The sequence below is a fragment of the Ixodes scapularis genome, unplaced genomic scaffold (genome assembly GCF_016920785.2).
Source record: "Ixodes scapularis isolate PalLabHiFi unplaced genomic scaffold, ASM1692078v2 PGA_scaffold12__126_contigs__length_90152505, whole genome shotgun sequence".
Taxonomy (NCBI): Eukaryota; Metazoa; Arthropoda; class Arachnida; order Ixodida; family Ixodidae; genus Ixodes; species Ixodes scapularis.
Genome location: NW_024609838.1, coordinates 52,196,577 through 52,268,065, shown reverse-complemented (window position 1 = coordinate 52,268,065; position 71,489 = coordinate 52,196,577). Strand labels below are relative to the sequence as shown.

At 48.5% G+C, this 71,489-nt stretch overlaps 2 pseudogenes; one reads left to right on the top strand and one right to left on the bottom strand.

Annotated features, from left to right (window-relative positions):
- The first annotated feature begins 21,376 nt into the window (after window positions 1-21,376).
- On the top strand, window positions 21,377-37,697 carry LOC120837028 (annotated as a pseudogene).
- Window positions 37,698-46,720: 9,023 nt separating this feature from the next.
- Window positions 46,721-47,752, bottom strand: LOC120837027 (annotated as a pseudogene).
- Window positions 47,753-71,489: the final 23,737 nt, after the last annotated feature.

Sequence of the window (71,489 nt, the reverse complement as noted above, 5' to 3'; positions counted from 1 at the left end):
ACGAGGCTACCGAAAACGGTAAGCAGAGAGTTGCGCTTGCTCGTCAGCTCGCTCGTTGTTGTCCAGTAAAAATGACTTTTCGCTTTTCTGTCTGCAAAGAAGCCCCCAGCGACCGCTGCAGCTGCAGACGTTGGCCCCCCTTTGATGACGTTCACGACTGTGAAAGGGTCCACGAGGCTACCAAACACGCTGAGCAGAGAGTTGCGCTTGCTGGTTAGCTCGCTCTTTGTTGTCCTGTGAAATTGACTTTTCGCTTTTTCTCTGCAAAGAAGCCCCCAGCGACCGCTGCAGCTGCAGACGTTGGCCCTCCTTTGCTGACGTTCACGACTGTGAAAGGGTCCACGAGGCTACCAAACACGCTGAGCAGAGAGTTGCGCCTGCTGGTTAGCTCGCTCGTTGTTGTCCTGTGAAATTGACTTTTCGCTTTTTCACTGCAGAGAAGCCCCCAGCGACCGCTGCAGCTGCAGCCGTTGGCCCCCCTTTGCCGACGTTAACGACTGTGAAAGGGTCCACGAGGCTACCGAAAACGGTAAGCAGAGAGTTACGCTTGCTCGTCAGCTCGCTCGTTGTTGTCCAGTAAAAATGACTTTTCGCTTTTCTGTCTGCAAAGAAGCCCCCAGCGACCGCTGCAGCTGCAGACGTTGGCCCTCCTTTGCTGACGTTCACGACTGTGAAAGGGTCCACGAGGCTACCAAACACGCTGAGCAGAGAGTTGCGCTTGCTGGTTAGCTCGCTCTTTGTTGTCCTGTGAAATTGACTTTTCGCTTTTTCTCTGCAAAGAAGCCCCCAGCGACCGCTGCAGCTGCAGACGTTGGCCTCCTTTGCTGACGTTCACGACTGTGAAAGGGTCCACGAGGCTACCGAAAACTGTAAGCAGAGAGTTGCGCTTGCTCGTCAGCTCGCTCGTTGTTGTCCAGTAAAAATGACTTTTCGCTTTTCTGTCTGCAAAGAAGCCCCCAGCGACCGCTGCAGCTGCAGACGTTGGCCTCCTTTGCTGACGTTCACGACTGTGAAAGGGTCCACGAGGCTACCAAACACGCTGAGCAGAGAGTTGCGCTTGCTGGTTAGCTCGCTCTTTGTTTTCCTCTGAAATTGACTTTTCGCTTTTTCTCTGCAAAGAAGCCCCCAGCGACCGCTGATGCTGCAGACGTTGGCCTCCTTTGCTGACGTTTACGACTGTGAAAGGGTCCACGAGGCTACCGAAAACTGTAAGCAGAGAGTTGCGCTTGCTCGTCAGCTCGCTCGTTGTTGTCCAGTAAAAATGACTTTTCGCTTTTCTTTCTGCAAAGAAGCCCCCAGCGACCGCTGCAGCTGCAGACGTTGGCCTCCTTTGCTGACGTTCACGACTGTGAAAGGGTCCACGAGGCTAACAAACACGCTGAGCAGAGAGTTGCGCTTGCTGGTTAGCTCGCTCTTTGTTGTCCTCTGAAATTGACTTTTCGCTTTTTCTCTGCAAAGCCCCCAGCGACCGCTGCAGCTGCAGACGTTGGCCCTCCATTGCTGACGTTCACGACGGTGAAAGGGTCCACGAGGCTACCAAACACGCTGAGCAGAGAGTTGCGCTTGCTGGTTAGCTCGCTCGTTGTTGTCCTGTGAAATTGACTTTTCGCTCTTTCTCTGCAAAGAAGCCCCCAGCGACCGCTGAAGCTGCAGACGTTGGCCCTCCTTTGCTGACGTTCACGACTGTGAAAGGGTCCACGAGGCTACCGAACACGGTGAGCAGAGAGTTGCGCTTGCTCGTCAGCTCGCTGGTTGTTGTCCAGTAAAAATGACTTTTCGCTTTTCTGTCTGCAAAGAAGCCCCCAGCGACCGCTGCAGCTGCAGACGTTGGCCCCCGTTTGCCGACGTTCACGACTGTGAAAGAGTCCACGAGGCTACCGAAAACGATAATCAGAGAGTTGCGCTTGCTCGTCAGCTCGCTCGTTGTTGTCCAGTAAAAATGACTTTTCGCTTTTCTTTCTGCAAAGAAGCCCCAAGCGACCGCTGCAGCTGCAGACGTTGGCCCCCCTTTGCTGACGTTCACGACTGTGAAAGAGTCCACGAGGCTACCGAAAACGTTAAGCAGACGGTTGCGCTTGCTCGTCAGCTCGCTTGTTGTTGTCCAGTAAAAATGACTTTTCGCTTTCCTTTCTGCAAAGAAGCCAAAAGCGACCGCTGCAGCTGCAGACGTTGGCCCCCCTTTGCTGACGTTCACGACTATGAAAGGGTCCACGAGGCTACCGATCACGCTGAGCAGAGAGTTGCGCTTGCTGGTTAGCTCGCTCGTTGTTGTCCAGCAAAAATGAATTTTCGCTTTTCTTTCTGCAAAGAAGCCCCCAGCGACCGCTGCAGCTGCAGACGTTGGCCCCCTTTTGTCGACGTTCACGACTGTGATAGGGTCCACGAGGCTTACCGAACACAGTGAGCAGAGAGTTTCGCTTGCTGGACAGCTCGCTCTTTGTTGTCCAGTGAAAATGACTTTTCGCTTTTCTCTGCACAGTCGCCCCCAGCGACCTCTGCAGCTCCAGACGTTTGTCGCCCTTTTCCGACGTTCACGACTATGAAAGGGTCCACGAGGCTACCGAGCACGCTGAGCAGAGAGTTGCGCTTGCTGGTTAGCTCGCTCGTTGTTGTCCAGCAAAAATGAATTTTCGCTTTTCTTTCTGCAAAGAAGCCCCCAGCGACCGCTGCAGCTGCAGACGTTGGCCCCCCTTTGTCGACGTTCACGACTGTGATAGGGTCCACGAGGCTACCGAACACAGTGAGCAGAGAGTTGCGCTTGCTGGACAGCTCGCTCATTGTTGTCCAGTGAATGACTTTTCGCTATTCTCTCTGCACAGAAGCCCCCAGCGACCATTGCAGCTGCAGACTTTGGCCTCCCTTGTCGACGTTCACGACTGTGAAAGGGTCCACGAGGCTACCGAACACAGTGAGCAGAGTGTTGCTCTTGCGGGACAGCTCGCTCTTTGTTGTCCAGTGAAGATGACCTTTCGCTTTTGTTTGCACAGACGCCCCCAGCGACCTCTGCAGCTGCAGACGTTGGCCGCCCTTTGCCGACGTTCACGACTATGAAAGGGTCCACGAGGCTACCGAACACTGTGAGCAGAGAGTTGCGCTTGCTGGACAGCTCGCTCTTTCTTGTCCAGTGAAAATGACTTCTCGTTTTTCTCTCTGCAAAGAAGCCCCCAGCGACCGCTGCAGCTGCCGACGTTGGCCTCCTTTGCCGACGTTCACGACTGTAAAAGGCTCCACGAGGCTACCGAACACATTGAGCAGAGAGTTGCGCTTGCTGGACAGCTCGCTCTTTGTTGTCCAGTGAAAATTACTTTTCACTTTTCTCTCTGCACAGGAGCCCCCAGCGACCGCTGCAGCACCATACTTTTGCCTTTGCCGACGTTCACGACTGTGGCAGGGTCCACGAGGCTACCGAACACGGTGAGCAGAAAGTTGCGCTTCCTGGTCAGCTTGCTCTTTGTTGTCTGGTGTAAATGACTTTTCGCTTTTCTCTCTGCGCAGGAGCCCCCAGCAACCGCTTCAGCAGCAGACGTTGGCCCCCCTTTGCCAGTGTTCACGACTGTGAAACGGTCCACGAGGCTACCGAAGACGTTGAGCAGAGAGCTGCGCATGCTGGGCAGCTCGCTCTTTGTTGTCCAGTGAAAATGACTTTTCGCTTTTCTCTCTGCACAGAAGCCCCCAGCGACCACTGCAGCTGCAGACGTTGGCCCTCTTTTGCCGACGTTCACGACTATGAAAGGGTCCACGAGGCTACGAAACACGGTGAGCAGAGAGATGCGCTTCCTGGTCAGTTTGCTCTTTGTTGTCTAGTGCAAATGACTTTTCACTTTTCTCTCTGCACAGAAGCCCCCAGCGACCACTGCAGCTGCAGACGTTGGCCTCCTTTGCCGACGTTCACGACTGTGAAAGGGTCCACGAGGCTACCGAACACAGTGAGCAGAGAATTGCGCTTGCTGGACAGCTCGCTCTTTGTTGTCCATTGAAAATGACTTTTTGCTTTTCTCTCTGCACAGAACCCCCTAGCGACCGCTGCAGCTGTAGACGTTGGCCTCCATTGTCGACGTTCACGACTATGAAAGGGTTGACGAGTCTACCGAACGCGGTGAGCAGAGAGTTGCGCTTGCTGGACAGCTCGCTCTTTGTTGTCCAGTGAAAATGTCTTTTCGCTTTTCTCTCTGCACAGAAGCCCCAGCGACCACTGCAGCTGCAGACGTTGGCCTCCCTTGTCGACCTTCACGACTGTGAAAGGGTCCACGAGGCTACCGAATACAGTGAGCAGAGAGTTGCGCTTGCTGGACAGCTTGCTCTTTGTTGTCTAGTGCAAATGACTTTTCGGTTTTTTCATTGCGCAGGAGCCCCCAGCGACCGCTGCAGCTGCAGGCGTTGGCCCCCCTTTGCCGACGTCAACGACTGTAAAAGTGTCCACGAGGCTACCGAACACAGTGAGCAGAGAGTTGCGCTAGCTGGACAGTTTTCTCTTTGTTGTCCAGTGAAAATGACTTTTCGCTTTCCTCTTTGCAAAGAAGCCCCCAACGACCGCTGCAGCTGCAGACGTTGGCCCCCCTTTGCCGACGTCCACGACTATGAAAGGGTCGACGAGTCTACCGAACGCGGTGAGCAGAGAATTGCGCTTGCTGGAGAGATCGCTCATTGTTGTCCAGTTAAAATGACTTTTCGCTTTTGAATGTGCACAATGCCCCTCGCGACCGCTGCAGCTCCAGACGTTAGCCCCCCTTTGCTGACGTTCAAGACTGTGAAAGGATCCACGATACTACCAAAAACGGTAAGCAGAGTGTAGCGCTTGCTCGTCAGCACTCTCGTTTTTGTCCAGTAAAAATGACTTTTGGCTTTTCTGTCTGCAAAGAAGCCCCCAGCGACCGCTGAAGCTGCAGACGTTGGCCCCCCTTTGCCGACGTTCACGACTGTGAAAGGGTCCACGATACTACCGAAAACGGTAAGCAGAGAGTAGCGCTTGCTCGTCAGCTCGCTCGTTGTTGTCCAGTAAAAATGACTTTTGACTTTTCAGTCTGCAAAGAAGCCCCCAGCGACCGCTGCAGCTGCAGACGTTGGCCCTCCTTTGCTGACGTTCACGACTGTGAAAGGGTCCACGATACTACCGAAAACGGTAAGCAGAGAGTAGCGCTTGCTCGTCACCTCGCTCGTTGTGGTCCAGTAAAAATGACTTTTGGCTTTTCTGTCTGCAAAGAAGCCCCCAGCGACCGCTGCAGCTTCAGACGTTGGCCCTCCTTTGCTGACGTTCACGACTGTGAAAGGGTCCACGAGGCTACCGAAAACGGTAAGCAGAGAGTAGCGCTTGCTCGTCAGCTTGCTCGTTGTTGTCCAGTAAGAATGACTTTTGGCTTTTCTGTCTGCAAAGAAGCCCCCAGCGACCGCTGCAGCTGCAGACGTTGGCCCTCCTTTGCTGACGTTCACGACCCTGAAAGGGTCCACGAGGCTACCGAAAACGGTAAGCAGAGAGTAGCGCTTGCTCGTCAGCTCGCTCGTTGTTGTCCAGTAAAAATGACTTTTGACTTTTCTGTCTGCAAAGAAGCCCCCAGCGACCGCTGCAGCTGCAGACGTTGGCCCCCCTTTGCCGACGTTCACGACTGTGAAAGGGTCCACGATACTACCGAAAACGGTAAGCAGAGAGTAGCGCTTGCTCGTCAGCTCGCTCGTTGTTGTCCAGTAAAAATGACTTTTGACTTTTCTGTCTGCAAAGAAGCCCCCAGCGACCGCTGCAGCTGCAGAGGTTGGCCCTCCTTTGCTGACGTTCACGACTGTGAAAGGGTCCACGATACTACCGAAAACGGTAAGCAGAGAGTTGCGCTTGCTCGTCAGCTCGCTCGTTGTGGTCCAGTAAAAATGACTTTTGGCTTTTCTGTCTGCAAAGAAGCCCCCAGCGACCGCTGCAGCTTCAGACGTTGGCCCTCCTTTGCTGACGTTCACGACTGTGAAAGGGTCCACGAGGCTACCGAAAACGGTAAGCAGAGAGTAGCGCTTGCTCGTCAGCTTGCTCGTTGTTGTCCAGTAAGAATGACTTTTGGCTTTTCTGTCTGCAAAGAAGCCCCCAGCGACCGCTGCATCTGCAGACGTTGGTCCTCCTTTGCTGACGTTCACGACCCTGAAAGGGTCCACGAGGCTACCGAAAACGGTAAGCAGAGAGTAGCGCTTGCTCGTCAGCTCGCTCGTTGTTGTCCAGTAAAAATGACTTTTGACTTTTCTGTCTGCAAAGAAGCCCCCAGCGACCGCTGCAGCTGCAGACGTTGGCCCCCCTTTGCCGACGTTCACGACTGTGAAAGGGTCCACGATACTACCGAAAACGGTAAGCAGAGAGTAGCGCTTGCTCGTCAGCTCGCTCGTTGTTGTCCAGTAAAAATGACTTTTGACTTTTCTGTCTGCAAAGAAGCCCCCAGCGACCGCTGCAGCTGCAGACGTTGGCCCTCCTTTGCTGACGTTCACGACTGTGAAAGGGTCCACGATACTACCGAAAACGGTAAGCAGAGAGTAGCGCTTGCTCGTCACTCGCTCGTTGTGGTCCAGTAAAAATGACTTTTGGCTTTTCTGTCTGCAAAGAAGCCCCCAGCGACCGCTGCAGCTTCAGACGTTGGCCCTCCTTTGCTGACGTTCACGACTATGAAAGGGTCCACGAGGCTACCGAAAACGGTAAGCAGAGAGTAGCGCTTGCTCGTCAGCTTGCTCGTTGTTGTCCAGTAAGAATGACTTTTGGCTTTTCTGTCTGCAAAGAAGCCCCCAGCGACCGCTGCAGCTGCAGACGTTGGCCCTCCTTTTCTGACGTTCACGACCCTGAAAGGGTCCACGAGGCTACCGAAAACGGTAAGCAGAGAGTAGCGCTTGCTCGTCAGCTCGCTCGTTGTTGTCCAGTAAAAATGACTTATGACTTTTCTGTCTGCAAAGAAGCCCCCAGCGACCGCTGCAGCTGCAGACGTTGGCCCTCCTTTGCTGACGTTCACGACTGTGAAAGGGTCCACGATACTACCGAAAACGGTAAGCAGAGAGTTGCGCTTGCTCGTCAGCTCGCTCGTTGTGGTCCAGTAAAAATGACTTTTGGCTTTTCTGTCTGCAAAGAAGCCTCCAGCGACCGCTGCAGCTTCAGACGTTGGCCCTCCTTTGCTGACGTTCACGACTGTGAAAGGGTCCACGAGGCTACCGAAAACGGTAAGCAGAGAGTAGCGCTTGCTCGTCAGCTTGCTCGTTGTTGTCCAGTAAGAATGACTTTTGGCTTTTCTGTCTGCAAAGAAGCCCCCAGCGACCGCTGCAGCTGCAGACGTTGGCCCTCCTTTGCTGACGTTCACGACCCTGAAAGGGTCCACGAGGCTACCGAAAACGGTAAGCAGAGAGTAGCGCTTGCTCGTCAGCTCGCTCGTTGTTGTCCAGTAAAAATGACTTTTGACTTTTCTGTCTGCAAAGAAGCCCCCAGCGACCGCTGCAGCTGCAGACGTTGGCCCCCCTTTGCCGACGTTCACGACTGTGAAAGGGTCCACGATACTACCGAAAACGGTAAGCAGAGAGTAGCGCTTGCTCGTCAGCTCGCTCGTTGTTGTCCAGTAAAAATGACTTTTGACTTTTCTGTCTGCAAAGAAGCCCCCAGCGACCGCTGCAGCTGCAGACGTTGGCCCTCCTTTGCTGACGTTCACGACTGTGAAAGGGTCCACGATACTACCGAAAACGGTAAGCAGAGAGTAGCGCTTGCTCGTCAGCTCGCTCGTTGTGGTCCAGTAAAAATGACTTTTGGCTTTTCTGTCTGCAAAGAAGCCCCCAGCGACCGCTGCAGCTTCAGACGTTGGCCCTCCTTTGCTGACGTTCACGACTGTGAAAGGGTCCACGAGGCTACCGAAAACGGTAAGCAGAGAGTAGCGCTTGCTCGTCAGCTTGCTCGTTGTTGTCCAGTAAGAATGACTTTTGGCTTTTCTGTCTGCGAAGAAGCCCCCAGCGACCGCTGCATCTGCAGACGTTGGCCCTCCTTTGCTGACGTTCACGACCCTGAAAGGGTCCACGAGGCTACCGAAAACGGTAAGCAGAGAGTAGCGCTTGCTCGTCAGCTCGCTCGTTGTTGTCCAGTAAAAATGACTTTTGGCTTTTCTGTCTGCAAAGAAGCCCCCAGCGACCGCTGAAGCTGCAGACGTTGGCCCCCCTTTGCCGACGTTCACGACTGTGAAAGGGTCCACGATACTACCGAAAACGGTAAGCAGAGAGTAGCGCTTGCTCGTCAGCTCGCTCGTTGTTGTCCAGTAAAAATGACTTTTGACTTTTCTGTCTGCAAAGAAGCCCCCAGCGACCGCTGCAGCTGCAGACGTTGGCCCTCCTTTGCTGACGTTCACGACTGTGAAAGGGTCCACGATACTACCGAAAACGGTAAGCAGAGAGTAGCGCTTGCTCGTCAGCTCGCTCGTTGTGGTCCAGTAAAAATGACTTTTGGCTTTTCTGTCTGCAAAGAAGCCCCCAGCGACCGCTGCAGCTTCAGACGTTGGCCCTCCTTTGCTGACGTTCACGACTGTGAAAGGGTCCACGAGGCTACCGAAAACGGTAAGCAGAGAGTAGCGCTTGCTCGTCAGCTTGCTCGTTGTTGTCCAGTAAGAATGACTTTTGGCTTTTCTGTCTGCAAAGAAGCCCCCAGTGACCGCTGCAGCTGCAGACGTTGGCCCTCCTTTGCTGACGTTCACGACCCTGAAAGGGTCCACGAGGCTACCGAAAACGGTAAGCAGAGCAGCTCGCTCGTTGTTGTCCAGTAAAAATGACTTTTGGCTTTTCTGTCTGCTAAGAAGCCCCCAGCGACCGCTGCAGCTTCAGACGTTGGCCCTCCTTTGCTGACGTTCACGACTGTGAAAGGGTCCACGAGGCTACCGAAAAGGGTAAGCAGAGAGTAGCGCTTGCTCGTCAGCTCGCTCGTTGTTGTCCAGTAAAAATGACTTTTGGCTTTTCTGTCTGCTAAGAAGCCCCCAGCGACCGCTGCAGCTTCAGACGTTGGCCCTCCTTTGCTGACGTTCACGACTGTGAAAGGGTCCACGAGGCTACCGAAAACGGTAAGCAGAGAGTAGCGCTTGCTCGTCAGCTCGCTCGTTGTTGTCCAGTAAAAATGACTTTTGACTTTTCTGTCTGCAAAGAAGGCCCCAGCGACCGCTGCAGCTGCAGACGTTGGCCCCCCTTTGCCGACGTTCACGACTGTGAAAAGGTCCACGATACTACCGAAAACGGTAAGCAGAGAGTAGCGCTTGCTCGTCAGCTCGCTCGTTGTTGTCCAGTAAAAATGACTTTTGACTTTTCTGTCTGCAAAGAAGCCCCCAGCGACCGCTGCAGCTGCAGACGTTGGCCCTCCTTTGCTGACGTTCACGACTGTGAAAGGGTCCACGATACTACCGAAAACGGTAAGCAGAGAGTAGCGCTTGCTCGTCAGCTCGCTCGTTGTGGTCCAGTAAAAATGACTTTTGGCTTTTCTGTCTGCAAAGAAGCCCCCAGCGACCGCTGCAGCTTCAGACGTTGGCCCTCCTTTGCTGACGTTCACGACTGTGAAAGGGTCCAAGATACTACCGAAAACGGTAAGCAGAGAGTAGCGCTTGCTCGTCAGCTCGCTCGTTGTTGTCCAGTAAAAATGACTTTTGACTTTTCTGTCTGCAAAGAAGCCCCCAGCGACCGCTGCAGCTGCAGACGTTGGCCCTCCTTTGCTGACGTTCACGACTGTGAAAGGGTCCACGATACTACCGAAAACGGTAAGCAGAGAGTAGCGCTTGCTCGTCAGCTCGCTCGTTGTGGTCCAGTAAAAATGACTTTTGGCTTTTCTGTCTGCAAAGAAGCCCCCAGCGACCGCTGCAGCTTCAGACGTTGGCCCTCCTTTGCTGACGTTCACGACTGTGAAAGGGTCCACGAGGCTACCGAAAACGGTAAGCAGAGAGTAGCGCTTGCTCGTCAGCTTGCTCGTTGTTGTCCAGTAAGAATGACTTTTGGCTTTTCTGTCTGCAAAGAAGCCCCCAGCGACCGCTGCATCTGCAGACGTTGGCCCTCCTTTGCTGACGTTCACGACCCTGAAAGGGTCCACGAGGCTACCGAAAACGGTAAGCAGAGAGTAGCGCTTGCTCGTCAGCTCGCTCGTTGTTGTCCAGTAAAAATGACTTTTGGCTTTTCTGTCTGCAAAGAAGCCCCCAGCGACCGCTGAAGCTGCAGACGTTGGCCCTCCTTTGCTGACGTTCACGACTGTGAAAGGGTCCACGATACTACCAAAAACGGTAAGCAGAGAGTAGCGCTTGCTCGTCAGCTCGCTCGTTGTGGTCCAGTAAAAATGACTTTTGGCTTTTCTGTCTGCAAAGAAGCCCCCAGCGACCGCTGCAGCTTCAGACGTTGGCCCTCCTTTGCTGACGTTCACGACTGTGAAAGGGTCCACGAGGCTACCGAAAACGGTAAGCAGAGAGTAGCGCTTGCTCGTCAGCTTGCTCGTTGTTGTCCAGTAAGAATGACTTTTGGCTTTTCTGTCTGCAAAGAAGCCCCCAGCGACCGCTGCAGCTGCAGACGTTGGCCCTCCTTTGCTGACGTTCACGACCCTGAAAGGGTCCACGAGGCTACCGAAAACGGTAAGCAGAGCAGCTCGCTCGTTGTTGTCCAGTAAAAATGACTTTTGGCTTTTCTGTCTGCTAAGAAGCCCCCAGCGACCGCTGCAGCTTCAGACGTTGGCCCTCCTTTGCTGACGTTCACGACTGTGAAAGGGTCCACGAGGCTACCGAAAACGGTAAGCAGAGAGTAGCGCTTGCTCGTCAGCTCGCTCGTTGTTGTCCAGTAAAAATGACTTTTGGCTTTTCTGTCTGCAAAGAAGCCCCCAGCGACCGCTGCAGCTGCAGACGTTGGCCCCCCTTTGCTGACGTTCACGACTGTGAAAGGGTCCACGAGGCTACCGAAAATGGTAAGCAGAGAGTTGCGCTTGCTCGTCAGCTCGCTCGTTGTTGTCCAGTAAAAATGACTTTTCGCTTTTCTGTCTGCAAAGAAGCCCCCAGCGACCGCTGCAGCTGCAGACGTTGGCCCCCCTTTGCTGACGTTCACGACTGTGAAAGGGTCCACGAGGCTACCGAAAATGGTAAGCAGAGAGTTGCGCTTGCTCGTCAGCTCGCTCGTTGTTGTCCAGTAAAAATGACTTTTCGCTTTTCTGTCTGCAAAGAAGCCCCCAGCGACCGCTGCAGCTGCAGACGTTGGCCCCCCTTTGCTGACGTTCACGACTGTGAAAGGGTCTACGAGGCTACCGAAAATGGTAAGCAGAGAGTTGCGCTTGCTCGTCAGCTCGCTCGTTGTTGTCCAGTAAAAATGACTTTTCGCTTTTCTGTCTGCAAAGAAGCCCCCAGCGACCGCTGCAGCTGCAGACGTTGGCCCCCCTTTGCTGACGTTCACGACTGTGAAAGGGTCAACGAGGCTACCAAACACGCTGAGCAGAGAGTTGCGCTTGCTGGTTAGCTCGCTCTTTGTTGTCCTGTGAAATTCACTTTTCGCTTTTTCACTGCGGAGAAGCCCCCAGCGACCGCTGCAGCTCCAGCCGTTGGCCCCCCTTTGCCGACGTTAACGACTGTGAAAGGGTCCACGAGGCTACCGAAAACGGTAAGCAGAGAGTTGCGCTTGCTCGTCAGCTCGCTCGTTGTTGTCCAGTAAAAATGACTTTTCGCTTTTCTCTCTGCAAAGAAGCCCCCAGCGACCGCTGCAGCTGCAGACGTTGGCCCCCCTTTGCTGACGTTCACGACTGTGAAAGGGTCCACGAGGCTACCAAACACGCTGAGCAGAGAGTTGCGCTTGCTGGTTAGCTCGCTCGTTGTTGTCCAGTAAAAATGACTTTTCGCTTTTCTGTCTGCAAAGAAGCCCCCAGCGACCGCTGCAGCTGCAGCCGTTGGCCCCCCTTTGCCGACGTTAACGACTGTGAAAGGGTCCACGAGGCTACCGAAAACGGTAAGCAGAGAGTTGCGCTTGCTCGTCAGCTCGCTCGTTGTTGTCCAGTAAAAATGACTTTTCGCTTTTCTCTCTGCAAAGAAGCCCCCAGCGACCGCTGCAGCTGCAGACGTTGGCCCCCCTTTGCTGACGTTCACGACTGTGAAAGGGTCAACGAGGCTACCAAACACGCTGAGCAGAGAGTTGCGCTTGCTGGTTAGCTCGCTCGTTGTTGTCCAGTAAAAATGACTTTTCGCTTTTCTGTCTGCAAAGAAGCCCCCAGCGACCGCTGAAGCTGCAGACGTTGGCCCCCCTTTGCTGACGTTCACGACTGTGAAAGGGTCCACGAGGCTACCAAACACGCTGAGCAGAGAGTTGCGCTTGCTGGTTAGCTCGCTCGTTGTTGTCCAGTAAAAATGACTTTTCGCTTTTCTCTCTGCAAAGAAGCCCCCAGCGACCGCTGCAGCTGCAGACGTTGGCCCCCCTTTGCTGACGTTCACGACTTTGAAAGGGTCCACGAGGCTACCAAACACGCTGAGCAGAGAGTTGCGCTTGCTGGTTAGCTCGCTCGTTGTTGTCCAGAAAAATGACTTTTCGCTTTTCTGTCTGCAAAGAAGCCCCCAGCGACCGCTGCAGCTGCAGCCGTTGGCCCCCCTTTGCCGACGTTAACGACTGTGAAAGGGTCCACGAGGCTACCAAACACGCTGAGCAGAGAGTTGCGCTTGCTGGTTAGCTCGCTCGTTGTTGTCCCGTAAAAATGACTTTTCGCTTTTCTGTCTGCAAAGAAGCCCCCAGCGACCGCTGAAGCTGCAGACGTTGGCCCTCCTTTGCTGACGTTCACGACTGTGAAAGGGTCAACGAGGCTACCAAACACGCTGAGCAGAGAGTTGCGCTTGCTGGTTAGCTCGCTCGTTGTTGTCCAGTAAAAATGACTTTTCGCTTTTCTGTCTGCAAAGAAGCCCCCAGCGACCGCTGCAGCTGCAGCCGTTGGCCCCCCTTTGCCGACGTTAACGACTGTGAAAGGGTCCACGAGGCTACCAAACACGCTGAGCAGAGAGTTGCGCTTGCTGGTTAGCTCGCTCGTTGTTGTCCAGTAAAAATGACTTTTCGCTTTTCTCTCTGCAAAGAAGCCCCCAGCGACCGCTGCAGCTGCAGACGTTGGCCCCCCTTTGCTGACGTTCACGACTGTGAAAGGGTCAACGAGGCTACCAAACACGCTGAGCAGAGAGTTGCGCTTGCTGGTTAGCTCGCTCGTTGTTGTCCAGTAAAAATGACTTTTCGCTTTTCTGTCTGCAAAGAAGCCCCCAGTGACCGCTGAAGCTGCAGACGTTGGCCCTCCTTTGCTGACGTTCACGACTGTGAAAGGGTCCACGAGGCTACCAAACACGCTGAGCAGAGAGTTGCGCTTGCTGGTTAGCTCGCTCTTTGTTGTCCTGTGAAATTCACTTTTCGCTTTTTCACTGCAGAGAAGCCCCCAGCGACCGCTGCAGCTGCAGCCGTTGGCCCCCCTTTGCCGACGTTAACGACTGTGAAAGGGTCCACGAGGCTACCAAACACGCTGAGCAGAGAGTTGCGCTTGCTGGTTAGCTCGCTCGTTGTTGTGCAGTAAAAATGACTTTTCGCTTTTCTGTCTGCAAAGAAGCCCCCAGCGACCGCTGAAGCTGCAGACGTTGGCCCCCTTTGCTGACGTTCACGACTGTGAAAGGGTCCACGAGGCTACCAAACACGCTGAGCAGAGAGTTGCGCTTGCTGGTTAGCTCGCTCGTTGTTGTCCAGTAAAAATGACTTCGCTTTTCTCTCTGCAAAGAAGCCCCCAGCGACCGCTGCAGCTGCAGACGTTGGCCCCCCTTTGCTGACGTTCACGACTGTGAAAGGGTCCACGAGGCTACCAAACACGCTGAGCAGAGAGTTGCGCTTGCTGGTTAGCTCGCTCGTTGTTGTCCAGAAAAATGACTTTTCGCTTTTCTGTCTGCAAAGAAGCCCCCAGCGACCGCTGCAGCTGCAGCCGTTGGCCCCCCTTTGCCGACGTTAACGACTGTGAAAGGGTCCACGAGGCTACCAAACACGCTGAGCAGAGAGTTGCGCTTGCTGGTTAGCTCGCTCGTTGTTGTCCCGTAAAAATGACTTTTCGCTTTTCTGTCTGCAAAGAAGCCCCCAGCGACCGCTGAAGCTGCAGACGTTGGCCCTCCTTTGCTGACGTTCACGACTGTGAAAGGGTCAACGAGGCTACCAAACACGCTGAGCAGAGAGTTGCGCTTGCTGGTTAGCTCGCTCGTTGTTGTCCAGTAAAAATGACTTTTCGCTTTTCTGTCTGCAAAGAAGCCCCCAGCGACCGCTGCAGCTGCAGCCGTTGGCCCCCCTTTGCCGACGTTAACGACTGTGAAAGGGTCCACGAGGCTACCAAACACGCTGAGCAGAGAGTTGCGCTTGCTGGTTAGCTCGCTCGTTGTTGTCCAGTAAAAATGACTTTTCGCTTTTCTCTCTGCAAAGAAGCCCCCAGCGACCGCTGCAGCTGCAGACGTTGGCCCCCCTTTGCTGACGTTCACGACTGTGAAAGGGTCAACGAGGCTACCAAACACGCTGAGCAGAGAGTTGCGCTTGCTGGTTAGCTCGCTCGTTGTTGTCCAGTAAAAATGACTTTTCGCTTTTCTGTCTGCAAAGAAGCCCCCAGTGACCGCTGAAGCTGCAGACGTTGGCCCTCCTTTGCTGACGTTCACGACTGTGAAAGGGTCCACGAGGCTACCAAACACGCTGAGCAGAGAGTTGCGCTTGCTGGTTAGCTCGCTCTTTGTTGTCCTGTGAAATTCACTTTTCGCTTTTTCACTGCAGAGAAGCCCCCAGCGACCGCTGCAGCTGCAGCCGTTGGCCCCCCTTTGCCGACGTTAACGACTGTGAAAGGGTCCACGAGGCTACCAAACACGCTGAGCAGAGAGTTGCGCTTGCTGGTTAGCTCGCTCGTTGTTGTGCAGTAAAAATGACTTTTCGCTTTTCTGTCTGCAAAGAAGCCCCCAGCGACCGCTGAAGCTGCAGACGTTGGCCCCCCTTTGCTGACGTTCACGACTGTGAAAGGGTCCACGAGGCTACCAAACACGCTGAGCAGAGAGTTGCGCTTGCTGGTTAGCTCGCTCGTTGTTGTCCAGTAAAAATGACTTCGCTTTTCTCTCTGCAAAGAAGCCCCCAGCGACCGCTGCAGCTGCAGACGTTGGCCCCCCTTTGCTGACGTTCACGACTGTGAAAGGGTCCACGAGGCTACCAAACACGCTGAGCAGAGAGTTGCGCTTGCTGGTTAGCTCGCTCGTTGTTGTCCAGAAAAATGACTTTTCGCTTTTCTGTCTGCAAAGAAGCCCCCAGCGACCGCTGCAGCTGCAGCCGTTGGCCCCCCTTTGCCGACGTTAACGACTGTGAAAGGGTCCACGAGGCTACCAGACACGCTGAGCAGAGAGTTGCGCTTGCTGGTTAGCTCGCTCGTTGTTGTCCCGTAAAAATGACTTTTCGCTTTTCTGTCTGCAAAGAAGCCCCCAGCGACCGCTGAAGCTGCAGACGTTGGCCCTCCTTTGCTGACGTTCACGACTGTGAAAGGGTCAACGAGGCTACCAAACACGCTGAGCAGAGAGTTGCGCTTGCTGGTTAGCTCGCTCGTTGTTGTCCAGTAAAAATGACTTTTCGCTTTTCTGTCTGCAAAGAAGCCCCCAGCGACCGCTGCAGCTGCAGCCGTTGGCCCCCCTTTGCCGACGTTAACGACTGTGAAAGGGTCCACGAGGCTACCAAACACGCTGAGCAGAGAGTTGCGCTTGCTGGTTAGCTCGCTCGTTGTTGTCCAGTAAAAATGACTTTTCGCTTTTCTCTCTGCAAAGAAGCCCCCAGCGACCGCTGCAGCTGCAGACGTTGGCCCCCCTTTGCTGACGTTCACGACTGTGAAAGGGTCCAAGAGGCTACCAAACACGCTGAGCAGAGAGTTGCGCTTGCTGGTTAGCTCGCTCGTTGTTGTCCAGTAAAAATGACTTTTCGCTTTTCTGTCTGCAAAGAAGCCCCCAGCGACCGCTGAAGCTGCAGACGTTGGCCCTCCTTTGCTGACGTTCACGACTGTGAAAGGGTCAACGAGGCTACCAAACACGCTGAGCAGAGAGTTGCGCTTGCTGGTTAGCTCGCTCTTTGTTGTCCTGTGAAATTCACTTTTCGCTTTTTCACTGCAGAGAAGCCCCCAGCGACCGCTGCAGCTGCAGCCGTTGGCCCCCCTTTGCCGACGTTAACGACTGTGAAAGGGTCCACGAGGCTACCGAAAACGGTAAGCAGAGAGTTGCGCTTGCTCGTCAGCTCGCTCGTTGTTGTCCAGTAAAAATGACTTTTCGCTTTTCTCTCTGCAAAGAAGCCCCCAGCGACCGCTGCAGCTGCAGACGTTGGCCCCCCTTTGCTGACGTTCACGACTGTGAAAGGGTCCACGAGGCTACCAAAAACGGTAAGCAGAGAGTTGCGCTTGCTCGTCAGCTCGCTCGTTGTTGTCCAGTAAAAATGACTTTTCGCTTTTCTGTCTGCACAGAAGCCCCCAGCGACCGCTGAAGCTGCAGATGTTGGCCCTCCTTTGCTGACGTTCACGACTGTGAAAGGGTCCACGAGGCTACCAAACACGCTGAGCAGAGAGTTGCGCTTGCTGGTTAGCTCGCTCGTTGTTTTCCTGTGAAATTGACTTTTCGCTTTTTCACTGCAGAGAAGCCCCCAGCGACCGCTGCCGCTGCAGCCGTTGGCCCCCCTTTGCCGACGTTAACGACTGTGAAAGGGTCCACGAGGCTACCGAAAACGGTAAGCAGAGAGTTGCGCTTGCTCGTCAGCTCGCTCGTTGTTGTCCAGTAAAAATGACTTTTCGCTTTTCTGTCTGCAAAGAAGCCCCCAGCGACCGCTGCAGCTGCAGACGTTGGCCCCCCTTTGATGACGTTCACGACTGTGAAAGGGTCCACGAGGCTACCAAACACGCTGAGCAGAGAGTTGCGCTTGCTGGTTAGCTCGCTCTTTGTTGTCCTGTGAAATTGACTTTTCGCTTTTTCTCTGCAAAGAAGCCCCCAGCGACCGCTGCAGCTGCAGACGTTGGCCCTCCTTTGCTGACGTTCACGACTGTGAAAGGGTCCACGAGGCTACCAAACACGCTGAGCAGAGAGTTGCGCCTGCTGGTTAGCTCGCTCGTTGTTGTCCTGTGAAATTGACTTTTCGCTTTTTCACTGCAGAGAAGCCCCCAGCGACCGCTGCAGCTGCAGCCGTTGGCCCCCCTTTGCCGACGTTAACGACTGTGAAAGGGTCCACGAGGCTACCGAAAACGGTAAGCAGAGAGTTACGCTTGCTCGTCAGCTCGCTCGTTGTTGTCCAGTAAAAATGACTTTTCGCTTTTCTGTCTGCAAAGAAGCCCCCAGCGACCGCTGCAGCTGCAGACGTTGGCCCTCCTTTGCTGACGTTCACGACTGTGAAAGGGTCCACGAGGCTACCAAACACGCTGAGCAGAGAGTTGCGCTTGCTGGTTAGCTCGCTCTTTGTTGTCCTGTGAAATTGACTTTTCGCTTTTTCTCTGCAAAGAAGCCCCCAGTGACCGCTGCAGCTGCAGACGTTGGCCTCCTTTGCTGACGTTCACGACTGTGAAAGGGTCCACGAGGCTACCGAAAACTGTAAGCAGAGAGTTGCGCTTGCTCGTCAGCTCGCTCGTTGTTGTCCAGTAAAAATGACTTTTCGCTTTTCTGTCTGCAAAGAAGCCCCCAGCGACCGCTGCAGCTGCAGACGTTGGCCTCCTTTGCTGACGTTCACGACTGTGAAAGGGTCCACGAGGCTACCAAACACGCTGAGCAGAGAGTTGCGCTTGCTGGTTAGCTCGCTCTTTGTTTTCCTCTGAAATTGACTTTTCGCTTTTTCTCTGCAAAGAAGCCCCCAGCGACCGCTGATGCTGCAGACGTTGGCCTCCTTTGCTGACGTTTACGACTGTGAAAGGGTCCACGAGGCTACCGAAAACTGTAAGCAGAGAGTTGCGCTTGCTCGTCAGCTCGCTCGTTGTTGTCCAGTAAAAATGACTTTTCGCTTTTCTCTCTGCAAAGAAGCCCCCAGCGACCGCTGCAGCTGCAGACGTTGGCCTCCTTTGCTGACGTTCACGACTGTGAAAGGGTCCACGAGGCTAACAAACACGCTGAGCAGAGAGTTGCGCTTGCTGGTTAGCTCGCTCTTTGTTGTCCTCTGAAATTGACTTTTCGCTTTTTCTCTGCAAAGAAGCCCCCAGCGACCGCTGCAGCTGCAGACGTTGGCCCTCCATTGCTGACGTTCACGACGGTGAAAGGGTCCACGAGGCTACCAAACACGCTGAGCAGAGAGTTGCGCTTGCTGGTTAGCTCGCTCGTTGTTGTCCTGTGAAATTGACTTTTCGCTCTTTCTCTGCAAAGAAGCCCCCAGCGACCGCTGAAGCTGCAGACGTTGGCCCTCCTTTGCTGACGTTCACGACTGTGAAAGGGTCCACGAGGCTACCGAACACGGTGAGCAGAGAGTTGCGCTTGCTCGTCAGCTCGCTGGTTGTTGTCCAGTAAAAATGACTTTTCGCTTTTCTGTCTGCAAAGAAGCCCCCAGCGACCGCTGCAGCTGCAGACGTTGGCCCCCCTTTGCCGACGTTCACGACTGTGAAAGAGTCCACGAGGCTACCGAAAACGATAATCAGAGAGTTGCGCTTGCTCGTCAGCTCGCTCGTTGTTGTCCAGTAAAAATGACTTTTCGCTTTTCTTTCTGCAAAGAAGCCCCAAGCGACCGCTGCAGCTGCAGACGTTGGCCCCCCTTTGCTGACGTTCACGACTGTGAAAGAGTCCACGAGGCTACCGAAAACGTTAAGCAGACGGTTGCGCTTGCTCGTCAGCTCGCTTGTTGTTGTCCAGTAAAAATGACTTTTCGCTTTCCTTTCTGCAAAGAAGCCAAAAGCGACCGCTGCAGCTGCAGACGTTGGCCCCCCTTTGCTGACGTTCAAGACTATGAAAGGGTACACGAGGCTACCGATCACGCTGAGCAGAGAGTTGCGCTTGCTGGTTAGCTCGCTCGTTGTTGTCCAGCAAAAATGAATTTTCGCTTTTCTTTCTGCAAAGAAGCCCCCAGCGACCGCTGCAGCTGCAGACGTTGGCCCCCTTTTGTCGACGTTCACGACTGTGATAGGGTCCACGAGGCTTACCGAACACAGTGAGCAGAGAGTTTCGCTTGCTGGACAGCTCGCTCTTTGTTGTCCAGTGAAAATGACTTTTCGATTTTTCTCTGCACAGTCGCCCCCAGCGACCTCTGCAGCTCCAGACGTTTGTCGCCCTTTTCCGACGTTCACGACTATGAAAGGGTCCACGAGGCTACCGAGCACGCTGAGCAGAGAGTTGCGCTTGCTGGTTAGCTCGCTCGTTGTTGTCCAGCAAAAATGAATTTTCGCTTTTCTTTCTGCAAAGAAGCCCCCAGCGACAGCTGCAGCTGCAGACGTGGGCCCCCCTTTGTCGACGTTCACGACTGTGATAGGGTCCACGAGGCTACCGAACACAGTGAGCAGAGAGTTGCGCTTGCTGGACAGCTCGCTCATTGTTGTCCAGTGAAAATGACTTTTCGCTATTCTCTCTGCACAGAAGCCCCCAGCGACCATTGCAGCTGCAGACTTTGGCCTCCCTTGTCGGCGTTCACGACTGTGAAAGGGTCCACGAGGCTACCGAACACAGTGAGCAGAGTGTTGCTCTTGCGGGACAGCTCGCTCTTTGTTCTCCAGTGAAGATGACCTTTCGCTTTTGTTTGCACAGACGCCCCCAGCGACCTCTGCAGCTGCAGACGTTGGCCGCCCTTTGCCGACGTTCACGACTATGAAAGGGTCCACGAGGCTACCGAACACTGTGAGCAGAGAGTTGCGCTTGCTGGACAGCTCGCTCTTTCTTGTCCAGTGAAAATGACTTCTCGTTTTTCTCTCTGCAAAGAAGCCCCCAGCGACCGCTGCAGCTGCCGACGTTGGCCTCCTTTGCCGACGTTCACGACTGTAAAAGGCTCCACGAGGCTACCGAACACATTGAGCAGAGAGTTGCGCTTGCTGGACAGCTCGCTCTTTGTTGTCCAGTGAAAATTACTTTTCACTTTTCTCTCTGCACAGGAGCCCCCAGCGACCGCTGCAGCACCATACTTTTGCCTTTGCCGACGTTCACGACTGTGGCAGGGTCCACGAGGCTACCGAACACGGTGAGCAGAAAGTTGCGCTTCCTGGTCAGCTTGCTCTTTGTTGTCTGGTGTAAATGACTTTTCGCTTTTCTCTCTGCGCAGGAGCCCCCAGCAACCGCTTCAGCAGCAGACGTTGGCCCCCCTTTGCCAGTGTTCACGACTGTGAAACGGTCCACGAGGCTACCGAAGACGTTGAGCAGAGAGCTGCGCATGCTGGGCAGCTCGCTCTTTGTTGTCCAGTGAAAATGACTTTTCGCTTTTCTCTCTGCACAGAAGCCCCCAGCGACCACTGCAGCTGCAGACGTTGGCCCTCTTTTGCCGACGTTCACGACTATGAAAGGGTCCACGAGGCTACGAAACACGGTGAGCAGAGAGATGCGCTTCCTGGTCAGTTTGCTCTTTGTTGTCTAGTGCAAATGACTTTTCACTTTTCTCTCTGCACAGAAGCCCCCAGCGACCACTGCAGCTGCAGACGTTGGCCTCCTTTGCCGACGTTCACGACTGTGAAAGGGTCCACGAGGCTACCGAACACAGTGAGCAGAGAATTGCGCTTGCTGGACAGCTCGCTCTTTGTTGTCCATTGAAAATGACTTTTTGCTTTTCTCTCTGCACAGAACCCCCTAGCGACCGCTGCAGCTGTAGACGTTGGCCTCCATTGTCGACGTTCACGACTATGAAAGGGTTGACGAGTCTACCGAACGCGGTGAGCAGAGAGTTGCGCTTGCTGGACAGCTCGCTCTTTGTTGTCCAGTGAAAATGTCTTTTCGCTTTTCTCTCTGCACAGAAGCCCCAGCGACCACTGCAGCTGCAGACGTTGGCCTCCCTTGTCGACCTTCACGACTGTGAAAGGGTCCACGAGGCTACCGAATACAGTGAGCAGAGAGTTGCGCTTGCTGGACAGCTTGCTCTTTGTTGTCTAGTGCAAATGACTTTTCGGTTTTTTCATTGCGCAGGAGCCCCCAGCGACCGCTGCAGCTGCAGGCGTTGGCCCCCCTTTGCCGACGTCAACGACTGTAAAAGTGTCCACGAGGCTACCGAACACAGTGAGCAGAGAGTTGCGCTAGCTGGACAGCTTTCTCTTTGTTGTCCAGTGAAAATGACTTTTCGCTTTCCTCTTTGCAAAGAAGCCCCCAACGACCGCTGCAGCTGCAGACGTTGGCCCCCCTTTGCCGACGTCCACGACTATGAAAGGGTCGACGAGTCTACCGAACGCGGTGAGCAGAGAATTGCGCTTGCTGGAGAGATCGCTCATTGTTGTCCAGTTAAAATGACTTTTCGCTTTTGAATGTGCACAATGCCCCTCGCGACCGCTGCAGCTCCAGACGTTAGCCCCCCCTTGCTGACGTTCAAGACTGTGAAAGGATCCACGATACTACCAAAAACGGTAAGCAGAGTGTAGCGCTTGCTCGTCAGCACTCTCGTTTTTGTCCAGTAAAAATGACTTTTGGCTTTTCTGTCTGCAAAGAAGCCCCCAGCGACCGCTGAAGCTGCAGACGTTGGCCCCCCTTTGCCGACGTTCACGACTGTGAAAGGGTCCACGATAATACCGAAAACGGTAAGCAGAGAGTAGCGCTTGCTCGTCAGCTCGCTCGTTGTTGTCCAGTAAAAATGACTTTTGACTTTTCAGTCTGCAAAGAAGCCCCCAGCGACCGCTGCAGCTGCAGACGTTGGCCCTCCTTTGCTGACGTTCACGACTGTGAAAGGGTCCACGATACTACCGAAAACGGTAAGCAGAGAGTAGCGCTTGCTCGTCAGCTCGCTCGTTGTGGTCCAGTAAAAATGACTTTTGGCTTTTCTGTCTGCAAAGAAGCCCCCAGCGACCGCTGCAGCTTCAGACGTTGGCCCTCCTTTGCTGACGTTCACGACTGTGAAAGGGTCCACGAGGCTACCGAAAACGGTAAGCAGAGAGTAGCGCTTGCTCGTCAGCTTGCTCGTTGTTGTCCAGTAAGAATGACTTTTGGCTTTTCTGTCTGCAAAGAAGCCCCCAGCGACCGCTGCAGCTGCAGACGTTGGCCCTCCTTTGCTGACGTTCACGACCCTGAAAGGGTCCACGAGGCTACCGAAAACGGTAAGCAGAGAGTAGCGCTTGCTCGTCAGCTCGCTCGTTGTTGTCCAGTAAAAATGACTTTTGACTTTTCTGTCTGCAAAGAAGCCCCCAGCGACCGCTGCAGCTGCAGACGTTGGCCCCCCTTTGCCGACGTTCACGACTGTGAAAGGGTCCACGATACTACCGAAAACGGTAAGCAGAGAGTAGCGCTTGCTCGTCAGCTCGCTCGTAGTTGTCCAGTAAAAATGACTTTTGACTTTTCTGTCTGCAAAGAAGCCCCCAGCGACCGCTGCAGCTGCAGAGGTTGGCCCTCCTTTGCTGACGTTCACGACTGTGAAAGGGTCCACGATACTACCGAAAACGGTAAGCAGAGAGTTGCGCTTGCTCGTCAGCTCGCTCGTTGTGGTCCAGTAAAAATGACTTTTGGCTTTTCTGTCTGCAAAGAAGCCCCCAGCGACCGCTGCAGCTTCAGACGTTGGCCCTCCTTTGCTGACGTTCACGACTGTGAAAGGGTCCACGAGGCTACCGAAAACGGTAAGCAGAGAGTAGCGCTTGCTCGTCAGCTTGCTCGTTGTTGTCCAGTAAGAATGACTTTTGGCTTTTCTGTCTGCAAAGAAGCCCCCAGCGACCGCTGCATCTGCAGACGTTGGCCCTCCTTTGCTGACGTTCACGACCCTGAAAGGGTCCACGAGGCTACCGAAAACGGTAAGCAGAGAGTAGCGCTTGCTCGTCAGCTCGCTCGTTGTTGTCCAGTAAAAATGACTTTTGACTTTTCTGTCTGCAAAGAAGCCCCCAGCGACCGCTGCAGCTGCAGACGTTGGCCCCCCTTTGCCGACGTTCACGACTGTGAAAGGGTCCACGATACTACCGAAAACGGTAAGCAGAGAGTAGCGCTTGCTCGTCAGCTCGCTCGTTGTTGTCCAGTAAAAATGACTTTTGACTTTTCTGTCTGCAAAGAAGCCCCCAGCGACCGCTGCAGCTGCAGACGTTGGCCCTCCTTTGCTGACGTTCACGACTGTGAAAGGGTCCACGATACTACCGAAAACGGTAAGCAGAGAGTAGCGCTTGCTCGTCACTCGCTCGTTGTGGTCCAGTAAAAATGACTTTTGGCTTTTCTGTCTGCAAAGAAGCCCCCAGCGACCGCTGCAGCTTCAGACGTTGGCCCTCCTTTGCTGACGTTCACGACTATGAAAGGGTCCACGAGGCTACCGAAAATGGTAAGCAGAGAGTAGCGCTTGCTCGTCAGCTTGCTCGTTGTTGTCCAGTAAGAATGACTTTTGGCTTTTCTGTCTGCAAAGAAGCCCCCAGCGACCGCTGCAGCTGCAGACGTTGGCCCTCCTTTGCTGACGTTCACGACCCTGAAAGGGTCCACGAGGCTACCGAAAACGGTAAGCAGAGAGTAGCGCTTGCTCGTCAGCTCGCTCGTTGTTGTCCAGTAAAAATGACTTATGACTTTTCTGTCTGCAAAGAAGCCCCCAGCGACCGCTGCAGCTGCAGACGTTGGCCCTCCTTTGCTGACGTTCACGACTGTGAAAGGGTCCACGATACTACCGAAAACGGTAAGCAGAGAGTAGCGCTTGCTCGTCAGCTCGCTCGTTGTGGTCCAGTAAAAATGACTTTTGGCTTTTCTGTCTGCAAAGAAGCCCCCAGCGACCGCTGCAGCTTCAGACGTTGGCCCTCCTTTGCTGACGTTCACGACTGTGAAAGGGTCCACGAGGCTACCGAAAACGGTAAGCAGAGAGTAGCGCTTGCTCGTCAGCTTGCTCGTTGTTGTCCAGTAAGAATGACTTTTGGCTTTTCTGTCTGCAAAGAAGCCCCCAGCGACCGCTGCAGCTGCAGACGTTGGCCCTCCTTTGCTGACGTTCACGACCCTGAAAGGGTCCACGAGGCTACCGAAAACGGTAAGCAGAGAGTAGCGCTTGCTCGTCAGCTCGCTCGTTGTTGTCCAGTAAAAATGACTTTTGACTTTTCTGTCTGCAAAGAAGCCCCCAGCGACCGCTGCAGCTGCAGACGTTGGCCCCCCTTTGCCGACGTTCACGACTGTGAAAGGGTCCACGATACTACCGAAAACGGTAAGCAGAGAGTAGCGCTTGCTCGTCAGCTCGCTCGTTGTTGTCCAGTAAAAATGACTTTTGACTTTTCTGTCTGCAAAGAAGCCCCCAGCGACCGCTGCAGCTGCAGACGTTGGCCCTCCTTTGCTGACGTTCACGACTGTGAAAGGGTCCACGATACTACCGAAAACGGTAAGCAGAGAGTAGCGCTTGCTCGTCAGCTCGCTCGTTGTGGTCCAGTAAAAATGACTTTTGGCTTTTCTGTCTGCAAAGAAGCCCCCAGCGACCGCTGCAGCTTCAGACGTTGGCCCTCCTTTGCTGACGTTCACGACTGTGAAAGGGTCCACGAGGCTGCCGAAAACGGTAAGCAGAGAGTAGCGCTTGCTCGTCAGCTTGCTCGTTGTTGTCCAGTAAGAATGACTTTTGGCTTTTCTGTCTGCGAAGAAGCCCCCAGCGACCGCTGCATCTGCAGACGTTGGCCCTCCTTTGCTGACGTTCACGACCCTGAAAGGGTCCACGAGGCTACCGAAAACGGTAAGCAGAGAGTAGCGCTTGCTCGTCAGCTCGCTCGTTGTTGTCCAGTAAAAATGACTTTTGGCTTTTCTGTCTGCAAAGAAGCCCCCAGCGACCGCTGAAGCTGCAGACGTTGGCCCCCCTTTGCCGACGTTCACGACTGTGAAAGGGTCCACGATACTACCGAAAACGGTAAGCAGAGAGTAGCGCTTGCTCGTCAGCTCGCTCGTTGTTGTCCAGTAAAAATGACTTTTGACTTTTCTGTCTGCAAAGAAGCCCCCAGCGACCGCTGCAGCTGCAGACGTTGGCCCTCCTTTGCTGACGTTCACGACTGTGAAAGGGTCCACGATACTACCGAAAACGGTAAGCAGAGAGTAGCGCTTGCTCGTCAGCTCGCTCGTTGTGGTCCAGTAAAAATGACTTTTGGCTTTTCTGTCTGCAAAGAAGCCCCCAGCGACCGCTGCAGCTTCAGACGTTGGCCCTCCTTTGCTGACGTTCACGACTGTGAAAGGGTCCACGAGGCTACCGAAAACGGTAAGCAGAGAGTAGCGCTTGCTCGTCAGCTTGCTCGTTGTTGTCCAGTAAGAATGACTTTTGGCTTTTCTGTCTGCAAAGAAGCCCCCAGTGACCGCTGCAGCTGCAGACGTTGGCCCTCCTTTGCTGACGTTCACGACCCTGAAAGGGTCCACGAGGCTACCGAAAACGGTAAGCAGAGCAGCTCGCTCGTTGTTGTCCAGTAAAAATGACTTTTGGCTTTTCTGTCTGCTAAGAAGCCCCCAGCGACCGCTGCAGCTTCAGACGTTGGCCCTCCTTTGCTGACGTTCACGACTGTGAAAGGGTCCACGAGGCTACCGAAAACGGTAAGCAGAGAGTAGCGCTTGCTCGTCAGCTCGCTCGTTGTTGTCCAGTAAAAATGACTTTTGGCTTTTCTGTCTGCTAAGAAGCCCCCAGCGACCGCTGCAGCTTCAGACGTTGGCCCTCCTTTGCTGACGTTCACGACTGTGAAAGGGTCCACGAGGCTACCGAAAACGGTAAGCAGAGAGTAGCGCTTGCTCGTCAGCTCGCTCGTTGTTGTCCAGTAAAAATGACTTTTGACTTTTCTGTCTGCAAAGAAGGCCCCAGCGACCGCTGCAGCTGCAGACGTTGGCCCCCCTTTGCCGACGTTCACGACTGTGAAAAGGTCCACGATACTACCGAAAACGGTAAGCAGAGAGTAGCGCTTGCTCGTCAGCTCGCTCGTTGTTGTCCAGTAAAAATGACTTTTGACTTTTCTGTCTGCAAAGAAGCCCCCAGCGACCGCTGCAGCTGCAGACGTTGGCCCTCCTTTGCTGACGTTCACGACTGTGAAAGGGTCCACGATACTACCGAAAACGGTAAGCAGAGAGTAGCGCTTGCTCGTCAGCTCGCTCGTTGTGGTCCAGTAAAAATGACTTTTGGCTTTTCTGTCTGCAAAGAAGCCCCCAGCGACCGCTGCAGCTTCAGACGTTGGCCCTCCTTTGCTGACGTTCACGACTGTGAAAGGGTCCACGAGGCTACCGAAAACTGTAAGCAGAGAGTAGCGCTTGCTCGTCAGCTTGCTCGTTGTTGTCCAGTAAGAATGACTTTTGGCTTTTCTGTCTGCAAACAAGCCCCCAGCGACCGCTGCAGCTGCAGACGTTGGCCCTCCTTTGCTGACGTTCACGACCCTGAAAGGGTCCACGAGGCTACCGAAAACGGTAAGCAGAGAGTAGCGCTTGCTCGTCAGCTCGCTCGTTGTTGTCCAGTAAAAATGACTTATGACTTTTCTGTCTGCAAAGAAGCCCCCAGCGACCGCTGCAGCTGCAGACGTTGGCCCTCCTTTGCTGACGTTCACGACTGTGAAAGGGTCCACGATACTACCGAAAACGGTAAGCAGAGAGTAGCGCTTGCTCGTCAGCTCGCTCGTTGTGGTCCAGTAAAAATGACTTTTGGCTTTTCTGTCTGCAAAGAAGCCCCCAGCGACCGCTGCAGCTTCAGACGTTGGCCCTCCTTTGCTGACGTTCACGACTGTGAAAGGGTCCACGAGGCTACCGAAAACGGTAAGCAGAGAGTAGCGCTTGCTCGTCAGCTTGCTCGTTGTTGTCCAGTAAGAATGACTTTTGGCTTTTCTGTCTGCAAAGAAGCCCCCAGCGACCGCTGCAGCTGCAGACGTTGGCCCTCCTTTGCTGACGTTCACGACCCTGAAAGGGTCCACGAGGCTACCGAAAACGGTAAGCAGAGAGTAGCGCTTGCTCGTCAGCTCGCTCGTTGTTGTCCAGTAAAAATGACTTTTGACTTTTCTGTCTGCAAAGAAGCCCCCAGCGACCGCTGCAGCTGCAGACGTTGGCCCCCCTTTGCCGACGTTCACGACTGTGAAAGGGTCCACGATACTACCGAAAACGGTAAGCAGAGAGTAGCGCTTGCTCGTCAGCTCGCTCGTTGTTGTCCAGTAAAAATGACTTTTGACTTTTCTGTCTGCAAAGAAGCCCCCAGCGACCGCTGCAGCTGCAGACGTTGGCCCTCCTTTGCTGACGTTCACGACTGTGAAAGGGTCCACGATACTACCGAAAACGGTAAGCAGAGAGTAGCGCTTGCTCGTCAGCTCGCTCGTTGTGGTCCAGTAAAAATGACTTTTGGCTTTTCTGTCTGCAAAGAAGCCCCCAGCGACCGCTGCAGCTTCAGACGTTGGCCCTCCTTTGCTGACGTTCACGACTGTGAAAGGGTCCACGAGGCTACCGAAAACGGTAAGCAGAGAGTAGCGCTTGCTCGTCAGCTTGCTCGTTGTTGTCCAGTAAGAATGACTTTTGGCTTTTCTGTCTGCAAAGAAGCCCCCAGCGACCGCTGCATCTGCAGACGTTGGCCCTCCTTTGCTGACGTTCACGACCCTGAAAGGGTCCACGAGGCTACCGAAAACGGTAAGCAGAGAGTAGCGCTTGCTCGTCAGCTCGCTCGTTGTTGTCCAGTAAAAATGACTTTTGGCTTTTCTGTCTGCAAAGAAGCCCCCAGCGACCGCTGAAGCTGCAGACGTTGGCCCCCCTTTGCCGACGTTCACGACTGTGAAAGGGTCCACGATACTACCGAAAACGGTAAGCAGAGAGTAGCGCTTGCTCGTCAGCTCGCTCGTTGTTGTCCAGTAAAAATGACTTTTGACTTTTCTGTCTGCAAAGAAGCCCCCAGCGACCGCTGCAGCTGCAGACGTTGGCCCTCCTTTGCTGACGTTCACGACTGTGAAAGGGTCCACGATACTACCGAAAACGGTAAGCAGAGAGTAGCGCTTGCTCGTCAGCTCGCTCGTTGTGGTCCAGTAAAAATGACTTTTGGCTTTTCTGTCTGCAAAGAAGCCCCCAGCGACCGCTGCAGCTTCAGACGTTGGCCCTCCTTTGCTGACGTTCACGACTGTGAAAGGGTCCACGAGGCTACCGAAAACGGTAAGCAGAGAGTAGCGCTTGCTCGTCAGCTTGCTCGTTGTTGTCCAGTAAGAATGACTTTTGGCTTTTCTGTCTGCAAAGAAGCCCCCAGTGACCGCTGCAGCTGCAGACGTTGGCCCTCCTTTGCTGACGTTCACGACCCTGAAAGGGTCCACGAGGCTACCGAAAACGGTAAGCAGAGCAGCTCGCTCGTTGTTGTCCAGTAAAAATGACTTTTGGCTTTTCTGTCTGCTAAGAAGCCCCCAGCGACCGCTGCAGCTTCAGACGTTGGCCCTCCTTTGCTGACGTTCACGACTGTGAAAGGGTCCACGAGGCTACCGAAAACGGTAAGCAGAGAGTAGCGCTTGCTCGTCAGCTCGCTCGTTGTTGTCCAGTAAAAATGACTTTTGGCTTTTCTGTCTGCAAAGAAGCCCCCAGCGACCGCTGCAGCTGCAGACGTTGGCCCCCCTTTGCTGACGTTCACGACTGTGAAACGGTCCACGAGGCTACCGAAGACTCTGAGCAGAGAGTTGCGCTTGCTGGTTAGCTCGCTCGTTGTTGTCCAGTAAAAATGACTTTTCGCTATGTCTTTGCACATAAGCCCCTCGCGACCGCTGCAGCTGCAGACGTTGGCCCCCCTTTGCCGACGTTCACGACTGTGAAAGGGTCCACGAGGCTACCGAACACGCTGAGCAGAGAGTTGCGCTTGCTCGTCAGCTCGCTCGTTGTTGTCCAGTAAAAATGACTTTTCGCTTTTCTCTCTGCAAAGAAGCCCCCAGCGACCGCTGCAGCTGCAGACGTTGGCCCCCCTTTGCCGACGTTCACGACTGTGAAAGGGTCCACGAGGCTACCGAACACGCTGAGCAGAGAGTTGCGCTTTCTCGTCAGCTCGCTCGTTGTTGTCCAGTAAAAATGACTTTTCGCTTTTCTCTCTGCAAAGAAGCCCCCAGCGACCGCTGCAGCTGCAGACGTTGGCCCCCCTTTGCCGACGTTCACGACTGTGAAAGGGTCCACGAGGCTACCGAACACGCTGAGCAGAGAGTTGCGCTTTCTCGTCAGCTCGCTCGTTGTTGTCCAGTAAAAATGACTTTTCGCTTTTCTCTCTGCAAAGAAGCCCCCAGCGACCGCTGCAGCTGCAGACGTTGGCCCCCTTTGCCGACGTTCACGACTGTGAAAGGGTCCACGAGGTTACCGAACACGCTGAGCAGAGAGTTGCGCTTGCTCGTCAGCTCGCTCGTTGTTGTCCAGTAAAAATGACTTTTCGCTTTTCTCTCTGCAAAGAAGCCCCCAGCGACCGCTGCAGCTGCAGACGTTGGCCCCCCTTTGCCGACGTTCACGACTGTGAAAGGGTCCACGAGGCTACCGAACACGCTGAGCAGAGAGTTGCGCTTTCTCGTCAGCTCGCCTGTTGTTGTCCAGTAAAAATGACTTTTCGCTTTTCTCTCTGCAAAGAAGCCCCCAGCGACCTCTGCAGATGCAGACGTTGGCCCCCCTTTGCGGACGTTCATGACTGTGAAACGGTCCACGAGGCTACCGAACACGCTGAGCAGAGAATTGCGCTTGCTGGTTATCTCGCTCGTTGTTGTCCAGTAAAAATGACTTTTCGCTTTTGTCTTTGCACAGAAGCCCCTCGCGACCGCTGCAGCTGCAGACGTTGGCCCCCCTTTGCCGACGTTCACGACTGTGAAAGGGTCCACGAGGCTACCGAACAGAGTGAGCAGAGAGTTACGCTTGCTCGTCAGCTTGCTTTTTTTTTTGTCCAGTTAAACTGACTTTTCGGTTTTCTGTCTGCACAGTAGCCCCTAGCGGCCGCTTCAGCTGCAGGCGTTGGCCTCGCTTTGCCGACGTTTACGACAGTTGAAGGGGCCACGAGGCTACCGAACACGGTGAGCAGAGAGTTGCGCTTGCTCTTTGTTGTCTAATGAAAATGACTTTTCGGTTCTCCCATATCACAGGAGCCCCCAGCGACCGCTGCTACCGCAAACGTTGGGCCCCAGTTGATTACGGTCACGATTGTGGAAAGCTCCAACAGGCCACCCAGCACGGTGAGCAGACAGCTGCACTAACTTGTTAGCTCGCTCGTTGTTCTCTAGGGAAAATAACTTTTCGATTTCCTCTCTACACAGCAGGCCGGAGCGACCGCTGCTGACGCACGGGTCGCTGGGGGCTGCTGTGCAGGGAGGAAACCGAAAAGTCATTTTCGGTTTCCTTTTTGCAACCGGTTAGGCATGTGTACTTGCTTAACCGGTTTTATCTGTATCGGAATATGTGTACATGCCGAACTCTGTTTTAAGGAACCCAGCATTGAAGCAAAAACGCAAGTTGGGTACTACTCTGTGTAAATATTGTCATGTGCAGTCTTCACTTTCCACTTTCCAGGTGGCAACGAAGAGCCAGGGGACCGAGTGTGTGGTTCTTGAAGTTGCCGATCACAACTACTGCACAAAAGGGCCCTCAAAAGCTGCAGTTTGGCTGACAATATCCAGTGCTGACATTGAGTTCGACGTTGGAATATCAAGCGCTGTGTTTCTGTCTCTAGCTGAAATGGCGTCCATGATTACCACGGCAGAATCACGCATTCCTGTGAATGACCAGCGTCTCCTTACTCCAATGAGACTGCGTCTGGGCCTTCTTTATGGTGACTTTGCCCGGGAATTCAAAATATCAGTAAGCCGCATTTGTGCCATCTTTAAGAAGATGCTTGAAATCCTGAAAAAAGATTATGGAGTATGTTGTCATCTGGCTTCACGATCACGCATACCGAGCAGCATGCCAGTCTCTTTTGTGGAGAGAGGATATGCCAAGACCACTTGTATTTTTGGCTGCACGGAGGTTACTTTGCAGAGACCAAAGAAGTTAATTTATTATTATTCATTTATTTATTTCAAGATACTGTTAACTCCTCTTGGGGTCATTACAGGAGAAGGTAAAAAATGTACAGTTATAAACAACAGCAGCCAAACAAGACAACCGCGTACATTACAGGAGAGTGTAAAAATGCACAGAACTAAACAGCAGCAGAAAATCGAAAAACACTGCATCAACAAGTATAATGTGTAATCATATTACGAAGACATTATTAAACTAGCAAACGGCATGCACCACTCAATGGTAACAATAAACAAACTAGTTCCTGCAGGCGCTTCATATTATTTAAAAACTCTGTAGGGGAACTTGAGTTTGCGATTTCCTGGGGTAGAAGTTTCCATTCATGTATTGTTTTAGGAAAGAGAGAACAGAGAAATACATTAACTCTACTTTGAAAATGATGGATCATTTTATAATGGATATTTCTTAGAATGCGCTTTATATGGGGTTTCAAATACAGGGTGTAGTCAATGCTGAAAACACCATGATACATCATAAAAAATATGCTTTAGTTTAGTATTCTATGCCGCTCAGAAAGAGGTATAAGGTCAAGCTGTTTTAACATACCAGTGACAGAGTCGGTTCGTCTATATCTGGAGAGTATATACCGAGCTGAATGTCTTTTTACGTTCTCTAATTCCTGAATGTGACTTTTTGATGGGGGTCCCATTTTACATTTGCGAACTCTAAAACTGGTCGCATGACTGTTTTGCATACCATCAGCTTGGCCCTCATAGTCGCATATCTGAAGTTTCTGTTCAAGTGTCCTAATGTACGCTTAGCAGAACAGCAAATGTTGTTAACGTTGCTAATCCAGTTTAATTTATTTTCAATAGTTACACCCAAATATTTATAGCCATTCGCTTCTCTTAAAGGAGACCCGCTAGCTGTGTATACATAAGCTAGAATATTTTTTTAATTTGATATCCTTAGAAGTACAGTTTTGTCAACATTAATTACCATCCCCCATTCTTGACACCATGACCCGATTTTCTGTAGAGCGCTGTCCAGATTAGTTTTATCCTCCCTAGCTTTGATATCTGTGTAAAGAAGACAGTCATCGGCAAATAATCGTACCGTAATAGAAGCATCAGTGGCTTGCGGAATGTCATTAATATATATTAAAATAAAACTGGACCCAAAACGGAGCCCTGTGGTACTCCCGATGATACTGGTAAAACGCTAGATGCCATGCTTTTTATTTCAACAAATTGTCTTCTTTCCCTGAGGTATGCACTTAACCAATTAACCGATTCCGAGCTGACTCAAATTAATTGAAGTTTTTTTTCAAGTGTTTATGCGGGACTTGGTCAAAAGCCTTCGACATATCTAGAAATATCGCGTCAGTTTGTCTCCCTGCATTAATAGATTTGCAAAAGTTGTGAATACATTCACTTAACTGAGTAACCGTTAAAAGTTTTTGTCTAAAGCCGTGTTGCTTTTTATAGAGAAGGTTATTGGTTTCTAAGTGGTGGTATAATGACTTTGAGACAAGGTGTTCCATTATTTTAACAGCTCGTACTCGACAGTGATATTGGCCTATAATTGGTTGGGGATAATTTGTTGCCAGTTTTAAAAATAGGCACGACTTTAGCGCATCGCCAGTCGGAGGGAACGGAACTTTGCGATAACGAAGCTTTAAAGATAAGCGTTAAATATTTTTAAACCCACTCAGCGCACCGTTTTAAGAATGGGTTTGGAATGTTATCAGGTCCCCCAGACTTATGCACTTTAAGCTGCAACAAAACAGAAAAAAATGCCTTCTTCTGAAATAGAAATATCTGTCAATATATGTCCGATGCATTCAACACCGCCCCTCACATGGTGACCAGGAAATTTGGGCACGTTACTTTAGAACACGGACTGAAAGGAAGTGTTGAATACATTGGCCGTAACCTCTGGATTATTAACGACCTCACCGTCAACTTCAAGATTTATATGGGCTTTTTTGTGGGAGAGAGATAATGCCAAAATTGCTTGGGGTCCGACTTCATGAAAGTTTGCATAGTGACAGTAAAATATTTTTGATTTGATGCACGTAGACTATACTTCAATTTATCAGATAAACGCGAAATTGCTTGCTAATTAACTAACTTCTTTTTACGCTTTCGCTTTATCTGCCTTTTTAGATGCAAAACTTCCCTGATGATCCATGGGTTTTGCTTCTTTTTAATTACCCTTAGGGGAATATAACCTTTAATGCAATAGTTAACTTTTCGCTTAAAGTCCTTCCACATTTCATCTACCGGCCTGGGGCGCTCGAACCCATACAAAGCCATCTCAAGGTAGTCTAAAATGTCAACGTAACTTGCCATCTTAAAGTCCCTTACAAACTTTCCCGTACGTTCTCTTGATGGTCTATCTGAATTCAGATGACAAGTCACGCTAACTAAGTCATAATCAGATAGCCCCTCGTACACTGAGACGTCATAATCTGATAGGTCGCTACGCAAAAATACCAAATCCAGAGTTGTGTCAGCAGATCTGCCGTGTCCGGTACTCTGATTGAGAACTTGTGTAAAATCAAAATTAAAAGCGAGATCGAGAGTAATTTCAGAGTCTTTGGTATCCCTAGTACCTGGTGCAAGTTTTTCCCAACAGATGCCCGGCAGGTTGAAGTCGCCTGCAATTACAACATATGATTTTTGTTTAATATTAGCTTCCACGTAATCATACAACTTTTCCATGAATGATATAGGTGCACCTGGGGGACGATATACAGCAGCGAGAGTGATCAGTTTACTGGGCCATTTAATTTGACAAAACAGACTTTCGTGGTCTGGAATTTGATTGAGCAGAGGGCTACACTCAACGTGAGACTTGACTGGGATCGCCACGCCACCGCCACGTGACCCTCGGCCTCTTCGGTGTACCTTATAATTCAATGGAGAAATCTCATTATCATCAATATCACCAAGTAGCCAAGTCTCGGTGATGACAACAGCTTCAGGGCTATATGATCACAAAACATGTTCAAGTGTGTCAACTTTATTTACTAAACTGCGAGCGTTCAAGTTCATCAACAATAAGTCACGATTGGCAGATCGACTAGGCTGTCATGCAGGCCGTTTTTTTCACGTTCTTAAAACCTGGGAGCGACAGTTGTTTTCAGCGTCCCAGCGGTACAATGCATCATCGATTTCTATCTTATCATTGAGTAGACTGACATTCGAACCGCTGTCTTTATCAGCCGTCGCGCTTGCCCATAGAAGTTTTTGTATTCCTAGTGTTTCTTTCGAAGAGTCGTTCGATACAGAGATGTTTGACCTTTTTAGCTTGGAACAGTTCCGCAAGACCTCCATCTTTTTTTGTTATAATCATATAGTTTAATATAAACGGCATAGTGTTGTTTCCACGTTTTGCCCCAAGCCTATGACTTCGTTCAACAGACTGCACTCTTACCCATAATCGTTCTAAAAACAGGTTCTTGATAACCTTACCTTTTATGTCTTTCTGTCTCGTTTATCGTTTCAGGGATACCGAATACAAGAAGATTATTCTTGCGGCCCCCATCTTCCAGATCAACTAACCTTCCTTAAATTTCTTCGACGGTGTTTTGTAAGCTATAAACAACTTCATCGCAGACTTTCACGGCCTGGAAGTCATTTTCCAACCGTTGTATTCATTCAGAAAGTTTTTCAAACTTATCCTCGAGTTGAGCCGGATTTTATTTAACGTGCTTAATATCTCTAGTTATGACAGCTTGTCCTTGAAAAATTTTTCAAGTGATTCTTCAACGGTCGTTGGTCCGGGGTTTTGCTTTACATCTCCCGAAAGCAGAAATAGAAGCATCTTACAACATGCTGACATCTCAAGGCAAACAACTTGAGGGCACGGCACAACAAAAATAAATCTATTGCTTGTTGTTAGGCTACCGTCACAGCGATACACACCAACCAGATTGATGACAAAAAGAAGGGGCATGTAAGCTGTCCGCTTGACGATGTTGCCGTGCCCACTGAAGGAACCGTTAGTGGCCGCGTTCCTTTTGTCGGCGTTCGAGAGTGGTGGCGCAATGCGTTGTGACGTCGCATCCGTTCCAGGCAAGTAAGGTAGTTCCAGCTGTTGCGGCCTGTGCAGCAATCTTGTGGTCACTCCGATGTCGGTCGGCGAGCATGACGAGGCGGCTGCCAGTGCGCTACACAGCAACACCTGATTGATGACAAAAAGAAGGGGCATGTCAGCTGTGCGCTTGATGATGTTTCCGTGCCCTCTCCGTGATCAAACATACAGTGCTTATATTAGCCCGTGATCAAACGTACAGTGCTTATAAAGCAGAAAATACTGTTAAATATATGACTGTAATTGCGCTTAATGGGCAGAAAATGTTTGTTTCTGATGTCTGGAGGAAGAGCCTCAGATAAGTACATTGTTCGGACCTGTGGCGTTGAACACTATGTCCAGAAGGGGGACGAGATCATGGCCGACCGAGGCTTCACGCTGGAACCCCTCTTGGAGGCGCTAAGAATCAAGTTGAACATGCCTGCGTTTACAAGAGGTGAGGTTATTGCATGACGTGGTTGATCATAAAAGGCCTGTGTTTGAATGTCATGTTTAAAATATTGTGAACATTCAAAAGGGATCGGTGGCCGAGTGGACTGTAGCGCACAGTCAGCTCGACGCGCGTGGAGCGAAAGCTCGTGCTGTAGAATCCAGGGATTCTGGGTTCGAGCCCTACCCCTGCCCGTTTCGATGTCGATGAGCATCGTACCGGCGTGTGGTCGTGTATCACTACTGCGTGAGCACGTTAAAGACCTCCGGCTAGCAGTCGTACTGTACTGGTAAAATTGCCCATATAAGGTGTAAACCAGTGCCGCCCCATCCTGGCAGACCGACCTTAAGCTGTATAAATCACTAAAACGTCCAATTTGACTTTTTTTCGTGAATATTCAATTTCACAGTTCTAGCGCAATAGTTGCGATTACGTGGCTTCATTTAAGTTGGTTTCAGTCTGAGCAGTCTCACGGCTGTGTGAGCGTTTTATGTCGTTTTTGCTATTTTATTATAATCCTTGCTTTTCAGCAAGAAATCAAGCAAACAGGTTGAACGCCACTTCAATACTTGCTAAGTGGTTTTGTGCCTAAATTGTGCATTTTTTACATAGCTCCTGGCGCACATGGTCAAACTTGTAATTGGGTGGTGAGGTCTGATGGCACAGGAGGATAACAAGCATGTTAAGCCGTGTTTGCAAACACTAACTTCCACAAAACAAATATGGAAAATTTAATGCACTGACGTATAATCAAAATACCGGTTGAAAACATAATGAAAAAGTAATGTGCTTCACTATGAGCAACAGTTTAACTCAGAAGTTTAGTGTTCACTGCCTGCTTTTCGGGGGCACCAATTTCATTTGAAGTTCGCTGGCTAGAATAGTGTTATATTTACATAGCGAACTTAAAGAGGAATACTTTTTTATTGGCCTGTATTTTTTGAAGAATATGGTACCCAAAAATGTTTCCATTGTCCATCGCAGGTAGCAATATTTACAAACCAAGCGTTTTTCGCCTTGTCGACCTCTGGAAATAAAACATTCTGTCGACAGATGTATACTCACAACATGCTCTCGATATGAGCTAAGTGGACAAAAATGTCGAACTTCTGTCTTCCGTGCATCTTTCGCAAAAAAAAAATAAAGTGCACAAGAAAACTGAGCATCTTCAGTTGAGGTTGGTTGAATTCCTGGCACCCTTTTTATAAACCTGTATCGGCCGGCATTTACTTGTTTGAACAGATCTGCTTGCTACATAATGCGGCACTCGTAAGGCGAACAAGAGATAGCTATATTTCCCTGCTGCTAATGTGGTGTAAATTGTTCATAAGGCGCCCAAACCTGAGTAGTAAAATTTTATTTCCTCCAACCCTTGCTACATACGATGCGAAAGATCGCCTAGACTTGCAAGCAATGTCGTGCAGTCCAAATTTCAACAATAATTTTGTCGGGCCAGGCTGTTGAAAACAAATTTCTATCCGACGTGCACAATGCCAGACACAAATGAATAAGTTTTTTGGTTTCTTTTTTGGCACCGCACGTTGTAAGTGTCCGTTGGAAAATCATTAAAGCGATTTACTTCGATATTTGTTTAATTGGAAACAGTAAATTGATAGATAAAAAGAATGTTTATATGACGAAAACAAAGATATATCTTATTCAGTGGTATTATTATAAAAAAAAATCAGATGATCCTGCTATTAAAGTTGTTTTCAAGCGTTATCCTTATGTTATTCCTCCCTTGTCTTTGCGCTAGTTTTAACAAGATGTTCCTGTGCAAAGTTGCACGCCCGGCAGGCCGGGTCTGAAACTGGTTCAAACATTGTACAAAGTCACCTATAAGGGTTGCGCAAGTAGGAATGGAAAGCAGTTAAGAAGCGAGAATAGGCATGTGAAGATAATTGACAGTCAGATGAGAAATGTAGTGAAAACTGACCCAAAAACATGAATACTAATGCATTTGCCATGGTGTGACGAGGCGAGCAAAGCGATCAGTGAAGCTACCTAATGGCGGCTGTGCCACATATTTCGAAGATGAAAGCGCCCATGCTACGGCGAATATAAGGCTCTATAGAAACAAGTCTATCGCAGGGAAGGTTTTAAATAACATTTTACTCTGTTGCAATAATGGTTTTGTTGCAATAATGGTTGCAATAATGAGTTGGGGAATAAGCAACTTTATATCTCAACCAAGCTATTTTGTTTTGTGGACAGTGCATCCACGAAGATGTCATCATTAGGCTTGTCTACTTCTCATGCGCAGGCTGGCACTTATGAGAGTGGAAACTTACAAGTGTATTATTGAAACCGGTGCATAAACAGTATTTTTCTTTGTTTCATTCTGGCGCTTCAGCAAAGGCATTGCTTGAGCATGTCTGTCCTGAGAAGCATGGCACAATTTTCTTGGGGGATTAAGATGTATTAAAATTTAATGAGTAGATGCTCAAATGATACCCTTGGTGTCTAGTCCTGCAAAAGCCTGAAGACATTGAGAGTGCCCATGGTTGCCCATGGGGTTGCCCATGTGGCCTACCTAAGTAAAGCGAAAAGCAAGACCAACACACTCTGTAACCCAAGTTCAATATGACGCACAGTAGTCGGGGATTGAGTCTACGATACCTAGAATTGAAAGAGCATAAAACACAGAGGATATGTGTGGATAACCACACCTTGCCTAGCGCTTCGTGGTTTCGGATAAGCCTTTCATTGCATGGCTAGACAAAATTGGTGGTGGGCTCGTCTCAATCGGTGGTTTCCTCACTTGACATAGCTTTCATGCACGAAACGAGTGTGGAAAGATGCTGTGGCATACTTTCTTGTGGGGCTTGGTAACTTGATTGTTCCTTTTTCTTTCTTCAGGAAAGCCCCAGCTGTTCATATCTGAGGTAACGAAGACTTGACGGACTGCATCTGTGAGGATCCATGTTGAAAGAGCCATTAATCGCATTAAAAGCTATCGCATTTTTAAGTCTGCTCTTTGCATAACATCTCGTCGAGCGATAAGTGACATGGTTTTTGTGTGTGCTGGTTTGTGTAACCTGTAAGGACCACTCATCGCGGAACAAACTGATGCGGCCTAATGCTGTAATATATAATGCTGCCACCACACTGGACGGCCTTGCCGTTTGTTCTGCAGACCGCTGACTGTCTCTCGTCTCCTGGGAGCTGAATGTCGTTAACTTAGTCGAAGCACGACCCACCAGGCATTGTCCGCCGATCCGGACGCCCTGGCGTTTTTAGCTTTTTAGAGTCCGTCATATCATCCCCTCATATCAACATAAGGGGCTGGTATGACGAATTTTTGAAAAGCTACAAATCCCAGGGCGGCCGGATCGGAGACAATGCCTGGCGGGTCGTGCATCGACAAAGTTAACCACATTCAGATCCCATTAGACGAAAAAAAATCAGCGGTCAGCAGAACAAACAGCACGGGCGCCCAGCGCGGTGGCAGCGGTTACGTCTTGCTTGGCTAAGCCGGCTCTTGTGCGGGTAATCTGGCATGTCATGCTGAGAGCAAGCTCATTCGCTACCTGCCCCCTGCGGTGCTGCGCGGTTTGTCTTCATTTAGTTTTCAAGGTGAAAGCCCTATATGTCTCATCGTTCAGTCGACCTTCTTAGTCCTTAAGAGAAAAGACGTCGACGACGTGAAAACAACTACAAAAGTGTGTCAAAAGTGCATCATCAGAGAGCGTGCTGTCTTTGGACGTTTGCTATCACTGGCACCACAGCCGACGCCACGATCCAAGTGAGCCAATGAAACGGCGCTAAAAGTGCGTCATAAGAGAGCACGCTGTCTCCGGAGGTTTGCTATCACGTTTATGTGACCACTCAGACATATTAAAGGCAATGAAATTGAGAAGAATGACAAAGGCGAATTAAGAGGAATCAAAGTGAAATAAATCATGTGTCTGTCTTTGATGCATCAGCGCTTGGGCTTTCGCCTTCAAGTCGTGTTAGGGATGATATATAAGACCCTGTGACCTTTTACTTGTAGTTCCTGATGTTCGAGTCCCAGGGTTGGCTCTCTTCCACGAAGGAGGAAATGTAGAGTGCCCTGTTGGCGGGTCTCGTGCACCAAAGAATTATAGACAGATACAACATACTACACAGACTGGTCCCAGTCTCGGCGATAAGCGGAGACATACCTGGTAATCATAGTTGCCTGGGTCCGGTTGCTCCTTTCAGCGAGTCTTTTGGTTTCTGGTTTGTATGCAGTGGTACAGGCGTGGTTAGTGTTTGTCAACTGGAACGGCTCCTGCATGATCTTCGTTGTGAAACAACACCCCCGATCTGCAATAGCTCTTTCCGATGTCCTACGCCTGAAAACCATTGAATCTGTGAAAGCTTTAGCTGTTTTGCTGCACAGGCCGCCATTGCTTCAGGTATGGCCACCCATTCTACCCATTTGGCGTAGCAGTCGACCATCGAAACTATATACTTGTTCCCATCCTGGGACTCCGCCAGTGGGCCCACGAAGTCTATTCAAATTTGCTGAAAGTATGCAGAGTTCTATAAAGGCAGTGGCTGAAGTTCGCCTGCTGGATTCGGTTTAGAAGGGTTCCTTGGTGCACGTAGCGTATTACCACGGCGAACCTTTTCGGCCGTAAATAGCATTCACAAATTTTTTTCACCGCTCCTCCCACCTTTGCCCTGCTTTGGTGTCATTTTGGCACACAAAAAAGATCTCGCGTCGCGGGGTCCTTGGTACCGCTAGCGCCAGTCGTGTCTCTGTTGAGCCCTTGGCTCTTCGTTACAGGATGTCGTCAGTGAGAAAAAAGGGGCTCGCTTTTCTCTTCAACTCTTTTCCTCCGTTTTGCTCGTTTCTCTGAAGGCGCTTTATGATACGCTTGAGGAATGGATCCTCCTTTTGAAGTTTGCTGATATTTTCTCTGGATACTAGCAGGAGTGGCAACTGTTCGCCATCAGGTGCAGGATTCTCCACTCCTGGTCAGTGCTCCAGGGTGAGGTAGGATTCTTACAACAGCAAACCCCAGCGGTTCAATCGTCTATTCGGGTTCTTCACTGTCATCAGCCTTGTTGGCTGGCTTGGTCTGTGACTACCGTTACCGGTTAGCCGATGATGTATGGTTGGAACTGCTAAGCACTTTTCCTTTGTTATGCTGTAGTTTATCTCTGCCTTATTGAAGTGCCGACTTGCGTGTCCGATGACAACTCCTCCTCGCCGTCTTTTTAAGCGAGCAGAATGCCAATCCCAGAGCCGCAGGCGTCAATATGAATCTCAATGAGTAGGTCAGGTTTGAATAATCGACGGACTGGATCGCTGGTCAGAAAGTTTTTCAGTATCTCAAAGAATTCCGCCACGCTTAGTTCCACGTAAACATGACGTCAAACCTTGTGTGGACATTTAGTGGCCGGGCGATGCATGCAGCCTCTGACGAACCGTCCGTAGTAACCGAAGAGAACGATAAACCCCGAACTTGTTTGCGGTTCGTTGGGGCCTTAGTGTCCGGACAGCAAGGATGTTATCTGGATTAGAACGAACGGCCTGGCCGTCTGTGATGTGGCCAAGATACCGAATGCTGTTGAAAGCAATGTGGCACTTGCTAGGTTGATGTTGGAGCCCAGCATTATCAAGCGATTCGAAGATCTCTCGTAGGTCCTGCAGTTGGTGTTTTGCCGTTCAGGAAAACGCAACGATGTCGTCCGGATAGGGCAGGCAGATCTTACATAGCTGATTCGCCACCACCTCGTTTATTGTGCAGAGGTGCGCAGGTGTTACATAAGTCGAATTGTACAACACTGAACTTCTACGTAGAGCCCAGAACCAGCAGTGAAGGCAGTATTCTCCTTGTCCTCCTCCTTATTGGGAACTTGCCAGTGACTAAAAACTAAGTCTAGCGTAATGAAGAACCTGGATCTCTGTTGCCTGTCAATGAGGTCGTCCATCTGTGGAAAGGGGTTTACGTCTTTCGTGGTTACGGCTTTCACCTTTCACAATGCGACGCAGAACCTCGAAATGTCCATCACGTGTGCGCCAGCTCCACTGGTGACGATTATGCACTGGCCAAAGTTCGGATAACGCCTTTGGTCAGCATCTCTGAAAGCTGATCGATCGTCATTCTTGCGCTCATATTGTCACGAATGACAGTTGATGAGGTAATGAGAACCTGAAGCAGACTAAACGTTTAATGGCGCGAACTCGTGCCCCAAAACAAAATAGAAAAAGGCTAGCATCGCAGGCGTCGGTGGCGGAGACACAGTTGGATCGAACGCTGGGGCGAGACTGACTCTGGCTCGCCACGCGGAGCCCGGTATATAGATGCGTGGGGGTCTGGAACAATCGGCATATAAGGTTCGGCACGTAGAACATTCTAACATCAAATAAGAACAAGGTTCTCGAATTTAGCAGAACGCAACATTACAGCAACAGCAAAAAGGTGTATTCCGCGGCCAGGCATCAAAACCTCGGCTTTCATGTGGGAGGGAAACACGATAACCCCTAGGCCACGGGCGCGCTGCTTACTTGGGCATGTACGCGCGGCAATATGGAGAATTCTATTAGGGGTTTTGCCAGACTGGATGGGTTTCCTCAGTGTTAATTTCATGTTTAGCGACGTTTGTGTGTCTGATGGGACCTGTTTTAGTGGGGAAGGGGTGACTGTACTTTGTCACCAGACATTGAAATTGCAGCTTTTCTTCAAACGACAACTCATGCTCCAGCTCAATGTGGCGAGTGAGGTCCAAGAGGGAGATGAGCTCAGTGGTGTTCTTACGATTGTCTTCGCTATTCTGATGATCGTTCATTTAGGACAATCAGGGGCACGCAGTCGGTGATGGCAATGCGAATGAATCCCACCTAGTTCTCTATCAGTGTAAACTTCCGGGCCACACTGGGCAGGGGGTTTGTTTGGGTTGGACCAGAGGTTCCACCATCGGCTGTTATGTGCACTGCAATGAGGGCCTCGGTTTTTGGGAACAGATGCAGTTCCTGGAGGCACTGTACACTGGCAGCATCAGGCGACTTCGTTGGATGGCACAACTCGGGGTGTAGAGCCAGAAATCGGAGCTAGATCCTTTTCTTTGGATAGTTCAACACCATCTTGGTTCCCTAGCACAGTGGTTCTTAACCATCGATGTTTCGCCGACCCCTTGTGGATTGGCGCAAATGATGAAGGCCCCCGTTCGCGGTGAGGGGAGGGGGAAGGTATAGGTGAAATATAGTAGGGATGTGATAATTAGATTTAACTAAGGGCTAATATGAAGTCAACTTCTCTTCTTGACATACGTACGAGAAAACTCGACCGGAAATGAAAAAATTCCTTCTCGATCTGAAAAAAAAAACTTTTATTGCCAGCCTTGACAGATGTGGAGGGCTCCGCGGACCCCTAGAGTACCTTCGCGGACCCCAAAGGGTCCGCAGACTCCCATTTGAGAACCACTGCCCTAGCAAAACAGCAATCCACACACCTCATGCGGGAAGCCCGGGTGTATCACACGTTGTCTATACGCTCGCTTTTGGTCCGATGAGAACGTTAAATTCCACTTCCCCACATGATTTCACCAGCTCCCTGTTCACAGCGCGCACGAGGAGTCCCGACGGCCTCGGATAGTCCTGCCCATTCTTGTGACCAGTGTTTCCGATATCACGTTCACCACTTCTCCGTTGTCAATAATCAATTGATCGTCTTTTCCATGGGTCTTGGCTGAAAGAGTGATGAGCTCTGTAAACTGCTTATCACTCTGTAAACAGTGCCACCTTGTTTTCAGGGAATGCGGGCTGTGAGACTTTGGCCTACCGGTCTCCCGGCTGGCCCATAACAGGAGCTTGAGGTGGTGTAGTCTCTAGACACTAACGGTGCTTGAGTTTGCACCTGCATTTCATTAAACGCAAAGTAAGCGATGCTTCGCGCCAAGCAAGTTTGTTCGGTTTGGAAACTACTTTCTTGTTCTAACGGGATATGTTCTAAGAAAAAAAATAATATAAGAACCGAATCAGAAAAAAATATTTATATAAATGATCGCTTAACAAAACTTTAGCTCTACAAATTTCTGCTGACTTTAAAGCCAACATTTACTATTTTATCGGCGGGTTTGGCAAGAAGCTGCTTAAACGTTGTAGATCAACCTTCATATTCTCCAGACCTTGCTCCCAGTTCATTTTTTCTCCTACATCACTTGAAGAAGCACCTACCAGAACACTGATTTGCCGATGATGTGCTGAAAAAAGCGTTTTAATAATTCAAGAGTTGTGAAATACCGTCTTTAGGGGTCTGAGAAATAACTAAGATATGTGTTAGTGCAGTGATGATCATGGGGAGTGTGCTCAAAAGTAAGGGATTAACTTGTTCCATTTTTTTTCTCTTCTGTGTTAGGTTAGAACTTTGAAATATCCATGACAATACTTCCCCTCATGTATGGGGCTCAGTGTTTTTGGATACATGTAAAATCCGTTTTAAAATTTTGGGGTTTTTATTTTCTTAACTAAAAATCACTCAGCTGCCTGATCTGCTCTTGAAAACATTAATTAATCCCTACTGGCCCCTGGAACTCAATTTGTTCAAACAAGGGATGCCTTGGAAAAGAGACAATGAAGGTGAACAGATAATTAGGGCACAAAGAAGCTGGTGATGGTCGACCAATAATGACTAAAAACTCCGAGGCTGGGACGAGAAGAGACGGACAAAGACAGTCTAAAAAGGAGGCCGTGTTTCTCCTCGAGACTTGAGACTGTGTTTGTTCGTCCCTTCTCGTCACAATCTCAAGGGGGGGGGGGGGGGGGGAGGGGTCGGGTGTAGTCAATATTGTACACTTAAGGTAGTTTCGAAAACTTTCCAGTTTACATACCTCAGATGTGCGATAATTGAGCAGGAAACAGGAATATGTTTGCAGAAAATGGTTACACATTTTCTGCGAACAGATTCCTGATACCAATACTTACGTCGTAAAACTAGCCTCGGTTGCGTGACCGTTTGCATATCTGGGAGGATGGAATTGAGAAACGCTTATTGTGCACTATGAACTAGACATTCACTTCAGTGTCCCTTACGCAGTCTGTGATATTGTTTTTGTGTGTGACCATCCATGTCACCAGTGAATGGCGTTTTTGACATAGTACTGTTGCTGCTTATCTACTTTTTTTAAATAGGTTTTTGTAAAAGGTGGTGTATTATTTGGATACTCCTAAATGCGTTGCATAATTAAGGAGCATTACCAATAATGCACAAACCTAAAGAATACAGGCACCTTAATCTGTTTCATGACATTGTTAAAAACCGATGTGCAGGAAGTATTTCTGTGCTTTGCATACTGAGGCTTTGTGCTGATGCCCTGTTTATGCCAGGTTGCCTTTGGGCGAGTTGTATGACGAGGCTGCCACCACAGACATTCCTCGTATCCTTCCTGTAAGTCCAGTACTGTGCAACACAGACTGATAAAACATGACCAACTCTGGCGTTTCCTTTCCTCGGAGGGACATGAAATTGCCGAGCCGAGTAGTTCCCACACCATTCGCTGCTTCAGGCATGCGCTAAAACCAAAATTTTCACATGGCTCGCAAATGGTATGCAAATGATGTCTCGCAAAAGATTTTATTTTCAATTGTTGCTGCCAGGTGAAAACAGTTGTAAAATCTCTAAGGAAAATATTGTACATACTGAGAGTGCCACATGATAAGAGCATATGCTGAACTCAACTATTAAACATAACCACAGTTTCAGAAATGAAGTCGAAAAGTCTTAAAAACTGTTTATGCAACAAGAAGTTAGTTGGATTTGCCAAACAAAAAGAAGCAAGCAGCGCACATATCTACTTGAATAGTGTTTGGAGAAGGTCTTACGAGGTTTGCTTTTTAGAGAGAACAAACAATTCTGCTCCAAGTTTGAAGCCCGTGTATTTCGAAAGAACCTTTAATAGCTCGTGTGAAGGATTCCTACAAGTATCTAGGTATGGGCAAAATGCGTGTGAAAATGTGCCACAAACACACACAGGGCGGTTTTACGAAGATGTATTTAAATGCAGTTACTATTCTCAGAAATGCATAGACAATGAAACTACAAAAAAACATAAGGAACTCTTCCAAACACTTTTTAATTAAAATAATGTTCCCACAGTCCGATATCACTGATCAAACAATAACCACAGCAAAATTGCATAAATTATACAGGGTAAAGCAAACGCATCATCAAGGAGTCGCTAGTTCCACCCAGCCCATGCATTTCCTGTCTATCTTAATTTGTTAAAGTACTTGTGCAGAAACCACGTCAAGAGGTAAGGTGTTGAACGTGACCGGTCTCCGAGTGTGCTAAAACTGCATCCCGGACCACATGAGGCAGAAGATTGCACTGATGAACCCAGAGATCTCTTCCTCCGTTGCTTGTAGAGTGGAGATCAGAAAACAGTTGTTGCCTAAGTGCACTAGCTTTTGTATAAATAAATTAAACAAATTGAAGCGTGTGGTGCCCTAAGGCAGATTGAAGAGCCTGGAGCCATCCAGCTGGACGCTGAAGATCATGTTCGGCAGTCATATGTTGTTAGCAAAACAACAAAATAAAAAAGTGAAATTTGGAGGTTTTACGTTCCAAACCTACAAGGGGCATCTGGCACGCCCCAGCAAAGGACTGAGTATTAATTAGAACCACCTGGGGATCTTTTGACGTGCAACCGAAAACTCGGTTACACGGCGCCTTTTCCGCAATAAGCAGCAAAACACCGAATAAATGCCTTTGCTGACTTTCGGTAAATGATGGCACTAAAGATTTGTGTAATAAAAGCCAAGAATATGGGGCATTTTTGATATATTCATTTATCTTTTAACATTTTTATGAGGTTAGCCTTATATAAGCTAGTTGCGCTCTCAATGCACTGCACCCAATCCGACGCCTTAACCCCCATCGTTAATACACTAAACTGCTGGCTGTGAAATAGCCCACTTTTCCGTTTGTGGTTACACAGCACATTTACTTACTTTTGCTAGGTAAAATAAAAGTGACAAGCTCAAGGTTCAGGTAATTTTAATGTTAAAGTCGTTTCAGTGCCCCTGTAAAGTGACAATGTTTGGTGGGGAGCTGAACCTTGTTCACTACGGTCCTTCACATAGAAGCAACTACAGTTTCAGAAATGCATGTGCGCACTTATATTACATAGAAATCACACAGAAGATACAAGCGAGCTGGCGAACTTTGAACATTGTAAAACCCGAGATGTAGGACAAAAAGAGAAGAAAAAAGGGGACAACACGGACCTGTGTCTGTGTTGTCCCCTTTTTCCTTCTCCTTTTGTCATACGTCTCGGGTTTTACAATATATTACATCTTTGCCAACCGCCTGCAGCCTATGGACGATTCGCGACTACCACCTTGGCACTTTTGTTTAAGATAAGGCAACATTGAAGCAAAGTAAAACCTTGTCAGACGTGGCATGTCTTTCATGGTGAGCTGCTCATCAAACGGCACTGTGAATGATGCAATGCTGAGGGGCAACCAAACGTAAAAAAAGCAAAGCAGCTTTTCGGTACAGAGCATGGTGTACTGCACCTGGCTGTAAACGCCTCTGTCACGAACAGCGTCCAAGAAGAAAGTGCCGTCTTCGCTTTTTTTAACCTGGTAGGTTCCTCCTTCGATAAGAGGCCAGCGATCGTCTGTGTCCGGCACTTGATTTCTAAGATGGCGTTATGAGATTCAATCAGGCCATCTGGTATAACAGAGATCCATTGCAACTGTGCACAGATAACTGTTCCACACAAGGAAACTCTTAACCCTGTCTCTCTTGCAAACTGCGTTCGTGCAATGGGTTTAAAACGCCGGCCACGCCTGGTTGCAGCATTCCCGCGGAATGTACCGCTGGTCAGGGACACCACCGTCTTGTCGTAGGAAGTCGCTCTCATTTTGGGAACCCGTCCTACGTCTGACGCCGTAATACGCAACTGCCGTGACTCTCGCATGAGGCATTTGTCGTGCCCCTCGCTTGATTTTCGAATTCTGCGCTGCAGCAGTGCTCAACACAACATAATATGTGTAAAAGTTATTGCACCGCAGGCAGCTCTCTGGCGGGCTGTCTAGATCAATGTTGCTCTTGTGGCTTGGCAGTAGATCCTGTGCCTCATCAGGGCCACAGGATGGTATCCGGACAGGTGCTCTAAGTGTGTCATAGAACAGCGTCCCTGCGAAGGCACGGAAAGAAAGAGTAAACACTGTATTGCCACTTTCAGACTCCTTGTTTGTAAGAGATGGCAGGAAGCTCTCCGTCACTCCTCATGTTAGTAATAATTAATCCGACTATTCAGCTGACTAGGCTTGTTGAAATCCTTTGCATCACAAACGTCTTGGCAAACGTGTCATTCTTGGACTGCATTTACTTTTATGGGAACTAGTGCTGTTGCGGTACACATATTTACACGGTGGATTAGATTCTTTGTGCAAAAGAAAGCCCCGGCAACTGGTTCTTTCAACAGTATTGAAGTAAGGATAACATCCTGCTATTGAATATGAAAACCACTGTTTGCATACCCTAACCTATAGTACGATTGCGGTTTTGGGTATGGTGGGCGATGCTAAATGATTGTGCATGAAACCAACCGAAGCAGCAAAACTGCCGTCTCTTCCTTCGGTCGCTTTTGTGCAGTCGGTTGCCGAATCTGGTAGGAGCAACATGGCCGACTAGTGTTTCAGGGCTGCTATGACCCGCGGCTATTCGCGACTCCAGTGACCCATAAGGGACGCCACCTCCGAACAAACATGGCGGCTTGGAACAGGTCAAGTCGGGTCGGCCGGGCCGGCTGAATTGTAGGCGCATTCAATTTATCAAATTTTCTTGGTTTAGGTTCTTATTTTCTAGATATTTGAACAGCGGCGGTTAAGTGCAGCCGGTAAACCTCAGCTGCAGAACGTAGTTTTATTTTTCCGGTGCGGTCTATTATTTTCATATTAAACTTCTGTTCCGGAGATTTCCGTCGAAACCGAAACTATTGGCTCCGGACTGACGGTATTTAGCTCTAATCAGTTTTGAACAGATAACAACGGTGGCAATGGCTACTGAATTGTGTGACCGAGCGTAATTTTCAACTAGCTAACTTTCCTCGACCATGTGATTTATCTGACCGCAAAATCGAGCATTCGTGCGCATCTGCATTTAAGCAGCAGTTTCAGTCGTCAGCTCGGACAAAAACACAGGCTGCATGAAAATTAAGCGAGTGATTCTTGAGCTAAGCTTTAAGTCTTATTCGCGGACTCATTTTGACAAATATGCTGGTTATGTATGATCCTACGTATTATGACCAACTAAGACAATATTAGTTATGTTCTTTGGATTTAAATTTTAACTTAGTTGCCTAGCTATTTATTAGGTGTACTGCATAATAAAGTATTTTACCGAAATTGAGATACTACTTCAACTCGATCAAATGGTTCTAACCGGCAGCACGGAAATCAACGCGGGCAAAGTGGAGAGGCGATCTCCATCGGCGATTCACCCAGACCCCATCTGCATCAAACTTGACTTCGAACCCTGAACGGGGCCATTAAATTGTAAAAAAATATTAACTTGTAACCGGACAACCTAAAAAAATTTAAAATATGGAGACATATATTATATCATTACATAATCACCATCACGAGACGCGGCACCGCAGGCCTCTTTGGAGCGGGCTGCTGCCTTTCTACGGTGCCGCGGCTCTCCTAAGCAAACAAAAAGAGATTATTATTTTGATTAATATTATTATTTTTATATTGCTGCTGGTTGTGACGGGGGCATCGTATAAAATTTGGACGCGCGAGAAATCGCAACGTCTTGAAAGATGTCTAACTTTGCGAGCCGTGTCACCCACATTTTGAAAGTGACACTGGCCCTCGTTAACCGTATGCAGAGGGCAGACTTTCCGCAATCAGGTCATCGCAAAATCTGCCAAACTCTTTCGGTGTGCTGGACGGGCTTTGTTTGGCGAGATGCAGCCAAGAGAAATAGCCAACACACCAATCGGTGTGGGTGGCTCAATCTGCCGGCTAATTGATCACAACAAAACTCGGGAGAAGCTGCTATTGAACCTTCACATTCACTGGACTGCAACACTGTTCGCTCAAGAAAAACACGGATTCGGTCGCCCTCGGTCTGCTGTCCTACATCCCTACAAAAAAGCCACTTAGCAGCTAGCAAGTAGTCGTCACTTTACATGTGATTCTGGACGAACAAGTATTCAACACATATTTTCGTGATTCCTCCTTATCTAAGAAATCGAAAACTCGCGACCGTATGTTGAGGAGTAAGCGGGCTTTCAAATACGCGATGGAAAGAAGCATTCTACTGAGGCTTCACTGCACTAAGGAACACTTGGGCACAATTGAGCCATATTCGGATTTTGTCAACATACATTATTCGCCACTGCGCTGACAACACATGTCCGGGAAAGTTGCCCTAGACGCGGAGAGGCGCAAAGCGGCCTGTTCCAGCTGGTTTCTTGTTTTCCGGGTGGGTGCCGCTCGTTTTGCTGAAGTCGCGAATAAAAGATAGGTATGGATAATTGTTCTTGCTTGATCGCCATTGTTCGACGAAACAATTTCTTGAACCCCAGCATGAATGCAATCCACGGTGTAGGATACACCCTTTAGGTGAGGGCAGAGCACCGTTAAACATGAAGCGTGAGCCATCCGATAACGTTCGGTAGACAATGATTCTAAAGGTCACGTCATCCCACGGCCACCGCTGACAGAGTCATCGGCTGGGCGAATAGCGATACAGTGTGAAAACGAAAGAAAAACAAAATAACCACGCGAGGCGACGCCCGAGCAGGCATCATGCTGATGAGCCACCTGCTGGCGCCACTTGAAACCAAGCGACAGGCGAACTCTTACCCGCATGATGCGAAAAGTGCGCTGTCCCCTCTTGAAGGTTCCCTTACACCTTGATGCAAGCCCCATTTTTGAGCATCCCTCCTCCCTCCTCAGATTGGTGGTACCTAGTCAGTGAAGGAACTTAATAGAGTAGAAAGTGGCAATGTTGCCGGATCAGAGGTATCTTAAAACTGAGGTAGCATGAAGCTAAAACACATTCATGTGGTATCAATTTACTGACGTTAGAGTTATAGCTGGGGCTCTACCTTTTGGCATTTAGCGAGGAAAGCCAATAAATATAATGTGACGAATTATGTTTTTAACTAAATATATGCCAAGAATAACAGCTCAAAATACCGTGGAGTATTCTATGCTTATTATGTACCTGCCCCCCTCCCCAAGTATGAATATGGCAAGTGCTACACCAGACTTAAAAAAATGTCTGTTCATTACAATACTGCATTCTCATGAATGTGTGATGGGAAAGGCTCAAAATATAGCTAACAATATTTGCTATAGGCCGGTTTCATTTAACATACTTCCGGCTCAAGAACTCACCAGAAATCACGGTGATGAACCTCTGCCCTACACGTTCCAATATGGGGAGGTGGTTCTTTCCAGCTCACTCGGTTGATTTTGCGTTGTGATCAATGGCGTGTACAGGAGTAGTTGGTAGCATATTGTAGCAATTGGCTGGTGCCCGATTTTAACACACGTAGATAGTTAATCGGATCGAAGATGAGCTATAATGCGAGGAGACGGGGAATCTGCGGCTAAAGTAGCATTGGCTGCTGCTGGAGTAGCTTCATTCCTGCTGCAGGATGCAATCCCATGACTGTAGCAGGCATCTGTTCGCATGCATGAAACTCATTTACAATACTGTGCTTTATTTTCGTCCTTGATGTTGACTTACAATGCCTCGGAGATCTACGAGTGCTAAGAATGATGTTAGCCAAAAATCGCTTGCATGAAAAAACAGGAAAAATGGCAGAAAGATCAATCTCAATGGCTGCTGAAGGCCAGAGGCATCCAGTTCAGCAAAGCTTGTTTTAGGAAATGCCATGGTCGCGAAACCAGTTCACCAAATCTCCTCGAAACTCTGTTATACCCGTGTCCCACTATAGCGACAGACAGGAACAAAAGACAGCGACAAGCCTCAAACCCATGCAGCATGCTCGCGATGGTACGTTTGGCAGGCGTTTAGTCGTTCGGTGCTTGTAAAGTAAGCACGAGCGATTGCAAGTCTGTCAAAGATACCCTTGCGTGCACGATGCTCGTGTTTGAGCGCAGATTCCTTTATTCTACAAACCCTCTCAAATCGCGAAAGACTCTGGTTTGAGGCTTGTCGCAGTCGTTTTTTTCTCTCTGTCGCTCTAGTGGGACTCGGGCATTAGTAAACCTGCCGACGGCTTACTGGAAGTAAAAAAGCAATTCATGGAGCCACCCTGTATGTGCTTGTCACCCCCATTCCCCTATCTTTTTCGGGCCGCTACCTTCCCATTCAAATAATTTCTTTAATAATTTTAAGTGCTGCAGTTGCGACCACGTCGAATATACCGGGTGTTTGTTCTTAATTTCAACGAATTTTAAGAAAAAAAGCGGTTTCATTAGGTAGAATTTTATTTTACAATTAGTCTATCCTACTTGGCCTTCTCATGAATGAGGTTGCTTCTGCAGTTAGGCAGCTAATTCACAGATATTTCTTCATTAACTCCTTATTTAGTAAACAAAGCCATAGAGGCTTAACTACAACCTTGCTGGTCATGTTCAAAAATCACTAAATCGATCAATTCTATATTGATTTAAAGCATGCATGACGCGTTGTGTTACGCAAAAGTTCATCATTTGCCATACAAGCACAGTTGCTGGCGAAGCAAAAATGCGGGCAATAAAAAACGGACAATTGAGCCAGGTGGGCCATCTTTGGGCCCATTTTTTAGGAGTCCCAAGAACGATGCACGTGCCCCCCAACATTTCTAAAGCTGGCTGATCTGGTAGTTCCCGGTGATGACCAGCAAGTTTCTAATAGAATCTGTGTGGCTCCATATACTAATTAAAAGTCAGAGATCTCTGCTAATTAGCCGCCTTAGCAACCTTGTTCATAATGTCTGCCAAATCGGGTAAAGTAACTAATAATACTTCTATTTTGTTGAAAATTTGGTGCAACTCAAAACGAGCACCCAGTATACTCATACATGTAAGTCTTATACACAATAAATGTTAATCCACAACTGGGAATTGTTTCAAACACCAATGCTAGGAATGAAAAACTCAAGCTATAATATTCATACGAGGATTGGGTGGAGCTTACCAATGTAGAAGTTCTCGTGGCAGTTAGTTGAGTTGGTAAGGTAGTCCGTGAACTGACGAGCAACGCCCAGCAAAACGCCGTGCATATAGTCTACGAAAAATCCCCGCACCAGGGCCCGTTTGCTCGAACAGCTAACCGCGGCTAAAGTTAGCCGCAGTACCTAGGAGAGAGATTTTTTAGTCACGTGACTGGCTCGGTAGGGATACGGGGAGGTACGCATTGCCCCGTCGCGTCGTTCGACAAAATGGCTACGGCGTACGCAGTTTCCGCGGTCGCGATCGCATTGGTGTTTGTGTTCAGAGCGATGATTTAGGTTCCGTGTTCTAAGTTAAGAATGTACAAGTATCCTACGTGCGCCTTAAAGAAACTGACATTTCGAGGGGACTGCGACTGAAGTCGACGGCAGCAGCCCGTCGACAAACAGTGGCTCAGAGTCACCGATTTGTAGAAGTACAGTGGCCCGGAGTCGCCGACTGTCGAAGCTTCGCATCGGCTTCATTGAAGCACGGCAAGAATCATGCATCGCAGCGCCGAAATGGGGGATGCGTTCCAAGGAACACGATAGCCCAGTACGACAAGCGTTTTACGGTGAGCACCAAAACATTTCGCGATAGGGTTGTGATGAGGTTAGCCTCATACTCACGTTATGTTGAGCGCTGTGAAACTAACTTCAAGCAGGAGCAGGATCAGAATACATTTATTGAAAGCAAGCATTACGGAGAGTTGCCTTTTGAGTAGCGATTGCGGTTTATCGAAAGTAGTCACGCCGGGAAAATTTCTGTTCAGGGTGTCCATTTTGTACAAAATCCTCGTATTCTGCTTACAGTGCGACTGCAGCTGCAGCATCAACTGTTCTGCAGATAAACGGCGGACAGAGGCTCAACGGTCCAATGAATTTTAGCAGTGATGAGTAGCAGAACTTTCTCTGGGTTTAGTGAAATGCTACGTTGTCCATAAAAGACCAGTGACCTGCCGATCGTTCAATTCACTCGCCCTCCAAGAAAGCCGGTACATGCAGTTTTTCCGAATCAACTCCGTTGTGCCGTCTGCGAAAGTTGTAGAACCGAGAAATTAACAATACTGAAGTTGTTGGAAATGCACTTGTTTGTTATTTCGCGTTGCTTCTGAAAAAATATTTTACGGTTAGCAGGAATAATGTTGCGATTGTGTAGATAAACAAACCAAGGTAGCAGACGATCATGCTCCTTCTGCAAACGAAAATGAACCGAGCGACTACCTCAAAGGGGACCGCGCCGCTGCGTCAAAAGAATTGGACCCTAGATGAATAATTGGAATTAGTCCGGGAAGTTGAGGCTCGAAAATACCAAATCCTGGGAAAATTCGGCCCTACCGTGACTACTAAAACCAAAAGACGCGCCTGCGACCAAGTCGCCAATTCCATGACCCGCCGCCACCAAGTTCCGCGTTCAGTGAAACAACTTCAAGAAGCATGGAGAAAATTACTTAAAAAGTGCCGAACTTTGTACAGATTGTACAAAGAACATGACCAACGGACAGGTAAGTTCCAATATTTGCGCCACCAAAACAGAAAAAAAGGGCTATATTTGTAAAAATCTTTATTGGAAACTTTGGGTGCACTGTACAAATTTATTAGAGAGTGATATATTAGCCCCTCAAATTTTTGGGGCAAATATCTCAGCCGAAGACCCCATTCAATGCGCGACAACTAACATTTCGCTCAATATCATGAGAGGGCAAGCCCGAAGATTAATTAGCTCTTACTCGCACAAGTTTCAACACAGTGGCACTAACACAGAAATAGCCGCAAAGCACCTTGGATCCTGTTCCACGCAGTGGGCCTGCGTAATTTCTCAAAATTAATGTCCAAATTTCGCTTGCCAAAAACATTGTCTTTAGCACTAAACAATGTAGACACTGTTGTTCAACTAAACACAGAAGAAAAATGTATGTAGGCAAGTAGCGTGGGAACAAGGGCAGGGGGGCTTCAGACCCCTTCCCCTTCTTCCCCCCCCCCCCCCCTTTGAAATTTCAGACAGCTGCGGTAAACAATGCTGGAAAAGGGGGCGGGGTTAAGCTCAGAGGCCCCGTCGCCCCTCCACGTTTCAAACACTTCCGACGCAACCGATTCAGGCACAGAATGGGCCAGGCTAGCCGGTAGCTGGCAACAGTGAGTTTGCTGTCAAACCAAAAAAAAAAAAAAAAATTGCCCAACATCACATATTATCCGAGACCGGATAATAGGAATCTGAGGGTGAAAAAAAACGAAGGTAAGAAAAAAATCTTATCATTATTGGCAATTACATGTTTACGCGTTTTCTGTTCATTCGCACATTGATACTATGTTGAATAATTAACACCCTGTCTCCCCTCCCCCACCTTTAATTGTGCTTACATCCTAGTAAACAAAATAAGTGTACTTCAATTCATAGGTGCTGGTCCCAACCCCCATCAGCTGACACCACTTGTCGAGACTGTTTTAAATGGGATCGGGGACGATTCCCCGACTATCTGTGGGATTGACGTCATCATCGGTGACACCGAAAAGTAGGTAACACTTTATAGGCCATGCTGTGTTAGCTATGCTCCTGTTGATACTTTATACATTACAATACTAAAGTTGTAGGTATGAGCACGTGGCTTCGTCGATCACCTTACTTGTGCTAATTGAATGGCCCACCCTTACGCCTACAAGTTTGATATCGTTGCACACTGTATGTAGACTGTGACAATGGAGGCGATAGTACAGTGGAAGCTCTGCACCCAGTTACAGCTTACTAGCCCTGACAGCACAAGGATGCACGAGCAGCAGGAGAGAATGAGCACGCGCTGAAGGTGCAACTGTTGGCATGCTCCTAGAAAACATTGATGAGCATAGGGAACAGTTTGGATTGTCATAAAAGAATATATTGGTTTTTCCATCTCAAAGTGGACATGTCAGTTGCATAACACTACTGCTGCGTGCCCTTACATAGAGACCAACTTCATGAAGCAAAACGACAATATCAGGAGCACGAGTCAAAACCTCTCCAGTAGAGAATAGAACACAGCACAAGGACACCACCTTCACATATTTAGCCATTTCTGCACTGCTGAAAAAGTGCCAATGAAACCATTTATTAGGGTAAATGCAGTAAAACTCACAGTTTGAAACTATTTGTACCACAAAATTACAAAGAAATATTTACATCATAATCAACAAAGCTATGGTAGTCTTTCTCTCAAGTTGAGATCACCTATTTTCTTCTCAGTCAGGTCACTCAATACCCAAATTTTTCCACTGTCAGTGGAAATGTTTTTGCATGATCTTCGTACATGCCTGCTAACGTAGCAAAAATCCATTCTTTTTTGGTAACTTTTATGAGATTAAGTCGAGAAAGCACCAATGACTTATTCGATGCTGATCTGTGCCAACAAAATCTAAAAAAGTATCAAAGTCCCAGTTAGCCGGACATTGCTTGGGTACACAATAATCAAATATGACGGCTGGTGTGAGTGTGCCACATCTACTTGTTTTAAATCTTGTACAAATGTCTATATGGCGACTCTACCAACCGCCAATGAAACGAAGTTGTGGGGTTAGGCACTCCAGTCTGTTGTACCACCAACATATGTGGTAAAATTATGACAAGTGTTACTGTCACATCTGGATTAAGGTTGCCGCAGGTTGCACTCAGTTCTCCCACACATATATGTACCCTAATCCAGGGTGACGTCAAAAATGTCATGCACTGCAGCCCTCATGCATCACTTGGAGAGATAGAGAACGGAGAGAATCATGTCACGGAGGACGTACGTGCACGAGTATGGTGTCTAGTCACAATCCTTTGCTTCAATGCTCTGAGCAGCTCTCTGGAGCTGTAGCCCTTGCAGTTTGCCAAGTTATGCTGAAATTTACAAGTTCACTCCTGCCCAACAATAGCCCTCTGTGAGCTGCCAATTTTCTCACTGCGCATGCTCGGAACACGTCCCGAGCATTAACTTTACGCAGGACAATATTGTACCTCGGGCTGCCATCCACAGCCAGTCTGTGACTTGGCATTTTAAGTTTGCTGATAATCGTTGTAAAGGCTTATGCGTTAAAGGGATACCTCAACGAAATTAAAAATATACCCGTCGTGTTCAAAAATAGGTTGAATATGATCCACTGTATCCCTGAATGACAATCGCACGTTTGTATTTTGAACCTGGTGGCTATAGTTTTCGTTACAAACGGCCCACCCTGACAAGCGCTCGGAGAACAGCCAGCGGAAAGCATGTGACACCCAACGCAATCGTGACGTAGTTCGTCTCGGGACGAGCAAAGCTGCGACGAGGCTGACGTCGAGAGGATGGCCTAGTCGTTCTAGCCACCAAAGCGGCTGCTTTTCTACGAATTTTGAGTGACGGGTTAATATTTTATAATCTTGTAGGGGGACAAGAAACTCTTCTGGGACATACGAAAAGGATTCTTTGGAAGAGGAGAGTTCCTCCTTGCCCTCTTCTATTGTGGTAGCCGGAGGCGAGACAGTTACCGTCACTAGCTGTCAAGGTTCTTAGACGGACATTACAAACGAGGCGTTAGCAACATCCACCTGGTGCTCTTTGCCAATCGCTTAATTCGTTTTAAAATTCCTTTTCGTGACTTTTTAACAAGATATTGTTGTGTTCGATGTGATACTGCTCCTTCGAACACATATAGACCAAAAAATGAAACCCGAAATTTTGTTGTAGTATCCCTTTAACCTCAAACAATTTCCTGGTCATGTGTGTCACTACAGCAGCTGCACGGAAAGGGTGACGACGCCGCCACCCTCGTCATCTGGCAGCAGTACAGTTGAAGACGACGCAGCACAGAGAACACTGGCCTCTCCTGTTGTGCAGCACAACCAGCGCTGAACCCGTGAGGCTGCACAGCAGTACCAGAGAAGGGCCGAGCGACAGCAGGATCTGGAGCATGAGAATATACTCCTTGAGAGAAAGTACACAAATGGGGCCATACAGGCTGCAAACGCAACCCTCGCTGCAGCAAATGCTGCACGGAGTTTCTATGCTATAGGGGAGGAAGTGCTCAGGGAGCAAAGAGAACTCATTAGACTTGAAACCACCCGAACACAGCTGCAAATTGAACTGATAAAAAGACAATTAGGACAAGATTAACTCATGTAATGAGCTACTTGCATTGTTTGTCGCTGTGTTCTATACACATTTTGCGTTTTTTCTGACCTACATACTTGTTTGCACGATTATAACGCTCACACTTTTTTTGCCAAAATGGGTGCCTAAAATTAGATGCACTTACAATTGAAACGAAAACTCAAAAGAAAAACGCAAGGCAGCTAGCCCAATCATTTTTGTGACCGTTTGTTTAGATTAGATATTTTGGTATCCGTATCGCGATTTCTTTCGCCTTTATGTCATCACACTGACGGGAAACGATAACCACGGAGGGACACTGCGTAGACTCGCAATCCCAGCGACCCAATGAGCTCGCGAAGTGTTGTATGAAAAAAAAAAGTGAAGGCCGTTTACAACTCTTTAACGCCGAATTAGAGCGCAGCTCTTGAGGAGGTGTAGGGAAGGGTACTGAGGGGGAGGGGGGTCACGTGACCTCGGGGGGGGGGGGGTCACGTGACCCCCAGGTCACATGACCCCGCAGAGAAATTTTTCCGCTAGGTTTAGCGGACAAATTTTTCCGCTAGATTTAGCGGGGAAATTTTCCCGCTAGATTTAGCGGGGAAATTTTTCCGCTAGATTTAGCGGAAAAATTTACCCATCATGCACCGACGTTTACGCCGACGGCGACGGCGACGCCGCTCAAGCCGGAAACGAGCGCCTAAGAGCTGCACTCTAAAACGTCCCTCTAATAGGCAACGGTCGCGCACTCGTTCAAGCGCAAGAAGAACGGCACCTCAAACGCTTTAGACGGAAGCAAGGATGACCTTCTGCAGTCTGTGGACAGCGAAGACCAATTGCCAGATTCCGACAACAGAAACTTGTGCGCGGTATTTATTTTGTGTGTTGCCGTGCGTTTCCTAAAATTGGTTTTATGAGGTATGGGTGTTCAAAGTGCATTACTTTAGCTGCGTGGTAGAATCGGCAGCAATTAAATTTTTCGATATCTGGGAGCTAAAATTGCCTGCATGTAAGTATCGGGGGCACGTTAGAATCGTGCAAACACGGTATGTTTGACACTTCATTTATTTTATGAATGCTATCTACAAGGGAAGCTTGCACACAATCTTTTCCATGTCGTTGACTATCCCTACACTAGAGCAGCGTGGTTGTTCTGATCGCAATATTTTACGCTGTGGTTAAGTAAGCAACAGAATATCATACTGGCAGTATGGCACTCAGGCTTTCGACGCCCCGTAGGTGGCACATAATTTACATGGATACCTAAAATAAAAATATGGGTTAAGCTCAAAGGCAGATGTATAATTCCTTCTTTCCTATATCCTTTCACATGTTTCCCTTTCATAACGCGGCTCCCCGTCACAGCTCAAGAGAGGAGGTCGCCAAGACGGTTAGCCTCCCGGCAGAAGACCAAGGTCGAGTTTCTGTGTTTTAAGAAAATGTTCGAGTAATCGATGAGTGGACCACAGACACTTTCTGACTTGCATCTGCAAATATTCCTTCTGCTTTTAAGATAAAGGCTCTCTCTGCCTGGATATGCTCCTGCGACCTATAGACTGTGTGCTGCTTATGTACGAACAAGTTCATACTAAGAATATCCCGAAACTCAGGAACAGAAAAAGGGATCAAACACAACACTACATCATTTTGTTGCGTGTGTCACCTTTTGGGGCCCCGGGTCTTCAACTCTTATTACCTTGAATTGTCACCACTTACCTTGTTCTTTAAGTATTTATTTATTTATTTATTTTATTTAAAGAGTACGTACCTTCAGCGCCTCGAGGGCATTATTGTAGGAGGGGTGGGAAATAACACACATACATCAAAACACAAAGTGATCACTTGTCCGCACAGAATAGATATACAACCGAGAAAAAAATGCACTGTTATCCAAAACAACAGTTTTTTGGAGCTGAAATCTACTTGCTGCTTGTACGTAGGCTCGCGATAATTCGAACTCGGATATTTCGTACTTCCAGTTAATTCAAACAGGTTTAAAAATTTTGGTTTCCGCGCTAAGCTTTTTTATGTATTTATAAGCCACTTAATTCGAATGGCGTTTTCGCTTAATTCATAGTTTTTTGTTCTCGCGGCCCTCTTGAGTGCGCTTCTTTCCGAGCATCGGTGCACCGCAGAGAAGCAATACCTGCGGAGCTTGCTTTTGCGAGTGTTGCTTCTCCGCAGTGCACCAGTGCTCGGAAGAAGCGCAGTCAACTGGGCCGCGAGAACAAAAAACTATGAATTAAGCGAAAACGGCACACATGAACGGAAAACGGCGTTCACATTATGTGCTTCAAGACTAGCAATGATGACCAAGACGACAACGAGGACGAGGCACAGCTCACTGGCATCATGATTTCTGGCCTTGAAACACGTAATGTGAACGCCGTGCAGGCGAGATATATTAGTCTTGACCACGATGTGTGTGTTTGTCATGATGACTCATTAGAGGACATAGTACGGAAAGTAATGCCAGCACAGTGAGCAGTGAAAGTGAAGATGACGATGAAGAAATGGATGACCCACTACGAACTGTCACAGCCGCAGAGGCCTTTGAACACATCGCTCAGCTCCGGAAGTTTCTGTCTGCAAAGGAAAAGTCCCGTAAAGAGCTACTTCCGTTGGCTGACATTGAAAATTTTGTTTTGAAATCACATGTGCTGACTAAACAGTCCACAACTGACGACTTTTTTGCCGGATGAATAAACTTAGTCACAGTTCTTTCACAAATGTGTTATGCCTGAACTTGCTTATAGTTATGCATTAACTATAAGCAAGCTACTGTGCTATGTAGAGGAAACTGGCCAAATTTTGCTTTGTATATGTCGCTATCCATGCAACAAATCATAATGTTGTCTAGTATCATATATATCCAACTAAAATATGTGACTTTCTGGAGTTTGAATTAATGAGAGTGTAGTATGTACAATAAAGCTCCTCTCTGGACAATGCCCTACTAAAAATAAATGTTTTGCAAATGATGTTATCAAGCCAGCCAGGATGAAGAAAATATGAACTAACCCTAGGAGGTTTGTGAAAAATAAGAGAAAAGCTTTGCAGGTTGGAAAAACCTGTGAAAGGTGTTATGCGTCAACACTCAGAAGCGTACACTATGTACATCCTATGAGCTAGTAACCATGAGTATGCAGTGAAAAATGAACATTCTATGGGGTAGTATATATAATTTGTACTGATAGCTTTGAAATTGGTGTCAAATGAACATTGTTTCACTATACTCTCCTATTCATGGTCCTGTACCCATTAAATAGTATCAGTTTGTAGATATTGAATGGGAAAATAACGGTCTTCTTCAGTTGCCTCATCATAAACTGTGCACACATAGTCTGTTATAGGGCTGACTTCAGCACTTCCCATAAAGCATCCGTCGGTATGGGAAATGTATTACAAAAAATAATGACAGTATAAAAAGAGAGCTCCAGAGAGTGCGAAGAACCAAAGCAGTAACACGCAGTTGAGCTGCAGCGTGCGATTGCAGGAGTGTTGGACATTGCACTGCACTCCCGTTTGACCAATAGCTTCGGCAGGGATTTTTTTCGAGCACACTCTTTCCAACAAGCTAATTATAAGTGCCTCAAATGACACATTTCGAGCTATCAAAGCCTTTGCTACAATAATGCGGGAAGTAAGAAAATTTTTTTCTCATTACTTATTTCGTCACTCATGCTGCAATTTACACGTACTGCTATGGAAGCAACAGGTATAAGGGGATGTCCATAAATCATTCTTTACATTTCTATCATCCAAATTTCGAAACTCTATGTGGGATATCTGCAAGCACTACCCAAATTGATCTGTGCAAGAGTGATATATGCATTGCTGGAATGCCATTGTCATTTTGATAACACACTTTCAGCATTGTCACATATGTCACACTCCTTTATGGGTTATTTTGGGTAGAACTTATATAATCTTACATCCAGTTAGATCATACAAAAAGAGCTTAAAATAAAATTAATCAATATCTCAAAGCTGTTGGCTTCTTGCTAACTGTGCAGCACGGTTGAGCCCCTAACTGTTGCAGTTTCCAAAAATACAATTGATGTTTAAGTAGCAAAACAATAAATATTATTTCAAGCAATTATTCGATCTAGTTAGACAACTGTCTGATATAATTTTCTTATAATTATCTGCAATGTCTGATAAACAAAAGGTGAAAGCAATAGCCACAATCATAACAAAGCATCTTACATTATAAATGGACAGCCAGAAGATACCTATCCAGACACTTACACTTAGCCGAAGAAATGTTTGACAATAAAGTCTCGGGCCTCGTTGCTCTCAGCACGGTTGGCTGCTACGGGCTCAACGGGAACCTCAGCGGGAATGGCGGCCACGGGTGTCCTGCAGGGGTACCTCTTGGCCAGGTTGTGGAGGGCACAGCACGCGACAATGATGTCGCAGCACCGTTCTGGAGCCATTCGGAGCTCAGCGTGAAGGCAATGGAACCTCCGCTTGAGTTGGCCGATTGTCCTGTACAGAGCGCATGGATCAAAACCACATGTTATTCCTTCCCAGAAACCAATAGCAAAATCGGACAACAGCGTGGAACGCAAATACTCAAGAGGATTACACGCAACAAGGACAAATTTACAGCTGAATTCGAATCGCAAATTGGCTGCCGTGCCCGATATCAGACCTCCTTATTTTTCCAGCCCAAGCTCCAGCCCATTGCTCCAGGATATCGAAAGCTGGGCATTATGCATACCATTTTATTTTCCTTCCGAATTATTTTTACAATGCGTTCACATCCGGGGTCACCTGAGGTTAGCCTGTGCAATGTGTTTTATAGAAAGCAACAAGCAAAGTGCAGCTTTATTCAAGCGCTATCCTCAAAGGGTTTCGTGGATATGCTTCCAAGCAAACACCTGCATATGCACAGGCCAATATGTTAGACTTTTTTGCTACCTGATTGCTGCCAACGCTGTAAGAATTAACTTGTAACCAAGCTTTATACTGCAACAAATACAGTACCATCAAAATTTTATTCTACATGTTACTTGTGAGACAGAGTGAAAAGAGAAAGAGAGCCAGACTCTTGTCTTGTTGAGCCTTTCCCCTTCCACTCTCCAGGAATAGATGTTCGTGGTAGCGCAACCCATCTACTTTTGTCATTGATCAATAAGAATCCGTCTTATAAGTCTGGGAGATGTGAGACGTAAAGCACTTGATATAACGCCTTATCCAAGTACTCCTACCCTTTGATTGTGCTGCTAGTGTTCCTATTAGTTAGTGGTCCATGCACCGCCATTTCTGACTCAAGTGGAAGCTCCTGGACGCATGCAGCAAAGTTTTGGCAGAGGGTCTTATGGCGCTTTCACAACGGAATCCCAAGCAAGATTTGCCTGAACATTTGAGATTGCAGCGACTCATCATCAGTCGTGAATGACGTGTAAGATGGTGTCTAGAGACTATTTGTGGAAACTTGTTATTGCATGCTCTACTTCAACATTGTCCAAAATGATGCCTTGGCACTACTCTTAAATCCATCGATGAGAGCAGAATAGGTCTTGCTAGGCATGTACTCTTGGCCAATCCGTCAAGACGCTCAGCAACACACAATCGTTTGCGACTTACAGCGATGTGCCGCTATTTTTGGATTACACGCATCTTAGCACGCACCAGCTTAGCTGTACTTGTGCACTCAATATGAGTACATGCATATCTAGCACGTTTAGTTAGTTTCCATTAAACAGCCCGAAACTGACATTTCAAAAAGTTGACATATGAAAGTGCCAAGGCACAGTGTTACTTCCACTGCTGTGTCTAGGAAAAAAATTCCATTGTCATTAATGCTTCTTTTTGTCCAATTAACAAAATATCAACTTCTGTCCGGGTCTTGCATAGCACTGGCACCTGAGGTGAGTTTAGTGCTTTTCCCTATTATTGTCAGTCCTGGGGACCTAAGACATAACTGAGGTTCTGCATTTTCAGTCTCAAGCGATAAAACCCAATAAAGTCTGGTGAGGTAAGTTTCGAAAGTTTATTTTGAGCCTAAATGGTCAGTACTTTAGACCATTACAGGTGCATGTGACCGAGTAAACAGAGTATAGAAGCGTGTGACCGAGTAGTCAACTATCTTATCTTCGTGCTTTCAAACTATTCTGTTGGAAGCACACTTTAGGAAGTATTTGGGTTTGTCATCGTTCCTTTGTCCATCAAGTTTGCTGTGGTCGTCTAGAGGGCGGATTTGGAGCGTTTTCATTGTTTGTCAAGCCATTTGGTCTTACTTTTGTTCTGGGAGGAATGGAATGTCATTCTGTTCCTATCGTAGGGAGCATAAAAAAAAACTAAAGCTGTTTAAACAGCCTCTCTCAAGGTGCTATCTGGTTAGAGGAAAGCACCTTTAATAGTCCTCCACATGTGAAGAACAAAGAAACGTGCTAAGAATTACGTTTGCGAATTTTGCGATTAAGAATTTGTCGTCACAGCACATGCATAACCAAGGTTACGTTTGCCATGTCCGCAAGTGTTACCGCTTGATGAATAACTCAGATATGAACCTAATCTACTGCATTCTCGACAAACCTGCTTGAAAAAAAACGTAACTGGTCAATAGATATCGACCGGAAAAAGGCAGTAAGCTTTCGAATAAAAATATTCATCGATAAAAACTGAAAATTTCATATTCACAATAACAACCGAAAAAAGTATACCGATTCCAGAAAAATAAAAACTGAAACCGCAGAACCCTAGGCAGCTATTATAAGTTGTATTGATTCGTAATCTGAGGATACTACTTTCATCTTGCTTACATAAAACCACGGTATCTTAAGCTTCGTTAGATTAATATAAAAATTTGTATGAATATTTTTATGCCATAAAGAATAGGAATAGACGTAAGGAGCATGCACGTGTTGCACATATTACGTCAAGACAGCTAGTCGTCTCGAAATGTCTTGCATGAATATCTCTGTGCCCTTCACAATATATGGCCTAGATTTACCGTTCAACAATGCTTCTTGTCGTCGTGTGTGCCGTATTGTATGCGACCTCGGCTGCTGATGACTGCGACAGGAATGGCGTATCAGCCTGTGGAGAGTACGGCAGCAGGCCGCCGTACTCTCCACTGGCCAGCTTGACTGCCAAGGTGCTCTCCGTGAAGATCCGAGAGTCGTGGGTGCTTCCAGGCCACCTTGCAACCACGTTGCGAATCCGAGAAGAGGCGTCAACGACCACTTGTACGTTGATGGAATGGTATCCATGGCGGTTGACGTACGCCTCCTCGTGCACATGGGGTGCCTGGATCCGGACATGGGTACCGTCAACAGCACCAACGACCAAAGGAAAGCCGGCCATGTCGTAGAACTTGTGCTGCAAGGCTGCCCCCTCCGCAGCGTCAGGCCATCTGCGTCGTTGATCCCCTCAGCAATTAAACCACATATAGCAAACTTACAGCTACAATGCTCATGAATACCTTTTTAATGAGGAATGCTAAGGACTTTGGCTGTGCCCTTCAAGTATGTGGTAGCAGTAAAGTGCCTCAGTAGCACCTATTCAGTAGTGAAGTTTGCTTGTTTTCATAGGATCCCTTTTTATTTTTGTTCAGTTACCAAGACCTATAAAGTGACTGTGATTCGGTGCAAGTCCTTACCAAAAGTGCAAACGGGTCGCTTTCTGAGGTTTCTCAGAAAAATGGCGTGCCCGGGCCCTTTCCAATCGGGCAAGTAGGCCGCTTACGGCCGTGATCATTTTTTTTTCTATTGAAAAGGGGGGGGGGGGAGGGCTAGTTACCAGTAGGTAGAATATTACTGCCATAAAAAGGCAACCTACAAAACATCCCTATCACCAGCAATTCAGATATATTTTTAGTGTATTTACTTCAATACGGCTGGCAAACTACATTTAAAAGGAAAAAAAAGGACCCTTACCGTATGAAGTCTTGTGCTCGACGAGCCAGCGCTACGGTGACTTGCCTCACAGCCCGTGAACCACTTGACACATGCACGCGGATGTAGTCGCCTGCAGTGATCAGAAAGTTCCCAGTTGCGTAGAACTGCAAGGCGATGATCACTTGCTGCTCCGCAGAGAGGGCGCGGCTAAGACGTGTACGGCGCTCCAAGTCCGGACGCAGTGTGTCGGCGAGAAACATTATGCCCGCTCTTCCAAATCGGAACCGTTGCTGCAGCCCATCCTCGTCGAAATCCTCAAAGGGGTTCAGGCGGTCCCGCAGCACACGCTGTCGCCTCATCATTGCCGCTGCGTACTGCGCGTCCGTGCGGTCTCTTCTGTGTCGGCGATTCCTTGCGTTTGACATTCTGCCCGGTAGCAAAGTCGGAAATCGGCCCGCAAATCTTATCAGTCAGTCCGTGGCCGGTCGGAGGGTTTGTCGGTGGGTCGGTCGGTCGAAGGGCAGAATACAGACAGGAAAACTCATAAGATAACCAAAAACGAGAAACGCGCGTTGCGTGCAACGAGGTGAAACTGGTCGTATAAACAAACGCCGTGCACGCTACACGGCACACACGGCGTTGCGAGACTTGGAAGCGACGGTCGATGCACCTGCTTTTTGCAAAACACGACAACGGAAAACTGCAAAGCACTTTGACTAGGTGTCTTGTCTACGCTTCCACACTTCTAAAGAAAGAATTTCGATACAAAAAAGAAACTATCCTTTTTCTTTTCAATTAAGCAAACGTTTCTTGCAAGTTACAACTAGATTAAGCCGAAAACGGTTCCCATAAAGCAAACGTTGTGTCATAAAAAAATAACGATTTATTTTTTCAGCACAAGGTGGCGCAGGCTCCAGCCCAATAATAAAGGACGGATTTGTTTTATGTCCAGCCATTAAAGTTCCGTAGTAGGTACAACGTAGGTACAACTAGGTACTTTCGGTACCTAATAGGGACTTTGGCCAACGCTAACCACGGTTAGCTCTTCGAGCAAACGGGCCCTGGTTGAAGTGGGAAAGATTGGCAAGAGGGGAAGGTCCCTTGACTCCATTGACCGACACGCTGCCCTGCAGGGCCAGTTCCATGTCTCGTCGCACTCCTTCTGGTGCCCTCTCTTTGTGTGCCACTGTGCCCCGACATTGCAGGCTTCCTGCTAATGCAAAGAAATAGCGGCAGGCATTCACTTTATTGCAATGTAAAAGCAATCAGTTCAACCTAAGAAAATATAAGACAAAATCATAGCATATGTGGGAAATAAAATGGACTAAATAGGGCATGCATGTCACAAGATACGTTCTTCAAGAAAGAAGAATTCAATTAGACTGATATTTCTGACATGATCTTCATTTTAAGGTGCAGCGCTTTTGTCTTCTGATGTGCATGGTAAAAATGTGGCCGTTATTTCCAAGAGATAAAAGCCACTTTTTGTAGCTTTCCATTGATTGGAAGGTGATGGGAGATGCGTACGTCCCCGAGAATTTCTCGTTTGCTCTCTTCAGCTTGCCGCAACCCGGCATGAGAGAGAAAATCGGAAAGGATGACTGCCTGTCAGAATTGCATCTTGCAGTCTAAAAATTGGCATAGTTAAATTCACTTTTGATGAAAAATGCATCATGCGACAAGCTATGCATTTACTCACAGAGGATGGATCGACCAAAGTTTATCAATACACAGCAATTAACACTTCCTGATTGCAATATTCCACTTTCGAAACTCCTTCCATGCAACTCTGTGCGTGTTGCATACTGGGAACCAACTGGCCATGGAGTGGATTGGCACGGTCTTGGTTTCAATCAGGCAGCCGCTGTCTGTACTCCTGCAGCCAAGCATGTGAACTTCCAAGCCTGCATAACTCTCCTTCACGTACATGCGAACGTGCATGCACGACAAGCACTAGCAGGGACATTGCAATCCATTGTTCCGAATTTGCCTACCTTTGCCCGAATTCCGGCACATCTGGAACCACAAAAACAGTGCCAAGTGTTTTTTTTCGGTATCTCTCGGCATCGCCTACAGTATTTACACTTGTAGTAAATTGCAGCAATGAAAATGCACTCAGCACGTTTCGTCACAACACGATGATCATGAAAAAATCTGAAACTGAAACCAAAATTAAGTGGCTAAATGGTACACAGAATTCATTTCGGGCAATCGTGCCACCAGGGGTGCTCCGATTCGGGAAACGATATATTCAGGTGTACTATCCAAAGTGTTAAAAAATATTCTTTGCATTGGGTGACCGTTTTGTTAGAACAGCTAAGTTGCATTTATAACTTTTATTTCAATAGTTGTCGCCTCCACAGATTTCAACAACTTGCCTGCACCTGGTGCCAGGGATAGCATTTTTCATGCGAGTTGGTACTTGATAAGCGTTTCCAAATGAGCAATTATATTACTTATAATGGTGCTTAAGTGAGCTCCGATACAACCCTACAAGAAAGCACTGGTTTGATAGAATAATTCTATTTGTCAACTGATTGCTTCACAGGGGCAGATCCAAGGGCGGGGGGGGGGGGGGCAACGGGGGCAGCGACCCCCCTCCCTCTCTCTTCTCGGAGGGTAATTTGACATAGGTGGACCCCCCGGTGCACAAGAAAGAATGGGAGAATAGTATCCTTACAAATCCCCCCGCCCCCCGAAACGGAGTTCTGGATCCGCCCCTGTTGCTTCATAACCACTTCGGCCAGAACTTAGCGTATTTAGGTACCCAACGTTGCCTAAGGTGGTGGGCATTTTTAACGTGACACACCATGAAATCTCGAAGGTGTCTGTTTGTATTGTTTGTTTTCCTGAAATTGTCAAAGAGCCAGCTGCCATTCCTGACTTGATGCCAATGCACTTTCGAAATCATTCTTGATGAGAAGAGCTGTGTTTGACGATCTTGGTCGAACTAAATTTGCTGCAAGGCAGCTCTTTGGGTCAAGAAGAATCACACAAATGAATTAAGTAGCATCAAGTCAAAAGGGTAGTAAGTGAAGTTTCAGTCTAGTCACATCAATGAATACAGTCTACATCGGCAACAAATGGCTATGAGGACTTAAATCGTCTTATCTCACGAAAAGGCAAACAGCGCGCAGTAAACGGGGACTAGAGGAAGTGCAAACAGGACAAGCGCTGACTCTCAACTGAAATTTAATCACATGGAAACAAAACAAAAAAAAAAAAAAACTCCGCCCACGTCACATGATACATTCACCACGTGTCCAAGAAAACCATCTCTCTGTTTTCAGGCCCAGTGACGTTTAACCTACGGAGTTGGCGCCGGCTTTGATGATTGCATGCGCCTCTAAAATTTCTCTATTCACTCTTTTCCTTCCATTGCCAATGATGCCATTCTTACTGAAGATAGGTTCGCACCCACAACCATGACAATGCAATGGCAAATGCCCCCCTACAGCTCCCACCACAGATTGCAACGATAAGTCATGCTCCCGCAGTCTGTGATGAACACATCTGCCCGTCTGCCCGACGTAGGCTTTCCTACACGTTAGTGGAATTGTGTAAACAACTTCCACCTCGCAAACAACATATTGATTATCATGCTTCACCGAGCAAGCGGGGCCTTTGTCCTTCTTATCGGCAACTCTCGCGCATAGTTGCGCCAGCTTACACGGAGCGGAAAACACCAATGGCCCTCAAGGCAACTTTTTTCAAGTTGTGTGAACTTTTATGGAGATACGGTATTACGAGCGGTCTCTTATTTGGCCTTTCCCTCCGAGGACAGGGTTCCCCCTTGAGTTTCTTTAACAAAACCTCCGCAACGCTCAATAAAACCGAAGTTGGGAAATCTGCCACGGTCAGTCTCTCAACCTGCCGAGAGAAACTATCGTTAACGACATGATGACATTACCTCTCGAGTGCAGCTTGTAGGCCAGACGAGGCAATGCTTCTCTTGACTAGCTTAGAATACGATGAATTATATGGAAGAAGACCCTTCTTTGAGCGTGGGTGATAAGACCAGCAAATGTGTTTAGCAATGAATTCTAATCTCAAATCCAAAAATTGTAGGTAAGCCCCATCGTGAAGTTCGTGAGTGAAAGTGAGCCCCTGCGAATGATGTGTGAAAACTTTTAAATCATTCCTCACGACATCTGCCTCACATACGCCCTCCAGCCTAATAAACAAAACCAAAAAGTCATCCACGTAACGAAACACTTTACAAACGCGCTCGTCATTCAGTTTTTCAGAAATGGCCCTATCGCGCTTGGCTAAAAAAATATCACAAAGCACAGGCGCCACAGACGAACCGATACAAATTCCTTTTTTTCTGAACGAAAAGCTTACCGTTAAATGGGATAAAAGGTCACTCCAGATAAAACTCGAGAAGCTCTAAAAACCATCAGTACACACACCGCTAGCGTTCTGGAAGCCAAACTCGCCATTTCTATCAATACATTCACGAATCGCGACAAACAGAGCGCAATGAGGGATGGAATAAAAAAGATCCTCAGCATCTATGGAAAAGCCCCCCACAACTGTGACTGCACCACTACTAAGGTAATCTATGACACTCTGCGGATTGCGCACCAAAAAAGGATCACACGTCTCTAACAGACTTAAGTGCTCTTGCAGGAATCGACTGACCTGTGTCTGCCACGCCCCCTTCTCGGTAACGATAGTCCGCAGGGGTGCATTCACTTTATGTGTCTTAACAGAAAAGAATACATCAAGATTACCTTTCGTGGTCTTTCCAATTTCTTTTGCCAGCGTGGACAGTTGTAATTATTTCCACAACTTGGCTGCCGCACATTTGACCCTTTTTGGCTTAAGATTGGTAATCTCGAAGTTCGTCTTAATCGCATCGTCAGCCTTAGTGTTCAGTAGGTTTCGGGGTAGCACGAAAAATCCCCCCTCCTTATCAGCCTGCAGCAAACAGAGGGCGTTGTCTTGAAACTAGGTAACAACACTTTGTAGAGAACCCACCCCAGATGCCGAAGGCCGTTTTGTAGCACATTTTAGTAGGCAGTCGACCCCCTCCGAAACACAGTGGTCTATATCCTCAGACGCTGCCCTTTCCGACACTCGCCGTACATAAGCCAACAATTCATGCGCCTTCATGCTAGGCTCAACACTATACTTTGGCCCTCTTTCCAGAATTCGGGCCACATGCTCAGGAACTTGGACGTCTCCCAAAACGACCAGTCCATTAGGTCTGTTCCCAGGCAAACGAGACTTCCTCTAGTCCCCGTTTACTGCGCGCTGTTTGGCTTTTCTTCAGTATGAACCAACTAACCCACATCGCCACCCTCATTCACTTCTTATCTCCCACATGCTGTCCACTTGGTAAGCACCAGGGGCTCCCGAAGTATCCGTTGAAGTGGATATGGTTGCGCACTTCAGCCCGCGCTGGCGCATCCACGCAGCAGCACAGGGCGTGAACGTTCGAAGATATGGTGGTCGAGTCATACTCCCAGGTTACTGCGTTGGGAGATGTCACCTCCTCAACGAACCTGGCCATGAATAGGTCCATGTTGGGTTGGCTTGAGCCGAACCACAATCCTGCCAAAGTACAGTGGTGAAATCGCACGCTGGGGGGCAGCTCATTCACAATGAATTGGATGGGCCAGACAGATACTCTTGAGGACTTGTAGAATGGACTGCCATCTGTATTGAATGTGATAGTCAGGTCATTCCCCTTGACAACGCCTGTCTGTTGAAGGTGCTTGTACGCTGCTGCGCTTGTCATGTCTTCGATGACATCTGAAGGCACCTGAACAGCCTCTCTAAGCTTAACCAAATTTTCATGCAGCGCGTCCTCTGTTTGACTTATTATGTGACTAATGTGATGTTGCAAACTCAGTGACAAAAAAAAAACAGCCATAACTTTTCGCCTTCGTAAGGTCGGACGTCATCGCACATTTGGTACACACTTGGCTGGTTTCATGCTTGCTCGGATTAAGTGACGATCCACATCCTTTACAGTAGTAATGGTACTTGA